At 49.0% G+C, this 60,948-nt stretch overlaps 2 protein-coding genes, 1 long non-coding RNA gene and 1 other non-coding gene across 10 annotated transcripts; 2 read left to right on the top strand and 2 right to left on the bottom strand.

Moving 5' to 3' along the window:
- The first annotated feature begins 1,606 nt into the window (after positions 1-1,606).
- On the top strand, positions 1,607-60,584 carry Pla2g5 (phospholipase A2 group V). Of its 7 annotated transcripts, XM_052718180.1 has the most exons (7): positions 1,607-1,737; positions 19,136-19,301; positions 30,918-31,002; positions 49,183-49,232; positions 50,984-51,128; positions 59,265-59,371; positions 60,060-60,584. In XM_052718180.1, the coding sequence occupies exons 4-7, from the start codon at positions 49,193-49,195 to the stop codon at positions 60,179-60,181; spliced, it is 414 nt and encodes a 137-aa protein (XP_052574140.1). In that variant the 5' UTR covers positions 1,607-1,737; positions 19,136-19,301; positions 30,918-31,002; positions 49,183-49,192; the 3' UTR covers positions 60,182-60,584. The 7 variants fall into 7 exon arrangements, with proteins under 7 accessions (XP_052574140.1, XP_052574135.1, XP_052574136.1 ...); XM_052718175.1 differs by lacking the exon at positions 30,918-31,002; XM_052718176.1 differs by lacking the exons at positions 1,607-1,737; positions 30,918-31,002 and adding an exon at positions 17,933-18,041.
- Positions 21,393-25,345, bottom strand: Pla2g2a (phospholipase A2 group IIA). Its single transcript, XM_052718182.1, has 5 exons — positions 25,300-25,345; positions 24,586-24,637; positions 24,229-24,373; positions 23,233-23,342; positions 21,393-21,827 (listed from the first exon to the last, which is right to left on the bottom strand). The coding sequence occupies exons 2-5, from the start codon at positions 24,626-24,628 to the stop codon at positions 21,685-21,687; spliced, it is 441 nt and encodes a 146-aa protein (XP_052574142.1). The 5' UTR covers positions 24,629-24,637; positions 25,300-25,345; the 3' UTR covers positions 21,393-21,684.
- Positions 28,102-28,269, top strand: LOC128098120 (U1 spliceosomal RNA). The gene has a single exon (XR_008214144.1). It is a non-coding gene; the product is annotated as a U1 spliceosomal RNA (small nuclear RNA).
- Positions 54,263-59,051, bottom strand: LOC128097582 (uncharacterized). Its single transcript, XR_008213907.1, has 3 exons — positions 58,569-59,051; positions 56,137-56,209; positions 54,263-55,289 (listed from the first exon to the last, which is right to left on the bottom strand). It is a non-coding gene; the product is annotated as an uncharacterized LOC128097582 (long non-coding RNA).
- Positions 60,585-60,948: the final 364 nt, after the last annotated feature.

Genomic DNA, 60,948 nt, shown 5'->3' on the forward strand with positions numbered 1-60,948 from the left:
TCTTCCTCTTTTTCTCCTTCCCACCTCCTCTTCTTCACTCAAATTAACTACCAAAATATTTAGATTGACAAGAACTGTGGGTCTCCTGAGCTCTTTTGAGGGAGGGGATTCAGGACATTCCTGGTACAGGGGACTCAGTTTGCCTCCCTGGCCATTGCCCCTGGCTCATCTCCTATGTTCTTTCAGTGGTAGACCAGAAAGCTGGCTTCTTTTACTTCAGAGATTTCCACCCAGGACCTGCTTTGGCATTAGCTGTCCATCAAGTATAGACACAATCCTTGTCTTCCTGGCCTTTCAGACCTCCCCAGGGACCACTGTGTCTGTCTGTTTTCATTTCCTGTGACACATTAACAATTATTACATATAACTACATATTACATATAACAGCAGTGGAGGTCAGAAGTCCACGATTGGCCTTGCTGTGTACAAACCAAGGTGTAGGCGAAACCTCACTCCTCAGGAAGTTCTGGGAGGAGAATCCATGTCCTTGCCTCTCCGGCATCTTCCATCTGCAGAGCCAGAAGTGTGGCATCTTGCTTCAGTGGCAATGCCACTTTCTTCCCCCGTGGCAAAACCTCCCTTGGATTCCATCCTATAATAATAGACACTTTGTGGTTCTATTTAGGACCCACCTTGCTAATCCTTGATAATCTCTTCATTGTGGCTTCCTTAATTTCCTCACTGCTGCCTACTTCCCTGTGAGGCCACATTACAGGTTCCAGGGATGAGGTCCTGGACATCGTGGGTACCACCTGGACATCTTCAGAGCACTACAGCCTCCTTCCTTGTAACCTCTCCCCCAGGGCCTTCGACACCCAACAAGGTAGGTTTCTCTACAGCCTTGCCCTTTCCCCAGTCTCTCGTGATCCTAGGGGTGCCTGGGAGACTGTGCTTGCCGACAGTCTTCCTCTGAGGGGCTGAGAGCCCAGGGCCCTGAGGGGTGGGAGCCTTGTCTCAGTTGTGATCCCCCCCACCAGCTCTATGTTCCGTTTATAAACCTTCCTCCTTGAAGCCTTTATCTTCATCAGTCCACACAACAGAGACTCGGCTCTTGCTGGCTAGAGCATTTGTCTGGAAATCTCCCCTCCCGAGCAGCTCCTCCCTCCCCTGTGCCTTCCCCACACATCTGGCCCCCACTGTTTCTGCCCCCACAGACGAGGCATGCCAACGGACTGAGGCGCCAGCCTTGGCCTGCTGCTTACAGCTTGGCCACTGTGCTCGAGAGCTCCTGGCCCATCTCGGGGAGTGCTTGTCCCTTGGAGCATGGTGGAGGGCCGCTCAGCCCTTCCCAAGTTCTCTTAAGCACCCCTCCTCTCAACCTTTCCACACACCCAATTCCCACCCTCCTCTGAGCCCTGTGGTGGAAGCCCCAACACCACGTGCACTCCTTGCTCCTCAGGAGCCCCACTCAGTCAGGCAGCCATCCTGGCCTGGTGGAGCCTGTTCACTGGCCTCAGAGTGGAGCACTTAGAGTGTGAATAAATCCCCTTCACGCCCCTGTTGACGTCCTCTCTTAGCACAAACGGCATCCCTTGCGCCTTCTTTCCCCACAAAGACCCAGAAGGATGAGGAAAATGAAGAAGGGCACAGAAGCCTGTCTTCTGCCAGCCAGCTTCCGGGCTCCGCCTCCAGATGGCGCCCCATCCCAGGGAGCAGCAAGATGGGAGTCGGTTCTCACAAAGTCAATGAGGCCTTGTTACATTTTCCTCGGGAGAAAAGAACGAAGGCTCCGAGAGAGTAAGTAACTTGCTCTGCATGTTTTTTTTTTTTTTTTTTTTTTTTTTTTAAGATTTATTTGATTTTATTTATTTGTGTATGTGTGCGTGTGCCTTTGTACGTGCACATGTGTGTGTAAGTGCCTGCAGAGGCCAGAAGAGAGCGTTGGATCCCAGGGTTGCTCTTTGACAGCAAGCCGCTGTGTTTGCTGTGTAGCTTCCTCAAGCTCTCAGCGGAGTGTTCACAGTAGCTAGGTTCTTAGTATTTTGCTCAAGGCAGCCAGGGCACCAGGGAAGGGCCTGACAGCTGTCAATCAAGGCATCAAATCACCCCAAACCTCCAGCAGCTTATTTAAAGAAATTTTTTTTTTTTTTTTTTTTTTTTGGTTTTTCGAGACAGGGTTTCTCTGTGTAGCTTTGCGCCTCTCCTGGAACTCACTTGGTAGCCCAGGCTGGCCTCGAACTCACAGAGATCCGCCTGGCTCTGCCTCCCGAGTGCTGGGATTAAAGGCGTGCGCCACCACCGCCCGGCTATTTAAAGAAATTTTAAAATGAGCACTTACATTAAAGAAATCATTAATACTAACAGTGGTTTGATAGCATTTTCCAGTGCTTAACTTTTGCCTGGAGCTCTCAGGGAGCAGTGGGCCCCTTAATCTATCTCACTTCCTCTGCAAACACCACTCTTGGGGAACTTTTTTCCAAGGCTAGCTCAGGATGGGGCCTCTCAGAGCCCCTGACACGAGGATAATTCTCCAGTTGCAGTCAGTGCTCATGACTTGTAGTAAGGACTGACCATGGCTTCTGTTCCCTTCCATATCTGGATTCCTGCTAGGAGGCTGTGGTAGGGAGGTAAGGTGGTGTCTGAGGATGTGGGTTCAGGGCTTCCTGAATCTTCTCTAGTTCTGTGGTCAGTGCCTGGGAACCTGTTAGATGTCTAAAATGTCATTGGAAAGGTGACCAGCAAGTTAGTCATTTGGCTATATGGTTTCTCTGACTACAGTTGTTGGTTAGGAGACCATGAAGAGACCCAGGTAATAGGTATGTTTTAAAATAAATAATAAAATGGCATTTTCTGGGCCAAACAGAAGTGAACATGGCCTTGGGGACATAGATTCAAGTGACCCAGAATGGCAAACACTTCTACCCACGAAGAGGCTACCTTACATCAGTTTGACCAGTCACCCAGCGGCAGGTGGGGTCATGAAGCAGGCTGACTGCAGAGGCACGGGCAGTCTTCCAGTTCAGATGCTGTCTTTCACGAGTTGAGAAAAATCTCTGTCAAGAGTCAGGCATTGTTACCTTCTTAGTTTGAAGTTTGCTACAAGCCTGCAAGCTTGGTGTACATTGTATCCAATGGCAGGTGTGTGTGTGTGTGTGTGTGTGTGTGTGTGTGTGTGTGTGTACAAGTTTACATGTATCCTGGGCTACATGTGGAAGTGGATGTCAGTCACATGTGTACAAGTGCGTGTGGAGGCCAGACATCTCAGGGGTCACTCCTCAGGCACTATCCACCTTCCTTTTGAAACAGAGTCTTTGACCTGCAGCCCCAGGGCTTTTGGCTGTCTGTACCTCTCCAGGACTGGGATTATAGGCATAAGCTACCATATCCGGTTCTCACCCCCCATACCAGCTATGTCTTTTTTTTATGGTTAATTTAGTTTTATGGGAAACTAAAAACTAAAAACAAAATAATCAGCCCAGATGATCATCGAGTACTGTGTGGGCAGACCTTCACAGGCAAACAAGCTTAAATTTATTTCTGACACAGAATCAGCACTTGGGAAGGTGGATGAAATGCAGCAGCCCAGCATCCATCCATGCCTTTGGGTTCTGGGAATTGAACTCAGGCCCTCACAATTGTAGAGCAAGTTACTTTACTGGCTGAGTCATCTCCCCAGCCCCCAATAACCCGAGAGGACTCTGGTTTGTTGAGCTATCCAGAGTCACAGCGCTCCAATGAGCATGCACCCTTCAAGCCCCCAAGCACAGCTCTAGCCTCTAAGGAATACTTCATTTCACTGACTTGACACTGTGAGATCATCTACAGGCCAGAATGAGCTCACACGGGGAACTGACTGCTGGACCTGAGTCCATAGAAGCCTCAGTGAAGGTGGTGTTCCTGGGTCAGGTTGCTGAGCTTGGAGAGAGCAGGTGAAGATTGGATGGTGAACGAAGATGCTTTTTTTTTGAAGTTCTATTGTAAATAGGAGAAGAGAGAGAATGGAAGGCTGCTGGGAGATTATTTTTAGTCTGAGTCAGATAATTGAAAGTGCCCGATGACAGAACTCATAGTTAAGATGGAAGGTTCTTTAAGGCTTTCTATCTCATACTGGGGCTCCTCCAATTCAAGAACAGTGTCCTCTCAATGTTGGATTTGGTCTTATACAACAGAGGAGAAGCTCCTTCCAGGAAAGGGATTGTCTTCCATTACAGTGGGAGCTCCCCCGAAGACCCATGGTGCCTCCATCATCAGATGTATCCATTTGTGGAGGTAAGACCGTCTCCTCCATCACACTAAAAGCCCCTCGATGACAGAGTCTAGGTCTCCCTCAGAATGAGTGCTCCCGGGCACCAGGGAGGACGTCTCCTTTACTTGACTGAGAGATCCAGAGAGAATGCATTGTCACCACTGGCCTGGAGGCCCTAGAGCAGTGGTTCTCAACCTGTGGGTCTCAACCCCTCTGAGGGCCCAATAAGGCTATCAGAAAACACAGATATTCACATTATGATTCAAAACAGTAGCACAATTACAATTATGAAGTAGCAACAAAAATCATTTTATGGCCGGGATTCACAACAGCATGAGGAACTGTATTAAGGGGTCACAGCCTTAGGAAGGTTGAGAACCACTGTTCTAGAAGCAAAGGCCGACGCCCCCCTGTTCTCCACATGTCCACAGTGTATCCGGTGTTGATACTGACCAGGCACCTCTCTCCCTCCCCTGTGTCTATTTCTGGGGTTTTAAAGGGTGGCTTCTGCCAGGAAGCTGCCTGGGATCCTGATGGGGATGTAACTTGCTGTTTCCTTGACAACTGCAACACCCCTACAATAAGACTGCTACAGTCGGACTGTCAGTCACCCATGGGCTCAGATTTTGAATGTTTTCCCCAGCTGATGGTGCTACTGTGGCATGGGATCTACAAGAGGCAGGGACGAGCTGACAGAAAGCAGCCACTTTGAAAGACTTTGAAGGGGAACCATCCCCTGCTCTGGTTACCCCCACCCCCATACTCCTCCCCACTCTGCCTCCTGCTCTGCTACAGTGTGAACAACCTTCACCTTACACTCCTGCCCCCATGAACTGAGATTCCCTCCATGATGGACCCAAGCCCTCCAAAGCCACAAGCCAAGAGGAATCTTCCCTCCTTTAGGTCATCCATCCATGTCAGGCATCCTGTTTCAGAGACAGAAATAATACAAGGCCATTGTGCAGTCGACCCCCCTCCTGGGTAAAAAGCTGGTTCCCCAATACTGAGGGACTTCTTCCCTCCAACAAAACATACATAATTCTATCTGTGGTGTTTGAATGCATAGGGTCCCCATAGGCTCATGTGTTTGAACACTCGGTCCCTAGTTGGTGGCGTTTGGGGGACATTATGGGGCCTGTACTAGCTGGTTTTGTGTGTCAAGTTGACACAAGCTAGAGTCATCAGAGAGGAGGGAGTCTCAGTTGAGGAAAGGCATTGTCTTAATTAGTGATTGATGAGTGAGGGCCCAGCATGGTGGGTGGTGCCATCCCTGGGCTGGTGGTCCTGGGTTCTATAAGAAAGCAGGCTGAGCAAGCCATGGGAAGCAAGCCAGTGAGCAGCTCCCCTCCATGCCCTCTGCACCAGCTCCTGCCTCTGGGATCCTGCCCTGTCTGAGTTTCTGTCCTGACTTCCTTCAGTGATGGACAGCAGTGGTGGAAATGCAAGCCAAATAAGCCTTTTCCTCCCCAACTTGCTTTTCGGTCATGGTGTTACGTCACAGCAATAGAGACCCTGACTAAGACAGAGCCTTTAGGAGGAGCAGCCTTGCTGGAGGAAGTGTGTCACTGGGGGTGGGCTTTGAGGACTGATAGCCTCACCCCACCTCCTGTCTTCTCTCCTCTCCTCCCCTCCCCTCCCCTCCCCTCCCCTCCCCTCCCCTCCCCTCCCCTCCCCTCTCCTCTCCTCTCCTCTCCTCTTCTCTTCTCTTCTCTTCTCTTCCTTTCTCCCTTCTCTCTCTTCTTCCTGTGTGTCTTTCCTGCCAGGATAGACTCTTTCCCTCGGGAACTGTAAAGCAAAATAAGGTCTTTCATTTTTAAATTTTTCTGACCATGACATTTTATCACAGTAACAGTAGAGTGACTAATATACTATTGTAGTGTTAGTACCATATACTTACATAATTACCCGCATAATTTATAGAATTAAAAACATATAGAAGGCTGGAGAGATGGCTCAGTGGTTAAGAACTGGCTGCTCTTCTAGAGAACCCGGGTTCAATTTCCAGATCATATGGTGGCTCACATTGTCAGTAACTCTAGTCCTGGGAGTCTGACGTCCTCTTTTGGCCTCCATGGCCACCAAGAGGTATGCATGTGGCACACATCCATGCATGCAGGCAAAGTGCCACACACACAAATGCATTTTTAAAACAACATAAAGAACACATTCCTGATTTGTGCAGAACATGAATTAATTTCTTTACACCAAATAGAAGAATTCAGACATGAAGCGTCTCCCAGTGTATTATTTTATATAGGCGATCCTAAAGCAAGCAAACTAAAATAGCGTGAATATTCTAGAAATAGTGTTTTTCTCTGTGTTAAGGGTTTAACTGTGCCCCTCCCCCAATTTCTCTGTTCAAGTCCTCCCCCCTCCGGTTTCAGAGTGTGACTATGGCCGTGTGATCCCAGCACTTGGGAGGTGGAGGCAGGAGGCTCAGGAGTTCCAAGTTCGTCCTTGGCTACATGGTGACTTTGAGGGCAGCCTGAGTGACTTGAGCTCTCATCTCACAAAACACATGACTGTGTTTGGAAGTAAGGAATTTAAATAACGATTGAGTTAAAATGAGGCCATTAGAGTGAGCCTCTACCAACATGGCTGCTGCCCTCATATGAAGAAAAGATCTGGACACAGGGCAGTGGTGAACCCAGGGAGGAGGTGGGCATCTCCGGGTTCCCTGGAGACCTCTGGGAGAAGCCCACCCTGTATTCAGCCTTCCTGTTTTCCAGATAGGATCTATTTCTGTTACTTAAGCTCTCACATTTGTGATACTTTGCTCTGGCAGCCTCTGGAAAAATCTTATACTTTGCGTTGCTCTGGCAACCGTTTAAAATTAAAGTTGGACTTGCACAGATTCAGTACACAGCCAGGTTCCAGTTAATACCGCCTCCAATTTCCCAAACGGTCAGTTCAGATATCCGCCTTCAGTCCCTTCCTCCTAGTGGCCATCTCCCCACCTTCCTGACTGACCCCTCTTATTCCCCGCAGCCTATGGGAGCCACACAGATAAACCTCCTGAGTGCTGGATGTCAAGGATGAGTGTCTTTGTTTGTTTCTCTGTTGCTGTGACTAACATCATGACCAAAAGCAATTCAGGCAAGGAAAGGGTTCATTTCAGCTCACAGGTTGCAGTCCACCATCCAGGGATGTCTGGGTAGGAGCTTGAAGCAGAAACCATGGAGGGATGTTGCTTTCTTGCTTGCTCAGCTGCTTCTTTTACAGGCCCACCTGCCCAGAGACGGCACGGCCCATAGTGGGCTGGACCTTCCCATATCAACCCGAAATCAAGAAAACACCCTACAGATATGTTTACGTGCTAACATGATGGGGGCAGTTTTCTGGCTGACATTCCCTCTTCTTAGGTGATTCTAGCTTTGTGTCAAACTGACAGCTGAAGCTGTGACAGATGAGTCACCACGCTTGGTTACTTAGTGAAGATTCTTAGCTTAAGTCCGTCTTAGAATGGGTGGTCATATCACCCATCATCCAGTTCTGCGCAATGAGGAACACTCTACAACCACATGAGAGTGAAGACAATGGAAGTCTGAGGTCTTACATTCTAAAAGGAACTGAGTGGCCTACTTTCTGGTATGCCTATCTTTTACTTACATTAAAAAAAAAAAAATTCCCAGGAAGCTGCAAATCCAGGGATCACCAGGAGTTAGGGGAGTTGGCCACTGAGAGGAAAGCCTATACTGAGGAATCACCTAGGTCACATTTAGTCTGTGGGAGATTGTCTTGATTATTAATTGGTGCAGGAGGGCCTAGTCCAGTGTGGGCGGCACCATCCCCTACGCAGATGATCCTGGGCTGTAAGAAGACTACCTAAGCACAAGCCTCCCAGTTGAGCCAGAAAGTGAGTCAGGAAGCAGTGTTCCTCCAGAGTCCTGCCCCAGACACTAGATTGGGGTCATGGAAGTGTAAACGAAGTAAATCCTTTCCTCCTCTAAGTTGCTTTTAGGTCAGAGTGTTGTATCACAGAACAGAAAGGAAACCAGAATACAGGGGAAGGGGCAAAGACTTGTCCTTTAGTTAATGTGCATCCATCACACTGTCCTTAATTAGTGTATGTCCCTTGTACATTCCACCGCGACCTCCTGATTGCTTAGGGGCTTGGATAGATGGGTTGGGAGGCCTTCTTTGGGGGACAGAGGGTTAGGAGTTCACAGGGAAGCTCTCAATAGGCTGCCCGCTGCTGTTTCCTTGTAGCAGTGGGGAGAGAAAAGAGGCCACTGTGGGTGAGTGTGGCCTGAGTAGCCACTAGTCCAGACCTAACATCTGACCCTAACGTTAGTGATAAAAGCACATAGCTGAAACCAAGTGAATTCGGTTAGGGAGTTGACTCAGGCATTCTCGTAGCTGCAACACAGAACATTGCAGAAGGACCAGACGACTCACCCAAGTGCTTCACTTTTGGAGGTGGAGGTGGGAATCCCACACCTTAGAAACAATGAGATGTGCTTTTCATTCGTATGCAGAAGCTTCTAAAAATATCTCAGAATTGAAAATCTTGCCTCTAAAAGACTCCTTACAAGAAGACGAATGAAAGCCAGGAAACTCATGGATGGAAAAATTCCAATCGTGTAAACAGAAAAATGATGAATAAGTGTCTATGTAAAAAGCAAAATCCGTACTATTTAAAACAGCCCGTGGGGCTGGCGAGATGGCTCAGAGGGTAAGGGCGCTTTAAATAAATTAGTTTTGTGTGTGCATGTGTGTATAGAGCTCAGAGGACATCGTGTGGGAGTCACTTCTGCCATCTTGTGGGTCCCTGGGATCCGACTCAGGTAGTCAGGCTTAGTGGCACTCACGGGGCCATCTCACCAGCCCCAGACTGCTCATTTGGGTAACAGATTTGTTAGAACTTATTAATACTACAGACTCCACGGCAGAAGTTTTAGAGTTTTGTCCTACAAAACAAAGTGGGGTTCCCTTCTTATGGGTGCAGAGAGCAGAGGAGGATCCCATGCATGTACTTAGCACTAAGTACCTGCTTGTAATCAGGCCCTCTCTGACTCTGGGTGACAGGAGAAGTTTAGCTGAGGTCACAGAGGGGGTGCCCATCAGCTCCTCCAGCCGGGGTGCAGCTTGATCAACTGTAGCTCCTGATTCAACACTTCTAAAGCTTTCCCCTCCCCACTATCCCTCCCTCCCTTCTTTTCTTCTGTTTCCCCTTTTGAAAGGAGAGCTCATTTTGTATTCCAGACTGGCCTCGGACCTCCAACCCCCAAGCCCCAGCATCATTAGCGGCCTTTGCTTCCAAGCAGGGTCTCTGTCTCTCTTATCTGTAGCCAAAGCAAGTTCATTATAAACAGCGTCTTTTGGTGTTTTTTTTTTTTTTTTTTTTGTTTTGTTTTGTTTTGTTGTTTTTTAGACAGGGTTTCTCTGTGTAGTCCTGGCTGTCCTGGAACTTACTCTGTAAACCAGGCTGGCTTTGAACTCACAGAAATCCACCTGCCTCTGCCTCCTGAGTGCTGGGATTAAAGGCATGCACCACCACTGCCTGGTCCTGAAAATGCATCTTAACTTCCAAATGTATCGAAGTTTCCTTGGCTCTGGGTCTAGCAGACACTTCTCTGCTGCTGATCTAAAGATGTCTGCTACAGTGGTTCTCAACCTTCCTAAGGCTGTGACCCCCAACTGTAAAATTATTTCATTGCTCCTTCATCACTGGAATTTTGCTACTGTTATGAATCATGATGTAAATATCTGATATTTCTGATAGTCTGACCCCTGTGAAAAGGCCATTCGACCCCCAAAGGATCATGACCCGCAGGTTGAGAACCTGAGAACCGAGGCCCTAGGACTTGCTCTTTTTTCTAGCTAGCATCTGAAACGGCCCTGTCAAGCCTTTAGTTTCAGACATCCCTCAGCCCATTGGTTTGGCTTTCACAATCCAGACTCCAGGCATTAGGAATTATTAGAAGGATACACGATGTGGTTTGAATCCTTAATTTACACCCCCCTGCCCCAGATGTGGGATGCCCAGAGCCCGGTAGATGGCAGCACAGGACAGGCCACCCTCATCTAATCGTGGGCCATGCACTAAGGGGTGAGGCTCCTGGGTTAGTTTTGACCATTATTTCCTCTTCTCTCACCTCCTCACCCCAGTTTTGTTTTGGTTTTATTTAAAGATACACAAGCCAGCAACGGAGGGACAGTTTAAAACTGTGGGCAACCAAACATCTCTTCTCAAGAACAAACCTGTAGGCTGCATTTGCCACCTTAAAACACACGGCACAAATAAAAAGAGGCTAATCATTTTATATAATAATGCCATTGCGCCGAGAAGAAGAGAAGAAATTTGTCTCAACCATGGAAGCTTAAACCATACTGCAATTCGCCAATCAGGTTTGCTTTGCAGTCCGAGGTTCTCTGCTCGGACAGTCATTGGCACCATGGCAGACCCAAAGTCCAAGAGTCAGGCGGGATCGACTGTGCCAGTACGCCTCTGCGCTGGTACGCCTCTGCGCTGGTACGCCTCTGGGAAGCAGACGTGTGTTCTCTGACCAGTGTGAATTTGGGTGGTGACTGCAGCCCACTGCACTTGCCTGCTGAGATCTGAGAATTGCAGCTGTCTCTGTCTCCCCAGTTTTTCTCTTTTGGAAAGTAGCAAACGATAAAGGGATCAGAAGAGCACATGTCCCTTTTCAGTTTAAAACAGCTCATTAAAAAATACATTTTCACTTGTAAAGGAGTCTTCTATTATGCTGTTTAACTCCGTTTGTTTGTTTGTTTTTTTTAAGACAGGTTCTCACTCACCTGCCTCTGCTTCCTGGGTGCTGAGATTGAAAGTATGCACCACCACACCCAGCCAAAAGCAAGCATCTGCCACACAAGTTGATCTAAATGTGCCGGCTAGAGAAAATATAATCCAGGTATCATGGTTCATGTCTGTAATTCCAGCACTCAGGAGGCAGAGGTAGAAGAATCATGATACCTGGTCTATCTAGTTAGTTCCAGGCCAACCTAGACTAGAGTGCAATTTTTTTTAGGGGGAAAAAAAGGAGAGAGGAACCATCCTTCAAGAGAGAGTTTTATTAGGAGTTATTAAAGCCATAGGCAGACAGGAGCATAGTGCAGCTAGAGTCTGGAGGGGTGGGGAGGAGGGAAGAGATAGAGACAAATAGAGAGGGAGAGAGGGAGGGAGGAAGAGGAGAGAGGGAAGGAGAGATAGAGTGAGGGAGAAAGAGAGAGAGCGCATGCCTTTAGTCCTGTCAGACACAGTGAAGCATCATTTTTTTTTTAATTAAGAAAAATTTTTTATTCATTTCTGCACCAGGAAGCAGCAGGTTTGGTTAATAAGCGTGCCACAGTCAGGTGCCAGGATTCAAAGATGGGGGAGGGGCCGGCACTGAAGTCACCTGGAGGGGATGGCGGATGGGATGGCGGATGGAGGTTTGTGTGGCCCACCTGTGAGACAGCAGCACCCGTGACCTGACACACTGAGTTTCCAGCCTTCCCAACAGCTTTACTGAAAAGACTCGATTGTCCAATGCAGGTTATTAGCCTTTTTGTAAAACAAAAACAACAAAAACAACACCCCCAAAAAGCAGGCTGTCTGTTCCCTTTCGCTGACGTGTATCTGGTCTCAGGCCAGCAGCCTGTCCTCACCTCAGCACCGGAATGCAGCTTTAATTAGGCAGAGTGATGCCTCCTCCTTGAGTCTTTCTGCTCGAGATAACTTGGGGTCTTTGTGTGTGTGTGTGCGTGTGTGCGCGCGCACGCATTTCTCTGTGAATGTGCATGTGTTTGTGTATGTATGTATGCTTGTGTGTGCATACACACATGTATGCTTGTGCATTCACATTTCTGTCTCTGTGTTGTGGGTGCTTGTGTGCATGCATGTGTTTGTGTATACCTGTGCTTTAATGTCCCGGCCAGCGGGATCTTCAACAGAGTCCCTAGAAGGGGGAATGGCGAATGAAGGGACAAGAGACACAAAGAATTGACAGCAAGACAGTATTCTGATCAAGCTGCAAAATTTTATTTTTCTCAGGTGGGTTATATAGAAGCAAACCAGGAAACTTTCTTTGGGAAAAGATCAGGGGACTGTTGAGTTGCAAAGCAACCCAACCACAAAACATTGTTACTAATGGTCACTGTAACAGAAAGATAAGGAAATGTTAAGTTATTTTCTAATAACTCAGGACTTGTCCAGGCATGTCAAAAGTTTCTGGTTAGTGGCTCAGTACTGGACAACAGAAACTTAACTCAGGCAGGCAATATGGCATGGCTCTTAAAATTGTCTTTGGCACTTTAACATGTAGTTGGTGAGTTTGTACACTTGTGCTTGTGTGTCTGTGTGTGTTTGTATTGCTTCTTTTGGGTGTGCATTTTCATCTGCATCCATTTTATGTGTGTATGTGTCTGTGTGTTTGTATGTTTTCTGTGTGTTTGTGCATCTGTGCCTGTGTGTTCATGTGTGTCTGTGTGTGCTGGTGTCTCTATGCATTTGTATGTGTACGTATACAAGCATGCACATTGTGTGTGTTGTATTTGCATGTGTGCACATTATGTTTGTGTGCTTGTGTGTGGTGTCTTTGTGTACACTAATGTATTTGCATGTGTTTGTGCACATGTGTAGGCCTGTGTGTTTATGTGTATGCATGCATATATATGTTTTATGTTTATGTGCATGTGTTTGTTTGCTTGTGTGTACTTGGTATGTATATGTACACATGTGCATGTATCACATGTGCATGTGTAGGTTTGTTTTGCATGCATCTGTGTTTGCAGTTTTTGTTACCATCTGCATGTTGGTTTCAATGTGTTTGTATGTGTGTGCTTTGTGTGTGTGTGCTTATGCATGTATATTTTGTGTGTTTGTATGATCTTGTATTTGTATTTGTGTGTCAATGTGAGTTTGTTGTGTGTGTGCTTGTGTATGTATACATGTCTATGTTCATGTTTTTATATGCCTGTGTGTTTATAGTGTAAGTATGTATGCATTTAGGTATGTTTGAGTGTACTTGGTGTTTGTGTGTGCATGTGTATTTGTGTGTTTATGCTGGTGGTTAGTTTGCATCTGTGTGTTTGTGTCTGATCATTTATGTGTTCTGTCTACTTGTGCATTGTGTTTTTGTTTGTAGGTGTGCATGTGTATTTGTATGTGTTTGTGTGTTTCTGTATGTTTGTACATATGTGTACACATGTGCATGTAGCGGCCAGAGGTTGACATCAAGTATCTTCCTTGATTATTCTCTGTCTTTTTACTTTTTAGTTAGGGTCTCTCACTGAACCTGGAACTCACCAACTCTGCTAGACTGGCCCAGGATGCTCTTGTCTCTGCCCCAACACCCTTAGATGTTGGGGCTACAGGTCTAGATCCTTATGTGGGTGCTGGGAATCCAGACCCGGGTCCTCACACCGGTACAGCAAGCACTTTGCCTGTGGGACCAGCTCTCAGCCCCGGCATTGGTATCTGCCAGTGAGCACACTAGACTAGTGGGCCCTTTGGGTTGCGAGGGTGCTTGGATGGGACTGCCTCCTCCTTCTCAGAGCGCAGGTGTCTCCTGTTCCCACGTCCTCTCCAAAGCTTCAGTGTTTCACAGTCTCCATTTGAGAGCTCGTGCAGAGTCATTCCTGGGGTTTTAGGTTCTGTCACTGCGAAGAATGTTTGCTTTCTTGATTTCCAGTTCAAGTAAGTCACTGCTGGTGCTTTTAAAGCTACCATTTTTTCTGTCTTCATTTTGTACTCTGAAGCTTTTTATTTATTTATTTATTTTTGATGGAGGGTTTGGGATTTTCCATCTGAAAGATCATGATGTGTTCAAACTGACAATTTGATAATCACACTTTCTCTCTCCTGGTTTGGATGCCCTTTGTAATTACCCAAGTGACTCAGTTTTGAATTTTTGCTTATTATTTTGCATTTTACCCATCAGATATTTTACCCAGCGATCACAAAAAAATCTCAAAAATCTGTTTTTGATGAGAACAAGCTGTTTTGGAACGATAGCAGCAGAGCATGTCTTTAATGATAGATGAAAACGAGAAAATTGTGTCAGCTTCCAATAGAACTAGTATACATTCTTCTCTTATTTCTTTTCGTGTCCTTATAAGCATGCCACATAGCTGTTGTTTCAAACAAGCATGTGATATTTACTAAATTTCTTGACTTAAGTCTGCCAAAATAATATTTTTTGAGACAGAGTCTGATGTAGCCCAGGCTGGCTTCAACTTACTGTACAGCCGAAGATAGCCTTGAACTTCTAATCCTGCTGCCTCGACGTCCCAAGTGCTGGGATTATAGACATACCCCACAATGCCTTGTTTTATGTAGTGCCAGATCTTGAACCCAGGGCTTCATGCATGGTAGGCAAGCACTCTACTAACTGAGTCACATTTAAATTAGGGCTGATGACATAGCTTAAGGCTTGGGTTTGATCAGTAGTACCGAAGGATTTTTGCTTGTTTGTTGTTTTGAAATTGTGATGCCATGGAGCTGAGATAATGCCAAGACTTTGAGATCCTTCATTGGCACATTCATATCTGAATGGAATGGCAGAAGTCATAAAGCCAGCACAGCTGCTTGACAAAGATCCAGCAGAGCTGAGCCACATGATGGCTGCCATGCCACCTTTGGTTCTCATCTCCACTGTTACATACTTGGGGCACCTTTAATATTTGTACTATTTGAGGATATTGGATTGATGGAAAATTCCTTATGAATCATTTATGCCTTTTCCCAGAAATGCTGCTTCTAAGCTTATCCAGGAAAGTCCTGAACATACTATTCCCCCCATCCCACTTTGAGGGAGATATCCTTATCTACTTGAAGGTCTTCCTTATGCCTTGGAGGTTGAAGAAGAAGCCAGAGGTCTTTTCATGAGGCTATGAGACATTCTTGAAACATCTGTCCCTATACTTACACAGGAACAAGATATTCAAAACAAAGTTTATTTAAAAAGGTCAACAAGATCCGGTGGGCTAGAGGAGTTGGCCACAGTTCAGATTACAAGCCTCTTCCCGCTGTACACTCAGACAATTACGTGGCATACAACTCTGCCCTACATAGAGACATATTGATGAGCAAAGTGTGCAGTGGAAAGATGATGAAAGTACGAGATGTTAGGACCTCCCTTGTAGCATGAATCTTAGAAAGTTCTTATTAATAAAATCAAACCTGAGGCCAGTTATTGGGGCAAATGCTGGTAGATCAGAGAGACAGAACAAGTCACAGCTATCTCGCCTTGCCAGTTCCTCAGCTGGTCCTGTTTCCTCAGACTGGAAGCGTCTGTGTCCTCATCCCAATGGCTCTCAGCTGGACTGCTGCTAGAAGCCTGAATGCTTAACCAGGCAAATGCTTCTAGTTTCTGGTCCTCACACCTTATAAACCTTTCTGCTTTCTACCACCACTCCCTGGGATTAAAGGCTGCTTTCTGGGATTAAAGGCGTAAGTCACCAGGCCTGGCTGTTTCCAATACAGCCTTGAACTCACAGAGATCCAGAGGGATTTCTGTCTCTGGAATGCTCCGATTAAAGGCATGTGCTAACATTTTCTAGCCTAAGTATCTTGTGGCTTTTCTGTTCTCTGACCCCAGATAAGTTTATTAAGGTACACAATATTTTGGGGAACACAATACCACCATACTCCCTCTCTTAGAAGTTAGCTCATGTAGAGCCACTGCAATGTCATATGACCAAGGAACAACAGAATGCCAGGATTAGACATATAGACAAATTCTATAAGGATATAAATGTGAACATTGATTGTAATAACTGCAGCTTTAGCCTGAGGATTTTTCCTGGGCACTCTGACCACTAAAAGTTAATAATACATTGCTTGAGAGACATGGCAAAATGCCCAGGGTGGTTGAAGATTTTTGTTTTGGTCTAATGTCCTTGAAGCAACCAAAACAACCAGCCTGAGCACAGGCTGTCATATGCCTCTAGATTCTCAAAAATTGGGTTATGGGGTTAATGAGTAATAATGATAACTCTGTTTATTACTGATGTCAAAACTTGAGGGGAAATGATTGGAAATGATAACTCTGTTCTGTCATAGTTTATTAATGATGACTAAAAGATGAGCAAAAGAAAGTGAAACATATGTCCAAAACCAAAAATGATATGATCTATGTTTTGGAACATCATGAATGTATCCCTGCTAACTAAATTCTGTATAAATAAAAAAACACTCTGATTGCTAGTCAGTCAGGCTGCAAGATTCTCCCAACCACCATGGTCTGGCTCACTTCCTTCTCCTGCTGACTCCTTACACCCTCTGTAGGATCCATCCACCACTGGGGAACGGCTCCCGGCACTCCATAAACAAACAGAAGCTCCAAATAAATAGTAAAGAGACCTGAAGCTCAGCCAGTCCCTCACTGTGGCTGTCCATTTTAACCAACGTATTTTCATTTCTCAAACATCATAAAAGATTTTTTTCCTATTGTCCCCCCAAGTGATGTTTTAAATCTCTCATAATCTTGAGCTGCCTGATCTGTGCATGAATCAAATTTGCTAGATTTTAATTGCCTAAGTTTATCTTTTTAACAATTCCTTTAGAAGATCTGGCCTGGGGCTTGGTGCTGCCCATTGATCATGCTCCTTCCTCTTGGCATCCTGAGAGATCACAAAAGCTGTAACGGGTACATCCAGCCTGTGGCCTGTGGGCCACATGTGTCCCAGGCCAGCTACAAACACAGTCCAACACATTTGTACACTACAATACCATGTCTCAGTGCCAGTCTGTGGGATAGCCTGGGTATAGCACATGTCCTGGATGCTGGGTGGCGTGGAGGGGTGGTAGTGACTCTGAGTGGCTGAAGATTGGTCTCTGTTGGGTACAGTGTCCATGTCTGTCTCATAGGTTCTCGCAGCCTCACGGGTCTCCTTAGACGTTATAGAGAAAATGCTCACATCTCTGTATCACCCAGAATGAACCTGACTCAATTCCACCTGTGACCAGGTTGCCTTTGTCCTAAAACTGGGGACAGGAGTGGAATGAAATGGATTCTCGTGTTAAACAATGAGCTCAAAGCTGAGATGGAGGTGAGAACTCAGTGTCTCCCTCTGGCTAGGTGGTATGAACTTGGCAGAGGCCCAGCTAGCTGCTTGTGGGGATGAGGGGGAGACCCTCAAAGACCAACCATTATTCCAGATGGCTCTGGTTTTCACTGTCCCTCCTCCTGACACTCCCAGGTGTCCTTGTGTGTTTGTGCGCCTGCGCGTGACCGCACATCTGGAGCCTTTTTCCACAAGGAAGGTTCGTGTTTGTCTTTTCTTTTAAAAACCGTTACTAAATGTATTTATTATTTATGTGAGTGTGCCCATCCCTGAGCCCTGGCATATGTGTGCAAGCTGGAGGCAGGTTTGCAGAACAGTTTCTCTCCTAATGTGTGAATCACAGGGGTCAAATTAAGGTCCGGGCTGGGCGGCAGGCACCTTGAGCCATCTAGCTGGCCCCTAAGCACATTTCTAACTGCTCAGTTCTTAAGCCCCTGCGAGTGGTCTCTCTTCACAGCATGCTCTCCCCCCTGGCTGGTGGAAGACACGGTTTTGTTGTATTATGTTCACTTTCCTCTCTGGTCCCCTCCATCCACCGTGGGCGCCACTCTTTGCTTATTTAGATGTGTGGTTCCTTGAAAAGGACTCAGTGTTTGGGTAACTCTGTGTGTGCTTTTAGATTATACACATGATCCTGCACGGTACACCCCACCCCATTTTTGTGTGCCAAGACTGTAAATTAGCCGAGGCTCCTGGCTCCTTTGCCAAAACCAGCCTGGCAGAATGACAGGCCTGAGAGAGGAGCCTGGATCTGAGGAAATAACAAGAGATCCTCTGCCAAGCCTTGTAGGAAGCTGGGGACAACGTGGACCGCAGGGTGCAGTTGTGGGGAGCTGAGCCGGTGGGTCCTGGAGCAGAGGATGAGCAGGGTCAGACCCTGGGTCGGGTGGAGGAGACTATTTCTTTTCTTTTCTCTCATTGTGTAGCCTAGGCTGGTCTCAGATTCAGGCTCCTCCTCAGCTTCCCGAGTGCTAGAATTACAGGTCCCAGCTACTACAGCTGGCTAAAGAACCTTCTAGACTGTGTTTTTCTTCTGTTTTGCTCTTTGATTCTGAGATGATTAAGCTCCAGAGGTATGACGATGTCGCCAGAGCCCTTAGAGTCAGAGGCTGGGCCCTGGCGGCCATAACAAGCCGGGCTCAGCCACCCAACCTCAACAGGCCAATAAAACGGAAGCATCAGTGAAAAGCAGAGATAGAGTCAATGCAGCCACGGTGGGAAGAGGAACGAAGAGGTTCAGTGAACCCCAAAGCCATCTTCGGGATCTTGACATGGAGAGGGCAAGAGCTGTGCCTAAGTGGCCCTGGTCAAGGTGTGGTCCTGCCCGTCACTGACCCAGTGGTGCCTCTGCTCTGGTCACCCCTGTAAGGTGGTCTGGCGAGTCATCAGAACTGTGTGGGCCAGATTCTTCCTCAGGTTGGCACTAGAGATTTCCAGGGAAATTCCAGCTTCTTGGGATCATCATCGAAGGGTGGGGCACAAGTGTCTGTCTAGGACATCTTCATTTCTGTCACAGTGACAGCTGTCCCACGTCACTGCCTGGGGAGAAACGTTGGAAAGCAATGCAGGCAGTCTCCTGCCCTCCGAGTCCATCCCTTCCTCTTCTCCTATCCTTATTCCCAGGGCGGCAGGTCATGCCTCAGGATGAGGATCTCAGTCAGTGCTGGTGATTCAGGTGCTTGGTGACAAGGTGCTGAGCAAAGTACCTGCCTTATGGTGGCAGCAAAGGGGATGATGAAAGGGATGGTTTCTCACCTCTCTGTCCCCCTACCCAGAGTGACAGTCACCAGGAGACAGGACATTGGGCAACACAGAGCATCTGACTCAGTCTTGTCAGAAAAGGGAAGGTGTCAGCTGTACAAGGCAAGGGCAAGAAACCGCCTGAAAGCCGGTGAGTATAAATGCTAATTATAAAGAATGTAATTCTTGACACAGGCCAGCTTGCGAGGCATGAGGGAGCACGCCTGAGTCCCAGTGTAACGGAGCACAGCGCACAGCGGCCAGCCTCTCCGTGGCTGTCTTAGCTTCTTTCCCTTTCGCCGTGATACCTCGACAGAAGCAACTCAGGAGAGGACGTGCGTGCTCGGGCTCACAGTTCAAGGTAAGCTCATCGCAGCGGGGACATCATGGACATGGGAGCGTGAGGTGGCTGGTCACGTTTGCATCCACAGGCAAAAGAAGAGAGCGAGGAATGCTCGCTGGTACTCAGTTCTCCGTTTTATACATACAGTTCAGGACCCCTAGTCCAGGGAATGGTGACAACCACATTGAAGATGGTCTACCCACGTCAGCTAACAGAATGAAGATAATATACACAGGTGTTATCTGCCGGGTTGAGTCTAGCTTCTGTCCAGTTGACACATGAGGATGACTTTTTTTTTTTATTCCCCGGAGACAGGGTTTCTCTGTGTAGCTCTGGCTCTCCTGGATTTCACTCAGTCTACATGTTAGCTAGCACTAGAGGATAACACACTGCCCAAACATCCTGAATTTAGTAAGAACAATAATGAAATTGCCTTTTAAAAATTGTTTGTGTATATATATGATGCATGGATAAGCACACAGGTGCCTCCCACCACACACATGTTTGGGTCAGAGGACAGAGCTCTTCTCTTCCACCATGTCAGTTCCAGGGATCAAACTTGGGTTGGCAGGCTTGTTCAATAAATATTTTTACCCACTGAGCCATCTTGCTGGCCCACCGACACCCCTCCCCCTCGATCCTTTTTTTCCTTTTGCCTGGATGGTTAGCTGGACTCATCGGTTTGGGCAGGAAGCATTTTGGGGAATGAGTTTTGAAAGGTCGTTGGCAGTTTTTGTGTGGGCGTGGCACTTGAAACTGATTTTCCATGCCAGAGATCTTATTATTGCACAAGGCTCAGACTCTGGCATCCGGGTGACTTGAAAGCACGGAACAACTTCATGAAGCTCATCATCTCAAGCCTCAAATCCCAAGTTTTCATTTCTGAGAAGGGTGCCTTAGGCGCCTGGGTTGCCAAGGAGTTGTTGTAAGTTACAAAATCACTATTTGGGGGTGGGAGGAATTAAAAAAACTTTTCTTCTATTGGCCAAAATGTCAAAAGAAAAACTCTCATCTGAGGGTTGGCATGGTTGGTTTTTTTTTTTTTTTTAATTTTTTTAAATGCAGTTTGTCTTTATTTTAATACAAATGAGAAAGTTAGCAGATTCAGACTAGGCAGAGGGATCAACAGAGACAGACAGCTGAGAGCGTGTACTTGTCGTCCTGCGCCCACGGACCGTACCCAGAATCGGGGATCTCGCTGGTTTCTGGTTGCTCTTTCACGGGCAAAGAGAATCCTCAGAGCTGTCAGGGCATTTTAAAGATCCGTGCAGAGCTTCTCAGTTTGACAAGTGTGGGCGGCACAGGATTCTATTTGTGCTCGGTGGCCAGCTTTGCATACACCGTGGCTCTCTCTGGCAGTCTTCCGGGAGGAGGTCTGTGTCGGGCGTGCGGGCACAAGATGCCATCCTCCATAATCTTTGTTTTCTTTAAGTTCAAAGTGGTGGAGGCTTCGCGGAAGCGACTCCACTTTATTCTGCCAGTTTCGGCTTCCACGTCCTCCTATAAGCCAGGAGAAACGGCTCTGGCCTGGGGGTGGGGAGAGGGAGGCCTGCCTTTGACAGGGATGGCAGCTGTAGTCAGATTGGACACTTCTTGCCTTCTGTTTCCTCTCTTAATTCTCAAACAAGCCCTAGCAGGCGGCTCCACTTGAATAAGAGAGTCAGGGCTTAAGGTGGCGGGGAACTTACAGTTGGACCCGTCTAGACTGACCCGCAAGCCTGCTCTTTGGCGTGTATGTGTGTTTGTGTCTCTGCGTGTGCCCACGCATACATGCATATGTGTGCCCGTTTATGGGTGGAAGCTGTAGCTCAAGCTCAGGTGTGGGTCCTCAGGACACCATCTACCTTGATTTTGGAGGCAGGGTCGCTCACTGGCCTGGAACGTGCTGATTGCCAGTGAGCCCCAAGGATCCATCCGCCTGTCTTCGTTTTCCTAATTCTAGGATTGTAAACAAAGTGTGTGCTTTATGTCTGTGGGTTCTGGGGGTTGAACATAGGTCCTCACGCTTGCGTGGTAAGCAGTTTATGGGCTGAGCTACCTCTCCAAGCCTGTACTTTTAGCATGCATACTTTATATCTATCTCATTTCACGTTAAGAGAACACACACAGTCGCTGATGAATTACTTTATTTGTAAGAACCTCCCAGGACTCTCTTTGGTACTGAGAGGCGGGAAGTTGGATGTGAAGGGGAAGGTGGACATGGGAAATCTGTCAGTCCGAGGTAATGGAGTGGTGGGGAAGGATTAGTCTAACTCATCAGGCTTTGGTGTCTCATTCTGGGTGGTGACAGAAGGGCCCCACCTTGCCTCTAGGGTAGGAGAGGGGTGTTTTCTTTATCACTAGGGAACTCGGTGGGGCTGGGGAGGGGTGTTGGAGGAGACGGGTCCAGATGTCACCTCTCTCAGCACCTGGGCGACTTCCCACTGCAAAACTTATTGGGAAAGAACTGATACTTTAAACTGTAGCTTTTCCGGTTCCGGGCAAAGCATTCAGTGGCGACTTTGTCACACTGGCACAGCTGTTTCCTACAGGAGTTCTGGTTTGCTGAAATTAGGGGAAAACAGACACTGAGCTGATGGTTGTTAATATCCCATGGCTGCTTGTGGGGACCTGCCTGTTCTGGGACAAGCACTGGGGCTGCTGGGAAGGCGGAACCCCGTCTGATGGGGAGACACAGCCCATCTGATGGGGACGCAGCAGCCAAGCATGGCACTACCAGAGGGTTGCTTTGCTTCCTGGACACCCTCTTCTAGTTTTTTTTTTTTCCCTCAAAGGCAGGGTCTCATGTAGTTCAGGCTGGCCTTGAACTCTCTATGTAGCTGAGGATGACCTTGAACTTCTGATCCTCCTGCCTCCACATCCTGAGCCCTGGGATTCCAGGCATGCTAAATCATGCCCAATATATACAGTGCTAGGGATGAAACCCAGGTGCTTGTGTATGCTAGGCTAGCACTCTGCCAACTGAGCTACGACCTCTCTGGCCTCACCTTCTTGCTAACAGACCTGCTTGTGCGAGGAAGCCCAGGCTCACTGGCCTGGGGATGGATGGTATTGGTGAGAACCTGTGTGGTCCACCCGTTCTCCTTGGCCGTGATTGGTCTTAAGGCAGTATGTATGCAGCTTTATTCTGAATGAAGCGCCAAAAGAGGAAGTCAACAGGGGCTTCAGGGAAGTGTTCATTTCCCCTCTCCAAAAGGGAAAGCCACCTGTCACTGGAGGCTAGGAGGGTTCTTGGAGCTATAGTGTGTCTTGGAGTATAAGTACAGATGTTGGCAACATGCCGGAGCTGAGGAGCAGGCCTGATCCTGGGCTATGGCAGCTACCCAGACTTGGCACCACACTGCCCTAGAATTCTCACAGGTTGCCATCTTTCCAATCTGACCTTGGCCGTTCTACACCATGTGTGACTCTCCTGCAGGCAGCATGGTTCACTGGCGTGCATGCACACACACACACACACACACACACACACACACACACACACCATCCACCCAGCTAGTGTGAGCCTTCTTTTCGCTAAAGTGTCTCTTGCTGCTTTGCTAAATAACAGGTCCCTGTTGCTGTAGTCCACAAACCTCAAGACAATGGCCAGGAGTTCTTGACCCTGTCCCTTCCCTGTCCCTCTGCTCAGACTCATCTTCACATGTCACTGGGCAGCACAGAGCAGCCTGTGGTCCTCTTTGACCCCTTGGCCATGCTGTGCCTTGCTTAGGGGATGGCCCAACCTTCCTCTCCCACTTGTGCCTCACTGACTCTTAGGACTCAGCTGAGATACCGCTGCTTGCAGGATCCACCTCAAGCCTCAGGCTGGGCAAAGGCCTTTTCTGCCTTCCCGTTGGAGTCTTCTGTGAGGTTCTTAAATTCCCCTCTGCTCCAGCAAACTGCCCAGCATTTGGGTGCTCAATAAACACACAAGGGAGGCCTGCCAGCATCCCGGGGGCTTTCTTACCAGCGCAGGTGATTTTGCCCCCTCGGTAACTGAACTTGTAGGACAGGAATTTTGTACCACACCCACGTTTTTCCAGACGGTAGTAGCAACAGTCATGAGCCACGCAGCACCTGGTTGGGGGACACGTCTTATTGAGCCTTCTCACAGCCCTGGAGTCCTGGTGCCTCTGCACTTCCCTTGACCTTTGACCCTTTGCAAAGACTCAAAAACTTTGGAATGGTCTAGAGTGGAGTTCCCAAAGAGCTGACTATTTTGCTGGCTGGGGTTCACCAGGGCCCTGAGGCAGCGGGCACCAGCCCTGCTCTAGTCCTGTCCCCACCAGGGCCCTGAGGCAGCGGGCACCAGCCCTGCTCTAGTCCTGTCCCCACCAGAGCCCTGAGGCAGCGGGCACCAGCCCTGCTCTAGTCCTGTCCCCACCAGAGCTCTGAGGCAGCGGGCACCAGCCCTGCTCTAGTCCTGTCCCCACCAGAGCCCTGAGGCAGCGGGCACCAGCCCTGCTCTAGTCCCGTCCCCACCAGGGCCCTGAGGCAGCGGGCACCAGCCCTGCTCTAGTCCCGTCCCCACCAGGGCCCTGAGGCAGCGGGCACCAGCCCTGCTCTAGTCCTGTCCCCACCAGGGCCCTGAGGCAGCGGGCACCAGCTCTGCCCTAGTCCTGTCCCCACCAGAGCCCTGAGGCAGTGGGCACCAGCCCTGTTCTAGTCCCATCCCCACCAGGGCCCTGAGGCAGCGGGCACCAGCCCTGCTCTAGTCCTGTCCCCACCAGAGCCCTGAGGCAGCGGGCACCAGCCCTGCTCTAGTCCCGTCCCCACCAGGGCCCTGAGGCAGCGGGCACCAGCCCTGTTCTAGTCCCATCCCCACCAGGGCCCTGAGGCAGCGGGCACCAGCCCTGTTCTAGTCCCATCCCCACCAGGGCCCTGAGGCAGCGGGCACCAGCCCTGCTCTAGTCCTGTCCCAGCCAGAGTGAACAGAAGATAGGGAAGATTGGGTTGTCCTCACCGATCTGTCGCATCCTTGGGGGATCCTCTGCCACCCACGCCACAGTGGCAACCATAGAAGGCATAGCTGGACTCAGCTCTCTTTCCTGTCTTAAGTAGGATCATTTGCCAAAAATTGGCAATGCTCCCTTGTATCTGTATTGGGCCTGAAAGGAAACGGAGAAATGGCTGGTGAAGGGCAGTGAACCCTGTGCCCCTCTTCCGCATTGGCATCTCTCTAGTACGTTCTCTCCCCTCAAATGGCTTTCTTCCTCTTCTCACTGAGAGAGGGCTGGGGCAATGAGAAGGAAAGCTGGAGGGTGGAGTGCCTCTCTCCCAGATGACCCCCCACCCTGAGGAGTTCGGGGTCAGGTCTTACCGAAGGCCATGATCACGGCTGCTAGTAGCAAGAGGACCTTCATGTTGTCAGTCTGTGAAGGACAAACATCGACGGACTGGCCTGGGCATTTCCTCCCAGGAGTCTCGGCCTTGCCCCAGCCCCGGCTCTGCTGTCTGACTTAGCAACCCTGGAGCACAGATATGCTCTTGCGTGGGGCCAAGTCATGAGAGCATAGAGAGTAGCTTTTAACAGTGCATCATGAGTGTCGCCTCTTGTCCCTTCCTGGCCCTGTGGGATGGTTTCTCATACAGGAATGATATGGTGCTGGGACCGCCCTTACACCTCCTTCCTCCCTCCTGGGAGACTGGACTCATTCCACAAAATTGGGAAGTTGAAGGCAATGCCTGTCCTTGTTAGACACTCATCCACCTGCGTCCTTACGTTAGGCTCAAGGCTTGGGAATTCCATCCATGGAGTCTGATCCCCAATCTTCTCATCCCCAACTAAAACTGCACATTCTCTTTGCAAGCCTTTCTAACCCTGTGTAGATTACACGTATACACACATGCTCTTGAATTCTCCTTCGGCACCTTCCCAAACCCATACAGAATACTTGCACACAAATACTGTCTTGTACATGTTTACATGACGGGGGCTCACATCCACAGGCATATCCATATGCACACACATGCATACACCCACCAACACAACCACTCAAATGCAGCCACAGGGCAGGAGTCTCCGGGCATTTACCTCTGGGATGATGCTGCAGTTTCCTGTTCAAGGGCCTGTCTTGTTTTCCCTGAACTCCAACTGCCCTTAAATAGCTATTCCTTCTGCAGGGCTGGGGGTTGGTGAGGCACAGGGATGGAGGGGGGCGTGGCCAAATAGTGGACTCTGAGATAAGCATACCCAATGCCCTGGGTAATCCCCCCTTTTCTCCCTTACCATCTGGCAGGACAGCCTTGAGGGCTGGAAAACCCTTCATGTCATGGATTGACATCATAATAAACTCCAGCCGATTTTGAAACCTCGCCGGCTGCCGAGAAAAGGACTCAGTTCTTGGCTGAGGAACTTTGCATAATCCAATCTGGGGGTGACCAACGGGTCGCCTCCGAGCAGCCACTTCCTTCCAGGAGTGGGCAAGGACTGTGTACAGCGGTGGGAATGGGAGTGTTTGTAAGCCAGGGATGTTCCTTTCTTCTGAGAGATTGTGACATTTGGGAAGAGGACAGAGGACATTGATTCGGTTTGTTCATTTCATCCACCCATCATTCATTCGATTACAGAGGGTACACGCCAAGCCTCTGTGAAGGTCCAAGGCTGCACAAACTTCTTGAGGGGTGATGAGGATGATGCAGGAGTCCAGTTCTTGGGGCCCACACAGTCCACTCCAGCACGAGAAGGATTGGATGAGGTTGATTCTCTGTCCCCCCAAAAGCCAGCCCAGCACCTTCGTATTTTCTTCTTCTTCCACTTCACGCCCCTCCCCCCTCTCATCCTGTATGATTTTCTTCTCCGTGTGTTTATGTGTCTGTGGTTGTGCCTGTGTGTGCAGGTGCATGTGTGTGCAGGGGTGTGTGCATATGTGTGTACATGCATCTGGAGTTTAGGGGACAGACAACCTTGGATAGTGTTCTTCAGGAACTGTCCCCCTTGTGTTTGGAGACAGGGCCTCTCATTGACTTGGACTTCATGCAGTAAGCTAAGCTGGCTGCCCAGTGAGTCCCAGGGACCTGGTCACCTTCGCCTCCCCAGCACTGGGATTACAAGGGCATGCTGTCACACCTGGGTTCTTTACATGGGTGCTGGGGATTTGAACTCAAGCCCTTTAGACTGCAAGACAAGCGCTTTACCGACCGAGTCACCCTACCAGTCCCATATGAATTTTTAAACCCACCAAACTACTGCCCCCCCCCCCCCCCCCCCCCGTCCCTCCGAGTCCTCACTTGTTAGGCAATGGGCTTCTTAATGCTTCCTGAGTCCAGGACATCTTTATTCACCAGGCTTCAGGGATACAGTGATTCGAGCTCTTTAGTTCCTAAAGTAAACATCTTTCCCACTGCCCTCCAACCTGTGCTAAGGATTTGGCTTCCATAGCCTTAAGTAAAACACCAGACACCAGTCCTTCAGACATTCCTACAGTGGAGGCCAATGGCCCCCATCTATTCCTCACTCTTTCCAGCCTATGGCAGAGGAATATCATAGACCTAACTAAGTTCAAAGGGTCATGTTCAGGCCAGGACAAACCCAAACAGACACAGCTCATGACCTTTCTGTGTTCTTGGGAGATTATGAAGATGGGAGGAGTCTTCTGGGACACTGAGTCATGGAATGGAGGACATCTATTCTGGAACATTCTGCTACTCTCAGAGAACCTAGTGTGAATAAGAAGTAAAGTATTTTCCCCATGAAGTTATTGATAAACAAGATTGATAATCATTGCATCATTATTTAGTTTATACTGTAAATCATTCAAGCAGGTGTCCTCCTGAAAATTCAAATTTATTTGTCAAAATGCAGATTTTCTTCTAATATGTTTTTGGTTGGATGGTGTCCCCCTCACTTCCTGTTCAAGTTTTGAAACCTTCGAATATGACCCTGTTCGGAAATAGGGTCATTGCAGATATGAATAATTAAGACGAGGTCATTAGAAGTCTGACCCTAGATACCTTGATGTCTTTACACAAAGGAGAAATGTGGGTTCAGGGAGGTGTTCGCAGGGTGACATTTCTACTCCCCAAGGAGCCCAAGATGCCAGCAAAGTACAGAAGGCAGGAGAGTCCTGGACAGACTCTCTCAGGCCTCCCAAGGACCCCAACCATCTGGGCTCCTCTGGTCTCTGCCTCAGAGTCCTGAGCCAATCAGTTTCTGCTACTGATGTCAGCAGTGAAGGAGGTGGAGTCAGCACTCCAGGAAGTGCAGCATGTGAGTTCCCTCCCCTCTTAGAGCCTTGCACTCAGGTGAAGCTGGGTTCCTGGCTTTGCCATGGAAAGCGTTGTCAGGCCGAGCCAGCAATGAAGCAGAGCTCATCGAAGGCCTCTTCAAGCCTAGACCTTAAGCACCGAACTTAACAGAGAGGTGCCCAGGGGGAAAGTGAGACATCCTCAAGTGTGGGTATGGGCTTCTCAGTGGAGAGTCACTCCTTGGTCCCGTGGCTGTCTAATTTCTATCACTCAGTGTAAATCACAGGAAGGTGAGAGGTCGGAGAGTTTTCTTTTATGAACAAAGTTGTAAAGTGGATTTACAAGGAGTGTTGTCGGGAATAGGAAGTGCTAAAAATCAAGGTTAGAAATCATTTGGGCATGGCTTAATTTGTCTTTAATATTTTCGGTTGAGATATCTTTAGGAAAACGCCCCTCATCTCTGTGGGCAGTTCTGGTGTTATCAGCGGTGTGTGGAGTTTCCTGGCTGTGCCAGCAGGAAGGATAAACCAGCCAGATCGCAGGGTGAAGGGTTTCCTTTTCATGTGACCCCACTTTTGGGTCTTTATATCTTGCCTCTTTTAGACTACTCATTTTGGGGTGCTTTGCTGTTATTAGAAAGCCACAGTGAATACTTACATGGCAGAGGAATTACCATGATCGTGAAGGTGGTTTTCTCAGCAAGGCTTATCCACTGCACTCCAGATGTGCTGACCCCTGCAGTTTCCCCAAATGTGAGGTGCAGGGGGGAACTTGACTATCATTTGTGGTAGAGGGGGAGCATTTGTGCTCTCCCCTTAAAAAAAGAAAGAAAGCCACAATGAAGTAATGTACCCTCCAAAGCTCTCTGCCAGCTCCTTCATGCCTCTTAGCCCAGGGTCCTCCCCCGAGTAGCTGATGCAAAGCCTACATCAAGGTTCAGGGAGATCTCATCCCCTCAGAGACCTCATCCCCTGGGGTGGACCATTCACCTTCCGTTCAACCTCTCAGGCTCTGGAGCACTTACAATAGGCAGAAGCTGCCTCCCACTCCATACATCCTGGGGCTCCACCAGGTCCAGGCTTTAGGACTGCATCAATACTAAGGACCCTGGTGACACCAGATGTGATTTTTTAAATTACTTATTTCTTCAGCACTTTTTCTCAGAATCCTGGCCACTGAGTTATGTTCCTTCCACCAATGTCTAACCTAAGCTCTTGGACATCACCGAACAAGACAAGATGTCTGCTCAAATGGGAATCACATGCTGATTGAGGGAGATGAAAACCAAAATGTGTTCTCGGATGAGCAGATTCAGAAATCCTCAGCAACATCCTCACACCCCAGATGCAGCAGTAGGTTAAGAAGGCCACACCCAGGATCAAGTGGGATCCATCCCCAGTATGCAAAGGTGGTTTGGCATCTGCATCGTGTGTTGAGGGAGAGGGAGAGGCAAAAGCCATCCGGCCACCTCAACAGATGTAGAACAGGCATTTCCTAAGGTATATGAAAAAAACAACTCTCAACAAATTAGATAAAAGCCTAAAGACTGTGTATGAAAACACCTTAGCCCAACGTTCTGACCATGGAAAGCTGAAGCTGTTTCTAAGTCAAGACAAGGACTTGCCACTCATAATGAGGCAGGATAGAAAGAACATTGAGGAGGTGGGAGAGGGCAAAGAAACCCTTCATCCTGAGATCTGGTTGGTTCGTCTTTCCTGCTGGCAGAGTCAGGAAGCTGCACACACTGCTGATAAAGCCAAAACTGCCTGCAGAGACGGTGGGCGTTTTCCTCAACACATCTCAAGCCCCAAACCGTTAAAGATAATAAGTAAACTAAGCAAATGGTGCCTTTTCTGGGCTCAAAGGACTTCTAACCCCGACTTTGGGCACTTCTTCCTGACAACGCCCTCTTGAATCCACTTTACAGCTTTGCCTATAAAAGGAAATGCTTTAACCTTTCCACTGGCTGTGAACCATTTTCTCCTAGTGATGGGAATTAGAAAGCTGAGGGATTATATGTGCAGCCATTGCCAAGACAAGCAGTGACTCTCTCTTGAGAGACCATCCCCATACTTGGGTATGTCTCACTGTTCCCCGGGTACCTGTGCTTAAAATCGATGTCAAAATACCTTTTAATAAACTCCAACTCTACATCACCCTGAAATTCTTTCCCATGGTGCAGCCAGGAATGTGGTTTCACTTGAGTGGAAGTCACTGAGCCGCAAAGGAATAGCTCGGGCTGTAGGCAGCGCGTGGACCACTTGGTTAATATGATGATGTATGTGTTAGTGTGACAAAAGGCAGCTGACCCAGCTGGCTGGGCTAGGCTGCCATCCCCAAGACATAAGGGCAAAAGATAAGGAAAGGTGGAGAGAGGGGTGGGGAGAGGGATATTAAGGGTTCAGATATCCCCTTCCCGGAATGGTCCCAACGATCTCCCTTTGGTTCACTCTCTTCCGAAGTTTCCATCGTTTCGCAATACGCCATAGGGTGGGGACCAGGTCCTCATCATTATGGCTTTTTAAGAGACGTTTGTAATCTAAATCATTACCCCAGCTCACCAGTCTTTCACTCTCTCCGGAGCTTCTTCTTTTCTGGAATGTTAAGAATTTCCATGATGTTGGAGCCCCGCAGTCTGTAGCCTAATATGGTGTGGGGGGGGGGGGGGGGGGGGGGGGGGGGCGGGGGCGCGGTCCTGCTGGCCTTGACAGTTTGGGGGCTTTGTTGTTTCCACATGAAGTTCTGGATTTTGTTTTCTATCTTGGTGGAGACTGCCACTGGCATTTTGATGGAGACTGCACCAATAGCTTATCGGGTTTAGTTTGGAGTTTCTTCAGCTGCTTTCTTTTTCCTGGAGGATGGATGCATCGATGGAGGCAGAGACTCAAAGCTTCCACTAGTACTGTATCTGGATCCATCCCTCTCTTTATATACAGTAGAGTTTAGTACATATGTATTACCAGTTTGCCTCTCTGTTGCTGTGATAAAACTCTGACCAAAAGCAGCTTTGAGGAGGAAAGGGTTCATTTGCCTTCAGGTTACAGTCCATCATCAGGGAAACCAGAGAGCAAAGCAGGAACCTGGAGGCAGGAGCTGATGCAGAGGCCATGGAAGAATGCTGCTTGCTGGTTTGCTCCTCATGGCTTGCTCAGCTTGCTTTCTTATACAACCCAAGGCCACCTGTCCAGAGATGGCATGGCCCGCAGACGGCTGTGGGTCATCTCCCATCAACCATCCATCATGGAAATGCCCCCACAGACCTGCACACAGGCCAGTCTGATAAAGGCAATTCCTCAACTGAGAGTCCCTCTTTCTGGTTATGTCGTGGAGCAGAGGAAGGCTTTGCCATTTCCCTCTGAGTCTCACCCCACCCCCACCCCCACCTCCGCAGGGCTGGGGAAGCTTTGCCATTTTCTCATGGGTCTGAGGACTTTACTCACTAAGGCCTTCCTCCACTCCTTACAGAGCTTGCAGCCAACCCTGATGACCCGAGTTCAAACCAGCTGAACTGTTGACATTCTCCCTCCTCTGTCTCTTGATCTTCTGAGATGTGAGTAGGCAGCATCAGATCCCCAAGGCATAGTGCTGTGCCAATATCCCCCTCTCCCTGCCACAATGGACTGTATCCCCTCATACCAGGAGACAACAGAAATCCTTTACCCCTTTACATTGCTCTTGTCGGTACTACAGTTGCTTCTGCTAGAAGTGTAAGCTTCTGGAGGGTGTGCTGGCTAGTTTTTGTCAACTGGATACAAACTGCATTCACCTGGGAAGAGAGAAAGTCAACCGAGGAATTGCCTCCTCCATCAGATTGGCCACGAGCATATCTGTGGGATACGTTCTTGATTAATGATTGATCTGGGAGCCCCAGCCCACTGTGGAGGGTGCCACCCTGGGCAGGTGGTCTCGGGTTATAGAAGGAAGTGAGCTGAGCATGTCACTGGAACAAGCCCATAAGTAGCGTTCCTCCACGGCCTCAGCTTCAGTTCCTGTCCCTGGGTTCCTGCCTTGAGTTCCTGTCTTCACTTTTCCTCCCTCCATAATGGACGGTGGGCTGTAAGATGAAACAAACCCTTTCTCCCCAAGATGCTTTTTAGTTATGGTGTTTATATCACAGCAACAGAAAACAGTCAGGTCCCTTGAGAAAAATAGTGGAAGACTGTTACAATTTAAATCTGAATTGTCCCCCACAGAGTCACGAATTTGAACACTTGATCTCCAGAGGGTTGGGGGAACTTGTGGAGTTTGGGGGATATAGCAGCCTAGTTAAAAGCAGTCACTGGGGGTGGCCTTGAAACTGCTGCCAATATCTGGTTCTTGTATGAGTTTTTGCTTCCTAATTCATCAAGACCTAGGAAGCTGCTGTGACGCACTCCAGCTGCCATGAAGCTGCTCCACCATGCCTCTCCCTCCACAGTGGGCTCAACTTCCCCTTATAAGTTGGTTCTGTCAGGTATTTGTACCACAGTGATGAGAAATAACTAAGACAGAGAATGACTTAGCAAGGTTGAAAACACACAGGTCCGCCGACTTTGGCCCACATGATAGTCTTACTAAAAAAAGGTTTAGCATTATTCTTGTGAGGAAACTGACAAGTCCAGGTGGAGGGGGTTCTGCAGAACAAATGTCCTGCCTTCAAACATCCAGTGTCAGGTACAGAACCAAGGAGGAGCTCCAGCTGGAAGGAGACAAACCAGTCACAATGAGTGAATGGCCAGTGTGTGCATTCTGTGGGGAAAAGCAGAGACAAAATAAAGAAGATGATATTTAAGGGTGCTTCTGCCCTTATAATAGGAAACCTTTGATTGTTAGATAGTTGATGGGCACCAGCTAACAGTATGTGTTAGTGTAAATTTCCCCATGGTCACAGTTTTTCTTGTTTGTGTAAAATACCATCTTCTCATTAGTGGAGAGATGGGGAATGATTTCAGGGTAAGTTTCTGCAATTTGCTCTCAAATAAGTGTGTGTGTGTGTGTGTGTGTGTGTGTGTGTGTGTGTGTGAGAGAGAGAGAGAGAGAGAGAGAGAGAGAGAGAGAGAGAGAACAGTAAAATATTAATAATTAAGGATTTATGGATAAATCTCATAACTTTCAGCAGATTTCAAATTTTTCAAAATGAAACTTGGGGAGAGAGGTGGCTCCTTGAAAACCCAGCATTCTGTTTGCTCATTTGTCTGTCTGTCCGTCCTTCCTTTTCCTTGCTGTTTTGGCTGGGCAAGGAGTGGCTGCCGGCTCTCTCTCTCGTTCTAAGTTTATCTGTCACTCACTTGACTGATGTTTTTGGTGACATGCCTGCTGTGTTCAGTGTCCAGGACTGAACTCCCGGGTTCCCCAGGGGCCATGGCTCTCCCTTGTGAATCTGAGCCCTAGCCAAAGACTCCCACAGGGGTTTTCCCTTGTTAAACAGAGAAGAATTTCGGAGCAATCGAAACTGAAACTGATGCTTCTCTGCCTTTGCTTTTTGGGCTCAGGCCCAGCATCCAGAGCCACTCTTGCCTCTCCAGTGCCTGCAGAAGCATCTATTTCTCCTCCATGGTCCTGGGAGCCATCCTCACACTCCTGGCCAGGACCATATCACGGTACCCGGGTCCTCAGACAGTCAAGGCACTTAGCAGTCTCTCAGGTAATTAAAAAAGTTCCAGTGCAAGCTCATGGGGGTTAGTCAGGACTGAAGGGATTAGCAAAGGCTTGTGACAAGGATAAGGCAGTGACCTGGATAACCTGGCCACTCCCCTCCCCGTTGGAATATGCTGGGTAACTATCCAGGGCCCTGTGGCAGAAGGGCCAGTGAGGTGCCAATCTCTGCTTTTGTTGGATTTTCTGCCATCACGAAGGCCTCTGGGGGCTGAGCAGGGTGCTTACAGGCCAGTGTTCACTGTGGGCTCCCACGAACAACATCCCAGAGTCTGTCCCTCTTATTTCACAGCTTGTCGGCCCTAATGCTTGGGCTGCAGGTCATAAACTTGGGGATCCAGACTCTGACTACTGTGACTGCTCATGGGGACAGGTCCTGGGAGCAGGAGCTGAGATCAGGCCAAAGAGGTCAGTTATGGGGAGAGAAGATCCCCAGACAGGGAGGGGCAATGGGCTGGGGAGAGAGAATCTGGGCAGGTGGGGTCTGAAGACCCCAAGAGGGGTCCGAGAAAGGGTAGGCACAGTTTCTGCCAGAGGAAGCTCCTAGGGCTTCAGGATCCCTTCTGTGAGCCTTTGTCAGACCAGGGCTGGGGCAGTTCCTGAGGCAGGTCATGTCTGAAGTAAGGGTACTCAGATGGTCATTCCTGAAATGAACAAAGCCAGGGCAGGCAGGGTTATGAGCAGGGTGGGTTACGGCTCGTGCTTGTATTTGCCTGAAGGCTTGTCCAACTTTCTCAGGTGTATATGTGTATGTACATGTTTGTGTGTATGTATATATGTATATATACATACATATGTACAGGCATATATGCACATATATGTGTATGCATGTGGAGGCCAGAGGTTTACCTTAGATGCCTTACTCTATCATGTTTTCAACTTATTTTGGGAGGCAGGGGCTCTCACTGAATCTGGAACTCACTGACTGAATACACTGGCCATTTTGAAAGCCCCCTGCCTCCCCAGTGCTGGGATGGCAGGCACACACCCGCTGCCGGTCTTTTGTTCGGTTTTCTTTACATGGGTTCTCGGGAGCAAGCTCAGGTCTATACACTTACGTGTTTGTATGGATGAACCATCTCCTCAGCCCCTAGGTTTCTTTTTAATCCAAACCACAGGAATCATTCCCCTTTGGGGAAAGGGTTCATCCACATCTAGTTAGCACCCTCTTAACTTCTGTGTGCCGGCTACCTAGGGCACAACCCAAGCAATCCAAAGAAAGGTACCACACGATTGCTGGCTCATACAAGGAGCCCTTTCTCCTCCCTCCCGCATCCTCCAGGCCTCTTCCTCCATTCCCTGAGCACTCCCCTCTGGAAGGTATTTGGCCTTGACATTGGAGTCATCCAGGGCGAGCCAGCTCCTGGTCCTCACGTCTCCCACTGTTCTGATCTGCAAGTGGGATGTTGCTATGGGGGAAAGAGACAAGCCTAGTTTAGCAGCTGGCCGCAGGCCTTCACTGTGGTGGTGATTGGAGCCAGGCGACACTCCAGACCAAAAGTGCTTCCGGATGCCCCACCCTCTCAAGGGCAGGTTGTATTTATAGCCAGAGGAAAGGAAGTGGTGTGGAAAGTGAGAGAGGCCTGGCTGGCTAGAACTCATCGTGTTGTGAGCACCTGGTTTGAACAGTAGGGAGCTTGTGATGGCCCAAGTACTGGATTATTCAAAACAAAACAAACAAAACAAAAAGCCAACCAAACAAAAACCTAACCCTTCAGCCCAAGTATTCACATAGGCAATGTTTTCTGGCTTCTTGCATCTTTTTTTTTTTTTTTTTTTTTTGGTTTTTCGAGACAGGGTTTCTCTGTGTAGCTTTACGCCTTTTCCTGGAACTCACTTGGTAGCCCAGGCTGGCCTCGAACTCACAGAGATCCGCCTGGCTCTGCCTCCCGAGTGCTGGGATTAAAGGCGTGCGCCACCACCACCCGGCCCGGCTTCTTGCATCTTTACTTTTTCACAATCGTATTCATTGTGCAAAGTGATGAATTTCATCAGGACATTTATTTATTTCCTTATTTATTTATTTTGTGGGAGTGTGGAGACTTGCACAAGCCACAGTGTGTGTGTGTGTGTGTGTGTGTGTGTGTGTGTGTGTGTGTGTTATGTGTGTACATGTGTGTGTATGTATGTGTGGTGTGTATGGTGTGTGTGTGGAGGTCAGAAGATAATGTGTGTGGGTGTCAGTTCTTTCCTTCCACCATGTGGGTCCTGGGGTTTGAACTCAGGTCGTCAGGTTTGGTGGCGAGCGCCAGGGTGGTTCACTCACTGAACCATCCTGCCGGCTCTCACTATGACATTTTTATAAGTGTGTATCACACTCTCTGCTCATATTCACCACCCATTACCCATTCTGTTTCTCTTCCCCGCTCTACTGGTCCTTTATCTTGTCTCAATAACCCCCTTCTCCTTTCGTGTAGTATGGATAATTATAGACGAGTACTGATAGACAGATGGGTAGATGGATAGATAGATTTCACATACAAGAGAAAACATGATATTTATCTTTGTGTCCCTGTCCTTTCACTTAACATGATAACCTCCAATTCTCTCAATTTTCCTGCAGATGAGTAACGTACTTTATTGCTGAATAATTCCCCATTGTGCATACCTGCCACTCCTCTATTGATGAGCATCTAGGTGGGCTCCGTAACTTGTTGGGCGGATGACTATTTTTTGTAGATATGTTTTATTCATGTGTCAAGTTAAGCTTTAGTTTACTATTTGCAGAGAAGTCTTTGAACAAAACTTTATGGAGGCAGCATTAGACAAAATATTTGCTTTAACAATACCATAGAATCTACCCTATAGAGAAAAGGATTTGCCCCACACTGGGCTTGAAGATGTCAGAACAAGGCACAATTCCTGTCTCTAGGGATTTTGGTGGAGTGGGCATCATGGTATGATGAGGTTCTGTTAATCCCACTGGACGAGAATAAGACCGCTACCATCGTTTTTTGAGTCAAATTTGAAGCAAGTTTTCTTAAATACTGGCCAGGATGATGGACACTAGCCAAGTCCTTATCTGAGATTCCCAGAGAATGACCACAAGTTACGTTGGTCAGGTATAATGGCAAAAGTCCACAAGACTACGTACTTCCTGCCTTCATCCAATCAAGGGCAAGAATACATCCTGATGTATTTCCTGCCCGTGTACTTCCTGCCTACATGTGATCATCTACATCCTGTGCAGTTTTGGGCAACCAACCTTGTTCATAGAAGTGAAAACGTGCGGCTTGTTATCTTACATGAACAACAGTGGCCAGCATTCCAGGAAGCTACCTGTCCTTGGACAAGTGGGGCATATAGGTGAGAGGCATTTTGTTGTATAGTTCTCTTAAGCACAGTAATTTAAACTTAAAATATAACTTTAGCCCTCAACAGTTCCAGGGTGCCCAGAGGGCTCAGAGTTGGGGACTTTGCAGCTCAGGGTAAGATGGATTCACAGGAAGGTTTCTCCAAAGGGAGATCTGGTTTGCCTGTTTCTCCAGCTCACAGGCCGACTCCTACCCCAGGCCTTTGCCCTTGCTCCCCCTGCATGGAGCATTCTTAAGATGGCTCCATGCAGGGGTTGGGGATTTAGCTCAGTGGCAGAGCACTTGCCTAGCAAGTGCAAGGCCCTGGTTCGGTCCTCAGCTCCGGAAAAAAAAAAAGGTGGCCCCATGCTTGCTTCCTTCATAGCTGTGTTCGAGTGCTTACGAAGTAGTTGTTGAGGAGTGAGTATGTTGTATCTAGGAAGACGAAAGGAACAGGAGGATAGAAGACAGCCAGGAGCCAAACAGGTGAAGGGGGGTTGAGGGCAGAGAGGCAAAAAAAGGATGAGAAGTGGAGAGAGAAAAAAAATGGAGGCAGGACATGCTGTGTGCTGTCATGGAGGTGGGAAAGGTTGAAGGATGATCTTGGGTGGCCAGTTGGGACTATCAGAAGAGCATGGGTTCTGGGAAGGAGCCCATGTCATTCCAGGGGCTGCAGGCATTCTGAAGGGCTCTTTTCACTTGCCCTTCTCAAGGGCAGACGTTGCTTATAAATGTGATGTGGGGTTGCTGGATCAGGATAGGGCTTGGCCACAGCTGCTCCCATGGGGACTGCTTGCTGCTTGGAATGGGTAGAGCTGAATGGAATGGACTGGAGCTGCTCAGGTACAGAGATCCAGAACCCTAGGTGCCATCTAGGACCCCAGCAGTCAAGAGTAGAAGCTCACTCTTAAGACTGTCCCTCCCCTGAAAAGGGACAAGGGAAAGGTAAGTGGGCTTTGTCAAAAAAATCTTTGCAGAAAAAGACAACGTAAGCTGGTCGTAGGGCACACTCCTTTAATCCCAGCACTTGAGAGGCTGGGGTGGAGGTAGGCAGATCTCTGTGAGTCTGATCTACATAGTGAGTTCCAGGCCAGCCTGGTCTACATGGTGAGTTCCAGGGCAGCTGGGGCCACATAGCAAATCTCGGGAGAGGGCACGGGGGTGGGGACACTGTAGGTAGAGCTCATTCCTGGTGTATTTCCTGTAGACGTTTTCACTGATAGGCTTCTCCGAGATAAAGCACGCGCTGATGTTGAAGTCGGCCACTCTGGCCAAGGTGTTGGGGAAGTTACTGTGTTTAGGGTCAGAGCCTAGACCCTGAAAGCCTCTGCCCGCAACAAGCCAGGCTCGCCATCCCTCCTCCATAGCCCAGTTATGGACATAATTGATAATGGAAATCAGAAAAAGATGTCCAGTGAGCGTCCTCTGTGTCCATGTTCAGAGTCCTCACATGAGGTTTAGCTTTCAATGGTAGACACACATATGCATAGCTAAGCAATCCTGGCCGAGGTGTGGCCCCGCCCCTCACCACTGTCTGGGCTTCAATCATAACTATGAAACCTCCAGCTGGAGCTAAGGCCCCCCAGACCTTGATTTCTGGGGACATTTCAATTTTGTGGGATCCATTGCTCCAGCAGTCTGATAACCAAAGGGAAGGCTGTGAATGGCTACACATTGCTCCCCAGGATGGTTGCTAAGCTGTACTTGAGCCAGTGACCGAGCGCAGTGGCTGTGACACCCATCCGAACTGTGACAACCATGAATGCCAGGGAGGGAGGACTAGCCATGTGTGTCTTTAAGACTGGGTGCCAGGCCCACACTGGGCTCCAGCCCCAGTGGAGCCACTGTTTCCTCCAGACTCCAACAAATTCTTAATACAGTAGAGGAGACAGATGTGCCTTTGTCCTGTGATACTCGAGTTCTGGAGGAAGGGGTTCTCGGGCAATGTCGTGACCAGAGCAGCACATAGTGTTTGAAGGTAAGAAAACAAGCACGGTGACCTTAGGTAGGTAATCTAAGAAGGCAACTGTGAATCCCACCCATCGAGAGTAAGACCACGACCACAATTCAAAGGCAAATTTGAAGCAAACTTGGTTAAATACTATCCAGGTGGATGGACTCTGGCCAGGTCCATCCCTGGTTCCCCAGAAAAATGGCCCTGAATCAAGTTTTGCAGCAGCTTAAATATTTCCCATGACGGAAGCAATCAGGGATACACATACATCCTTCAGCCTACATCCAATTAAGGGCAAGTGTACATCCTGATGTATTTCCTGCCTGTGAACCTCCTGCTCACATGTGATCAAGCACATCTGGTGCAGATGGGTCAAACAAACTTATTTAGGGGAGTGAAAAACATGTGGCTTGTTATCTCCCATAAACAATAGTCCCTAGCATTTCAGGAACTCAAACAGTAGGATTGCCAGTCTGGATCATACAAGCAAAATCACAAAACAACAATAGCAAAACAGCAACAAAAATGCTAAAATGTTTTGTTTTATTCTCCCCTCCTTCCTTTTTTTTCTTTGAGACATTGTATCCTAGAACCCAGGCTGGACTTAACTTGAGGTATATGGGCTAATCAACATAAACTTCACATCCTCCTGCCACCATGTCCCAAGTGCCGAGATCACAGGTGTGCACTACCACATCTCATTCATGCGGTGCTGGAGAGGGGACTTTGTGTGTGCTAGGTCAGTGCTCTACCAGCCGAGCCACAGCCCTGGGTCTTTGACAATTTTACAGAGTAGCATGGAGGCGTTGCAATGGTTGATTTGACAGAGCACCGTGTTTCTAACCCTTGGGAAAAAACTTGATTTGCTTGAAAGGTGAAGTGGGGCGTGTCCCACTCCCTCTATCCCTACATTCCAGTCTTTACTGCTTTTCCTGACAGATGGCCGGTAGAAAGTGCCATATAGTGTACAAACTTTCTTGTCAGACTATCTTTAGTGGGATTGCCAGATCCCCAATAACGACATGGAGACATTATTAATTATGACAGCTTGGCCTTTAGCTTGTCTCAACTAGTTCATATAATGTAAATTAACCCAGTTATATTAATCTACATTCTGCTACATGGCATTACCTCTCTTCCATCTTGCACTTCCTGTTTCTTCTCGCTGTCTGGCTCCTAACTCGCCTTTTCTTTTTCCCAGAGTTCTCTCTGTGCCTGGAAGTCCCGCCTATACCTCCTGCCTAGCTATTGGCCACTCAGCTTTTTATTACACCAATCACAACAATACGTCTTCACACAGTGTACAAATATCCCACAACAGTATAGGGACAAGAAAGTCTCCTATGATGGCTCATTCTTTTCCCAGGACACATGAGATGTCTTGGCCTAAGCCGAACTCCAACTCTGTAAATCGAGGAACCTGGTGCTGGTTCATCCATCGGAGCCCCATGGTGTATCTGTGATCTTCTTGATACCCTCAGCCCTTGAGAGACTTGAAGACAGTGGTTCCCTGAGCCCCCTTCACAAGGCCGGTCAGCCACTTCTCTAACCTGTGTTCTATGACCCAGATGACCCCTGCTCTTCCAGAAGCCTATTCAGTCCAAGGCTGGGCCCTGGGTTCCCTCCTGCCCGCCAGGGGTGGTCTGTGGTCTGCTGGAGTTCCTGCGAGTTTGTCCTTCTGCCAGTCATGTTCAAGGTGCCCTTTGCAGGTGATGTCATGGAAACTGATTTGGGGGTGGTGTCACACCTGTGATGGCTGAGCTGCCTCACCCCCCTCCCTCCCCTTGTGCATTTCAAGCCTAGAACAATCAGAGTCACTTCTTACAGACTGGATCAAGGTCTTCTAAAACAAAAAACAGCAGACTGAGTCCTAGGTTCCTTCTGATGCTGCAGCTGCATTCTGGGCCTGCCCTTCCCAAATCTCTTTAGGGATCCCTACTCACTATTTAAAGATACTTATAATTTTCTGTGATAAAGTGAACTGGGAGTGTGCCCCTCCCTCCTACTGAAAATAGTCAACTTCCCGTGTACCTAAACACCTGGTTTGTGTCATTTCAGAACAGGGAAAAATCACCGGCCCCCGTTACTCCTGATGGTAAACCCAGATATGGAGTGGTTAGGTAACTTGTCCAAGGTCACATGTCTTCTCAGCTCTACATTCAGGTACCTTGTGCTCGTGGCAGGGGATGGCCCACTGTGGGAACACATGTTTGGCTACAGAACCTGGAAGGTGTTAAAGGAGCATTTTCTTCCCTTACAGTTAGTAACACCTGGCCTACCACAGCTATTTTCGGTTCCCTGAAGATGCCTGTGGGTCTGGCTGTTCCTTCTATTCCTTCTACCTCGAATACCCTTCAATTTAACTGCCCTCCACCGAGTTCATGCCCTTAGAAACAGGGATTCTTGGCTAGCCTAGAACTTGACGTGGCTGAGAGTGACCTTGAACTTTGCATCTTCCTGGTTCCATATCAGGTGCTGGGAATGCCAGCATGTGCCGTGAGGCCTGGTTTATGAAGTGCTGGGGATTGAACTCAGGGCTTCAAGCATGGTAGGAAAGCTTGGCCAACTGACCAACTCGCCCTGTAGGTTTCCACACAGGTGTCTCCTCTTCCTCCCGCAGTGGGTACCCCCTTACGTATTGCACTATGCGTTGACTGAGCAACTCTGGTCTGTGGGGCTCAGAGCTCAGCACTTGAACTGTGAGATGATGGCTCAAGAGATGATCTTTGCTCTTTGAACTCTGAGACAGATCACTAGAGAACCCCCACGCCCCCAGCAGTGAGACCCCACGAGTCAAGTTGGGCTAAAGACAGTAAGGATTGGTGAGGATTGCCGTAAAGGAGACTGGGGACAACACAGGATGCCAGATGCCTTAAGAGAGATCGGAAATTTAGAGTTTTGTTTAAGATTTCAGCACTGGTATATTGGCAGCCTACTACATATTCTTTCGTTTGTGTGTGTGCATGCTTGTGTGTTCATGTGTGGATGGGTACATGAGGGCTGCATATGTGGAGACCAGAGGACAACCTTGGCTGTTGGTCCTAAGGCTCCGTCCACCCTTTCTCTTTTGAGACAGGCTCTTCCACTGATCTGGAACTACCAAGTGGGATAGACTGGGCAGTCAGCAAACCCCAGGAACCCCCTGTCTCTGCCTCCCTAATGCTGGGATTGCAAGGACGTGCCATCAGTCTATTTTTTTTTTAATGTGGGTTCTGGGGATCAAACTCATATCCTCATGACTGCATTGCAAGCAATTTACTGACTGAGCTGTCTCCCTGTCCTGGTTACGTGTTTTGAAAAAGCACCACGTGGACTAAGCCTGGCCCCTTTTAGGAGAACACACAATACGTTTGCTTTCTGGAGCTTGCTGGGTCTAAAAGGAGCAGGCTGGTACCTAGGCCAAAGCAAGGATGCCTGGCCACTCCTGCTCGGAGAATCCAAACTTCCACGATAACTCCAGGCTGAAAGTGAATAAGCAAAGGTCCTGGGCTAGTCACTCGGCATCCCCTGGAGTCTTGAGTTCTTGTGGGCTCAAGTAACGGGGGCTCAGCTTTCCATTCCCCATTTGTCCCAGAGGAAAGCACTGGGTATTTGGGTGGCAGGTCAGATTCATGGTTCTGAAGCCTTTTCCCTAGCTGTACGACCTCGGCAAGCTTTCTAACACCTGTCCCGCAGTTTCCATATTCTTACTTATGAGAGTGGAACCACGGGAGGCTTTCAAAAGACTGCAAATGTTGGTGTGCCCTTGGACCTAGTGGGCGCTCAGTGAACCCTAAATCCTCACCTTCCTTCCTGAACCACCATCTGCAGGAACCCCTCCAACAGGAAGCACCCAAGAGGACAGTTATACATGGTGAGATCCAGCACCTTCTAGGAGGAATCCTAGAAGACGTCCTGCAGGAGGAAGGCTCCAAGCAGATTTTTCTGCCAGGGATCCCTGGATGAACTGTCTTGGGGGCCACAAACCATATTCCAAGGCCAGGGTTGTTGTGGAAGCATGGGTTCTTGGAGCAGGAATGGCCAGGTGTCCCTGCTTTGGTCTGGTGCCCTTAGATCCAGAAAACTCCACCGAGTGAATATGTTGTGAGATGCTTCATTCATCCCATGGGGCTTTCCTGGGGCCCTTTTAGTGTGAGAAACTGTTCTTGGGACTGATCAGACATGATCACACAGGAATTCTGCCCTCATGAGCCCTACCCCTCTTCCCAGGCTTTCTCTGCCACTGCTGAAGAGAGTCGTAGCTTCACTAAAGTTTCTATGAGAACACTATGCTCTGGAGCAGTTAAACTCCCTGCTGGGGTGAGGACATGCAGATTGGAATTGGAGTGTGTGACCTGAAGCTTGGGTTCCCTGGCTGGCACTGTGTCTGTCTCTCATTCCCACATTCTGTCCTTTGGTCCTTAAGCCTGTCTTGCCAAGTCAAAATTCCTACCAAACTCTGCCCAGCCCCCACACCCACCTAAGACACCTGTCACCAACTAAGAGTGAGTCCCTGAATGCTGATGGGTCCACCCAGGGATGGGTGGAGAGACATTCCTGAGAGCAGGTCAGGGTGTGTATGTGTGGTGGGGAGTCCACCTGTGTCTGTGGGGGGGAAGGGGTGGGCAGCAGGGTTGGGGGGGATCTGGAAAGGGGGCTGACCCAGTGGGGCTTGTGCCAGCAGAGGGAGAGCCTGGGAGACTCAGGGGTGAACCTTAAGCACAGGCTGCCAGGGTTGGGGCACTGCAGAATCCAGGCCAGGAGGGGTGAAGATCAGGTGACACGGAAAGGGGACTTTTTTTTTTTTTTTTTTTGGTTTTTCGAGACAGGGTTTCTCTGTGTAGCTTTTGCGCCTTTCCTGGTACTCGCTTTGGAGACCAGGCTGGCCTCGAACTCGCAGAGATCCGCCTGCCTCTGCCTCCCGAGTGCTGGGATTAAAGGCGTGCGCCACTTTTAGAGGAAAAATGAAAGCTAGAGAAGGCCGTCAGAGCAAAGGGAGGTGGCACTTTCTTTTGTTCTTTTTTTTTTTTTTTTGAGACACAGTTTCAATATCTTGGACTGGCCTTAATCTTGATATGTAGCTGAGGATGACCCTCTTGGCCTCTACCTCCTGAATGCTGGAGTTACAGGTGTGCACCACCACACCCAGTTTATACTGGTGCTGGGGATTGAACATAGAGTTTCCTGAAGGTCAGGCAAGCACTCTCCTCCTCCTCCTCCACACACACACACATACACACACTTCATACAGGTACACAATGTCCTTTTTCTAGAACGTTCCATCAGTCATTTATTAACAGTGCTCTGCCTTTACCATTGTTGTAAGTGTTTTCTATAAGAGTGTGCATCCACATCTCCTTGTCTTCCTAGTCAGTTTTGTCCCATTTAGACTGGCAAGCCTGTGGGAGCCCGTTCTCAGGTTCCTCGTGGCTTTACCCAGCAGGTCCGCATAGAGGATGATTAGGACCACAGGCCTGAGTGCAGGTGTCTGGGATGGTCTGCACTTGGCTGTGCTGGGGGAGGAGGTCTTTTGCTCCACCCCTTGGCGTCTCTATAAAAACCCTGGGGCAGAGACAGTCAGGGCCCGTTGGAATAGGTTCCAGGCCCTCTCGAGGCTATCCTTTATTTTCTATCTGTTTATCTCCGCGATATTCTCCGCAATAAATCCTTCTATCTAATATTTCCTGCTGCTCGCACTCAAGAAAACTCTGGGGAACTGTGGGGGTGGTTGGGAAAACGCCCCACACAAGCCCAGCAGGGTTTTGTGACAGAGGAAGTAATTTGAGGGGCTGGCAAGTTGGCTTAGCAGGTAAAGATCTCTGAGCCCACCTAGTAGGAGAGAGCCAACTCCTGCAAGCTGTTCTCTGACCTCATCCGCATGTCCCGTGGCCACACACCCCACACCCAGCCTTCCCCAAGGAGAAGACTTGAGAAATGAGAAGGCAGAATAGAGGTCCTGGCCGCAGCACCTGTCACTGCCGAGCATGGGCCTTTACTGACGGTCTCTCCCCACCAGAAGGCAGGGGCTCTGTCTCCTTCACCACTGGATCCCCTTCGGTGTCTGGCACACAGTAGACAAGTATTTTTGTGTGGAGCTGAGTTCCGAGGGCCATGTGAAAGATCCTGTGGTTAGGTCCTAGGGAGAGAAGTAGTCATGAGTGTTCCTCGATGCTGCTGCGAGAGAGGGAGGGAGGAGGGGTAGAGGGCCAAGAGGGCTGGGGAGGTAGCTCAGGCAGCAGAGTGCCTGCCATACTTGTATGAGGCTCCAACTTGGATCCCTAGAGTTAAAATAAAGCTAGGAATGGTGGCGTGCACTGATAATCCCGGGTATCTCTGGGGCTTGATGGCTAGCCAGTTGAGCTGCACTGAGGAGCTCCAGAGCAAGTCAGAAACCCCCGCTCCAAAAAGTGAAGAGGGCAGTGTGTGTGTGTGTGTGTGTGTGTGTGTGTGAGAGAGAGAGACAGAGACAGAGACAGAGAGAGAGACACAGAGAGAGAGACAGAGACAGAGAGACACAGAGAGAGAGACAGAGAGAGACAGAGAGAGAGACAGAGACAGAGAGAGACAGAGAGAGAGAGACAGAGACAGAGAGAGAGAGAGAAAGTTTGTTGGATTCGCACACGTGCACAATGTCCTGTTTCTAGAACATTCCGTCATCCCTTCTCTGGCACTGCTCATCCTTTACCATTGTTACAAGTGTTAATACACGCTCTGATTCATTTAAGGCTCACGACAGCTCTCCCAAGCAGGACTACCCGAGATGATGTTTTCAGTTAGTGAGAATGTCTAGATTTGAACCCAGGATGTAGAATCTGGGACATTACCCATGGAGCCACATGCTTTTCTGTGTGACATTATTCAACAGTTTGTCCAGTAACCTCCTCACTGGGCTTGGGGGTGGGGGGGAGTGTCATTGTGTTCTTGTTTCACATGAAGAAACAGAGAGATATAGTTACTTTCCTAGGGTCACACAGCTACTAAGTGACTCCTGGGGACAAGCTGGGTATAGGGATTCAATAGTGAGTGAGCCAGATACCAACAGGTGGGCTAGGGAAGTGGCATCTTGCAGTGTCCCCAGAGGGGACTTTACAGGCTCCAGAGAAAGTTGGGGCTGAAGGAGAGAAGGAGGATAGGGTTGTGAGTGACCCTGCTCCCACGGCTGCTCCTGAGCTGAGACTGAAAAAGACAGAACAAAATAGAAACTGTTGCTGTGGGCTGGGAAACCACAAGGAACCAGAGACGGGATCACTCCACAAAGGCCTACTGTAGCAGAGGAAGTGTGCCTGGGGAGGGGATCCGGGGCTCCATCTCTGGTGGGGAATAGCCTTGGACCCAGGTCAACTCAAGCCAGACTCCTCTGGGTATCTCTCCTGAAAGCTACCCAGCCCTGAGGCCTGCATCAGGAAGCTAGAGGGGAAAGCGGCAGGGGGTCTTGAAGTGGAGCCTCCCTGAGTTCCCAGGAATCTTGGAGGTGGCCCAGGCAGCGTGTGGGAGGCGTCAGGTCAGGCTTCAAACCAAGCAGGCCCAGCTGCTGCCTCTTTTCTGGAACGGAGGACAGAGAGGGGCCCTCAGGTGAGATTCTCATTCTTGGGGCTGCCCAAAAGGGGTGAGTGGGGGCCTGCCCCTCTGTGGGGGAGCAGAGAGAGAGGCCGCCCGGGGTGCTGGCATCTCAGAGCTGACTGGACCATTGTATTCCTTTCCAGGAAGGATATGGGAATGGGGGTCCTGGGCATATGGGGCTCCCTCATGTGGCCTTGAAGGACCTGTTTCTCACATGACCTTGGCAGCACCCTGGCTGCCACATCCACATTCCTCCTCTCTGCGTCCGTCCGTCCGTCTAGTCTGCCTCGGCCTTCCCTACCTTTCATTATCACAGCGCTGCTCCACTCTGAAATTATCTCACAGTGTCCCTGTGCCCCGTGGTCATCGATAAAAACAGACAAGCCGTAGCCTTGTCTCAGGACCGCCTTGGGCTCCAGCGATGGACAGCTGTCTCCAGGTCCTACCGCCAGCTCCTCCTCCGAACTTGTGTTACCTTTACAACTCTTTTGTAGGGGACTCCCGCTGTACCCCCACAGCTATGGTGCGGTCCAGGGAGCTCTGCAGAGTCCTGGGTGAGGACAGCAGGTCAGAAAAAGGATGACAATGTAAGAGTCTTCTATTTACAGTCCACAGGAGAAGAGGGCTACAATGCCAAGCTGAGTCACACTGGGTGGGGTTGTCACTGGTTCAAGTGAGTCTGAAGAGAAGAAAGGGAGCAGAGTGTCTTGGCTGGTGAGATTCGCCTCAGCAGCCCCAGGCTTCCCTTGAGGGACGATTGGGCTGACACTGATTGGACTAGCCTGAGAGAGTTAAGTGTGTGGGTGCTGGGTTGAAGGTTTTGACTTGCTTGACTGGTATGTGAAAAGCATGCCCGCAGGAGAGCCAGGTCCTAGCTGTAGGAATTGGCTAGCCTCCAAGGGGGCACGTTCTGTTTATCAAGATCATTGAGATGTCAAAGCTTTGTGAAATAAAATATATGGGCTGGTAATGTCGCTCGGTCGGCAGAGCGCTTGCCTCGCGTGTATGAGGCCCTGGGTTCCACCCAGCACCGTATACACTGGCTGTGATGGTTGGCGCGCGTGTGTGCTTGCATGCTAAATGTGAGCATAGCAGTCGGAGAGGAGCATTGGGTGACCTGTTCTCTTGCCCTCCCCCCCACTCCCTTGAGACAGGGTCACTCACTCACTGAATCTGGAGACTCTGGAGTCAGGCTGACAGCCAGCCAATCCCAGTGCCCCTCCTGTCTGTGCCCCACAGCACTAGGGTTAGAGGCAGGTGAAGACACACCCAGCTCGCTTTGTGAGGGTGCTAGAACCCAAACTCACATCCCCATGCTTGCACAGCAAGGACTTTAACTCACGGAGCTATCTCCCCAGCCCCTTGCCTGAGCCTTGCAGTTCCTGAATCTGCAAAATCGACAGCTGTCGTCTGTTCATCCGACAAGTCCCTGTTGAAGGCGAGAGACAGCCGCTTGCCAGGGTGTACCTGTCAAGGCCGTGGGTGGTTTGGGGGTGACATGGATGGTGTCTGGAACATGGAAGATGCCCAGTGTGTAGTCTCTGGTGTCTCCGATTCAGAACAGCTTCAGAAAAGCAGCAGAGGAGACTGCTGTGGAAAGGATCTGGGTGCTTGGAGCCCTCAGAGCAGAGGCTGTGTTGGGGCAGAACTCTCAGGAATGTTCTTGGAACTCAGAGGTGCTCCTGAACAAAGGCCATCTCAGTAGCCGGGAGGGTTATGCTGTGTTTGGAGGCCATGCCTTTGGGGGTGCCAGGGACCTGGGCAGAGAGCACCGGCACAGAGACCCAGCCACTTGGGGGCTTGGAGACAGTGTGGCACCCAAGAGGAGTCCTAGCTGATCACAGGCCAGCTGAATAGTTGTGAACACTCAGGGATTCAGGGATCCTGGGAGGGGAGAAGAGCAGGCAGCTACCAGCAGAGGAACCTTCTAGAGGCCACTTGGAAACCTTGCGTTTCCTCTGCCTATGGACTCGATGGCTTGCAAATTTTCAGCCAGGAGTCGTGTTTTTGCTAAAGACAGACACCAAGGTGGGAGCCCTAGAGGATGAGCTTCACGGAAGACAGAACCCCAGGGTGAGAGAATTTGCCCTCTGTGGGGGAGGCACGGTGTAGTGAGGGTCAAAGACCTGGGTTCACATTCTGACTCCACGCAGATCCTGAGCCTCATCTTCCCATTGGCACATGGGGACAGGGACACCTGTAGGACTGTCAGAAGACCTGCAGTGTGCCTTGGGGCCACAAAGCCATCGTGAAGTCCCCAGTGGCCAGGATGGGTGCTGGACTCCATTCCAGAGCCACCATTCTCAGTGCAGAAAAAGTGGGGGAAGCAGCTACAGCCCTCAAAGAACTCAGAGAACTCAGAGATGTCACCCCCATGAACTACAGGAACAAGATACAAGCGACAGCTCCCTCTGCCCTCAGTGCTCCAGCTCCTTCTGCTCAAGAGTGCTCCAGCTCCCTCCTCCCTCAGGATTCTAACTCCCTCCACCCTCAGTGCTCCAGCTCCTTCCTCCCTTAGGACTCTAACTCCCTCCTCCCTCAGTGCTCCAGCTCCTTCCAACTTCAGCTCCAGCTCCCTCCACCCTCAGTGCTCCAGCTCTCTCCACCCTCAGTGCTCCAGCTCCTTCCTCCCTCAGGGCTCCAGTTCCCTCTGCTCATCAGTGCTCCAGCTCTCTCCACCCTCAGTACTCTGGCTCCCTCCTCCCTCAATGCTCCAGCTCCTTCTGCTCATCAGTGCTCCAGCTCCCTCCACCCTCGGTGATCCAGCTCCTTCTGCTTATCAGTGCTCCAGGTCCCTCCACTCTTTATTTACATTTTATTTAGTGTATGGTGCATATATGTAAAGGTGTGCACCTGGAGATCAGAAGACAATTCGCGGGAACCAGCTCTCTCCTTCTACCATGTAGGTCCCCGGGATCAAACTCAGGTCATCGGCTTGTCAGCAGGCGCCTCTCCCCACTGAGCCACCTCACCAGCAGCCCTCCACACTGATTTTTAGCTGTGTCTAGGGCCCGTCAATTCCTGCCCTTAACCTTGTGCCCCTAGTATCCATTTACACATCTGCTGGGGACAACTGTAGAGGGCACTTGTCACTGCCACTCTCTAGTGGAGTCAGTAATGACCCTCTGTCTCCAGCGAATTCGGTAGATCAAGGCCTGGAGGCTTTGCCTCGTCTTTTCCGGCTGGAGCAGTCCGTGGATTACCCAATGAGGGAGGGAACACTCAGACCTAGTTTGGAGCTGGGTGGGGTCTAAACAGGCCTTGGCAGTGATGACTTCAAAGACACCATGGGATGTGTTTTGTTTTCCAGAACCCAAGAGATGAAGGGCCTCCTCACACTGGCTTGGTTCCTGGCTTGCAGTAAGTGTTGGCTCCGTGACCTCTGAATGCCCCCCTACCCCAATCTTTGGAGTGACTTGGTAGTGGAAAGGAAGGTGAATCAGCCTTTGAGGTTCAGAGACCTGTGTCTGAGTCTCAGCTCCGCCCTTCTGGGGCGGACGAAGATAGCAGCTTTTGTGCTGGGTGACATGGGGCTGTGGTGGGATTCGGATACTGTAGGTCAGGGTGTGAAGGCTGGGAAGGTGAAGATGTGGAGCTTGTGAATGTGGGAGGCAGATATTTCCCATGGAGCTTGTGAATGTGGGAGGCAGATATTTCCCCGAAGTGTAAAAACAGAGTAAGGACAAATGGCAAGAACAGAGTAGAGTACAAAATCCTTAGGAAATATCCCAGCTCTGGGCTGGGGGCCAGCTCAGGAGCAGCACTTGTGGCATAGTAGTACATTAGGTTCAATGAACAACAGATAGATAGATAGATAGATAGATAGATAGATAGATAGATAGATAGATAGATAGATAGATACATAGATACATAGATACATAGATACATAGATAGATAGATACAGACAGACAGACAGACAGACAGACCCCAGCTGATGATTCCAGAGTCATTCTCTGCTCAGTATTTTTGCATCCCACCCCATCTGGGAGATTCTGAAAAGTTGTGGGGCAGCCACTAGAGAAGACTGCTTGGACATGGGTTTAATCCAATAGAAAGTTTATTAGCTGGCTGGCAGCTACACTGGGTGAACCTTTGTTAGGATGAGCTTTTAAGTACAAAAACTGTATTCTGGGTTGACATACTTCACTTAACAAGAACAGTTAGCCAGAAGCGGAACTACAGAAGCCAAGGAGCAGGGTTAGTACAATTAGACACTTTCCCAGAACTATGATGGACTTTGATGGATTAGGCCTTTGTTTTTGTTTTGGCTGATGGTGCTGTATGCGTGCTGAGTTTTATGGCCTGAATGGTACTTCCATCATGGAGTCAGTCATGCTAAGGTCTCGGAGCCTGGTATAATACATCTGGCTTTAGGCTTCACTGCAGTCCCCTAGACCCTCATACAAGTCCCTGGTGGGCAACTCTGCTCTTTGATGTCATGCCAGCTATTTGGAGATCCTAGGAGGAACTTGAGACCCAAGGCAGGAAAAGTGCCCCTGGCTCCTTGAACTGAAAACCCTAGGCAAGATGCTTCCTTCTAGACTTACTGAGTGCTCCTGCTCAGTTTCCCAATTTATAACACAAAGGAGTTGACACCAAGCTATGACCTACTCTGCTTCTAAATTCAATTTTTAAAAAATTGTTTTTTAGAAAGCATCTCTTGTAGCCCAGGCTGGCCTTGAACTTCTGAACCTCCTGCTTCTGCCTCGTGGGTGCTAGGATTACAATCATGCTCCACACCCACTTTGCAAAGTACTGGTGATCAAAACTAGGTCTTCATGCATGCTAGGTGAGCCCTTTGTCAACTGAGCCACATCCCCCGCCCCCCAAGTGCAAACTGTTTTTTTGGGGGTGGGTTTCAAGATACGGTTTCTTTGTGTAGCCCTGACTACCCTGGAACTAGCTCTGTAGACCAGGCTGGCCTCAAACTCACAGAGATCCATCCGCCTGTACCAGCGCTGCCCGGCTGACAGACTTTTAACCTCTAGTCCAGGTTATGTCGTCTGCCTGGCCCTCTTCCCGTTAACTGGGAGGATAAGAGAGGGTGAGGGGAGGCGGGTGGGCTGCTGCAGAGTGCCCGGTGTCATTGGGGGGCTTGGGCTGTTTTCCAGGTGTGCCTGCAGTGCCCGGGGGCTTGCTAGAACTGAAGTCCATGATTGCGAAGGTGACTGGGAAGGATCCAATAATGAACTATGGCTTCTATGGCTGCTACTGTGGCTGGGGCGGCAAAGGGACCCCCAAGGATGGTACTGATTGGTGAGCTGACGTCATCACATGTAATGCTCTGACTCTGCCCTCATCACCTCCCCTGATTCCACGTGTCTACTCTAAATGAGAATTACAACTGAGGCTCAGGACTAGAGAGATGGCCCAGTGGTTAGGAGTGCACACTTCTCTTGCAGGCGACCTGAGTTCGGTTCTCAGCACCCACGTTAGTCAGCTCACAACCACCTGTAACTCCAGCTGCAGGGAACCTGATGCCTCAGGCCTCTTCAGGCACCAGTGTTCACATGTGCATGCACACACACACACACACACACACACAATTGAAACTAAAATAGATTTTTATCGAGACAGGGTCTCACTATGTAGCCCAGGGTGTCCTGGAAATCACTCTTTAGACCAGGTTGGCCTTAAACTCACAGAGATCCACCTACCTCTGCCTCCCAAGTGCTGGAATTAAGTGTATGCTCCACTATACCTGGCTTCTAAAATAAATCTTTTAAATAAGTGAAACTAAGGCTCAGAGGAATTAAGCAGCTTTTAAAGATATGCCACGTAACTCCCAAGAGTTCCAAGATCTCGGTGGCCTAATGTGTCACTTGGTTTATTGAACGGTAACAGATGATCCTTTCATGTTGGCTTAATGCAACCGTGATTGTTTACTTTGCTCATCCACCTGCCGTCTGGGGATGGCTGGCAGGATGACTCCTATCTGCTCAGTTTTCTTTTGCAAAGCTTGTCTGGGGCTGGATGATCCACACCACAGGCCGCTCCTGGCTGTGCCTAGGGTTGTCACTGTCTGTGGGTGGAGCCTCAGGCCCGTTCTATGGGTCCTTTGCAGGGCTGTCTCGACTTTCTAACAGCATGATGACACTTGGGGGTATGAACAAACCTTGCCAAACTACAAGGCAAAAGAGGATGGCTAGTTGGATGTGGGAGTGTGGGCCTGCGATGCCAGTACTGAGGAAGTAGAGTCAGGAAGAGCAAGAGTTTGAGGTTGATGTGGGCTGCACAGCAAGTTCTAGGTCAGCCTTAGTTGCACGGCAAGACCCTGTCTCAAAAACAATAAAAGATAGCATTTTTATCATAGACCTCCAAAACTCCACAGTGTTGCCTGCGCAGCTCTCTTAATTGGTCCAGCACAAAAGCTCCAGAGAGCAGAGACCTTAGCCAATGAGTACACAGATGCAGCGGGGGATGTTCTACGACTGCAGTCAATGTGAAGAGCAGCTCAGGAGATGAGCAGCTCAAGAGAGATCTCAGATGGTCTCACCACAAAGAAATGCAGATTTGAGGTGATGGATAAGTGATTTGCATCCTTACAATGGTTGTGCAATGTCATGGTTAACTTAGTTATTCCCCTTTCTCACTGTGACAAAATAACTGTCAGAACAGCTTAAGAGTGTAATCAGCTATTTTGGCTCACAGTTTCAAAGGGTTCAGCCCATGGCCACTTGGGTCGATGTTTCTGGGCCTGTTTTAAGGCAGGATATGATGGTGGGAATGTGTGGCACTAGAGCTCCTTCACGGTGAACAGGAAGCAGAGAGAAGGGTACAGAAAGATGACAGGGCAAGGTTATCATCTCCAGGGACACACTTCCAGTGGCCCACTTCCTCCAACTAGGTCCTACTTCCACCTTTCACCACATCCTAAAAATGCCATTGTAGCAGTAATGCCCGCGCCGCCACCACCCGTTCACCATGTCCGAGCGAGGGGCTGAGGATTAAAAACAGAGACAAGACAGCGGGTTATTCGTCTTAGTAGAATGCCGAATGCCGTTTATTGAAGGAGGGAGGCCTTAAATACAGGCTTACAGCACAGTGGGAGAACCCGGAGGGCAGAAGTTCGCTACAGATGTTTTACATACTTGCATCCTAGCTGTTTATGCCAAATGCAGGATACACAAACAAAGAACCTCCAGTGAGCATTCAGGAGGAAGGAACCCGGCAGGGAATTAGCATATGGAGGACATCTGGTCAAAGTCAGCAAGCATGGCAACAGGGGGGCCACGGCCCAACATGCTATTGTATTATGAATCTATAAGTAGATGAAGCCATTCATTAGCCCACACGATTTAATCTAGAGAATCCCTCATAGACACGTCCAAGGGTGGGATTCTATAATCTCCTAGGCAGCTATTAAACCAATCAAGTTGGCAGTCAAGATGAATAGCTTCTTTCTTTTTTTCTGAGACAAGGTTTCTCTATCTAACAATCCTGGCTGTCCTGGAACTCGCTTTGTAGACCAGGCTGGCCTCGAACTCACAGAGATCCACCTGGCTCTGCCTCCCGAGTGCTGGTATTAAAGGCATGCGCCACCACCACCCGGCAAGATGAAAAGTTTCAATGGGATGATGTACAGTACCATGTCATATGTATACCACGTGTGTCAACTTGAAAAGAGAAAGGGAGGATCTGGATTCTACCTTTTGATAAGGGAGTGTTGCCATTCTAGAAGACTGTGTGAGACAGGAAGATGCTGTTCTTTGGAAAAATCAGTGTACAGCATTAGCAGTTCTGACGCCAGTGGGTGCCATGATGGATGGCATCAAATGGACATCAGGGAGTTGGGGCCAAGTTGAACTGGGACTCTACGGAGAATGCTAGAATGACCTATGTGGTAATGGATTATAGTTGAACACATCATTATAAACTCCTGTTTAGCTTAATATGTAATATTACATAGACATGTATAGATACAGGGCTGGAGTGATGACTCGGTCAGTAAAAATCCTTGCTGTACAAGCATGAGGACCTGAGTTTGGTTCCCCAGAATCTACATTAAAAGACTGGATGCTCCTCCAAGAGGAGGTGGAGACAGGCAGATTCCTGGGGCTTGCTGGCCAGCCAGTCTAACTGAATCAGTGAGCCTCAGGTTCCAGGGAGAGACCCTGCCTCAAAAAAAAAGTGGAGAGTGGTTGATGGAAACACATGACACAACTATCTAGCCTTCATGTACACACACACACACACACACACACACACACACACACACACACACACCTATGCATGAACTTGCAAACATGCACACATATACACACACCCATGTATACACTTACAAACATGTACACGTGCGAACTTGCAAACACACACACACACACACACACACACACACACACACACACACACACAAATATTGTAGTTTGAATGGAAAATGGCCTCCATAAGCTCATGTGTTTGAATACTTTGGGGTGGACCCTAAAGTGGGGCCTAGCTGGAAGAAGAGGTGAGTCTTAGCTGGGAGAAGAGGGTCACTTCGGTGGGCCTTGAAGTGTCTTAGCCAAATCCACTCTGTCTCCACTCTGCTTCCTGACTATAGATGCAATGTGAGCAGCTGCCCCATGCTCCAGCCATTCTGCCTTTCTCGCCATGATGGGCTGTCTCAAACTACTAGCCAAAGCAAACCCTGCCTCCCTCAGGGAGAAGTAATTAATACACTAAGGAAATTAAAATAAACTATAGATTTTTTTTTTTTTTTTTTGGTTTTTCGAGACAGGGTTTCTCTGTGTAGCTTTGTGCCTTTCCTGGGACTCACTTGGTAGCCCAGGCTGGCCTCGAACTCACAGAGATCTGCCTGGCTCTGCCTCCCGCGTGCTGGGATTAAAGGCGTGCGCCACCACCACCCGGCAGATTTTTTTTACAATTAATGAAACTGATAATATATTATCAATTCCCGAATTGGTTTCTTAGTTTAGAATAATCCATATCAGTTCATTAATTATAGCAAATGCAGCATATAAATCAGGTGTTAGTAGTGGAAGGAACCAGGAGTTTCCCTGTTTGGCCTCAAGTTTTTTGTTAATCAAATCAATCAATCAATCAATCCAGGGCGGTGAGGTGGCCCAGCAGTTAGGAGCACTGGTTGCTTTTTCAAGGGACCTGGGTTCAATGCCCAGCACCTACATGACCTCGCACAACTGTCTGCACCTCCGGTTCCAGGGCATATGACACCCTCTTCTGGCCTCCCTGAGCCTCAGACACATGTGTGGTGTACAAACATACATGTAGGCAAAGCACCGTCACATGTCACATATAAAATAATAAAATTAAAAATACGCAAATAAAGCCACCACATACAACACACTAGAAGTAAAGTTTTTGTTCACTCGTATCATGTAACTCGTATTGATTAACAAACCTGAAGCACATCCCCTCTTATGGTTCAGCTGTCCTCTGCTGGGTCATCTCTACCATCTAAAGAGGGAGAAACAGAAGGGGAAGATACATAGGAGGTTTTCGTGGCAGGTGTGGAAGCCATGTACAACTCTTTTTGGCTAGAACTTGGCCATGCAGTCATCATACCCACCTGCAAGGGAAACTGGGAAATGTAGTCTAACCATTGCCTTACTGTCATAGTTAGGGTTTTATTGATGTGAAGAGACACCGTGACCACAGCAATTCCAATAAAGGAAAACATTTCACTGGGGCTGACTTACAGTTCAGAGGTTTAGTCCATTATCATCATGAGGAGAGCATGGAAGCAGGCAGGCAGATGTAGCCAGATGTTTCTCTGGTTCTGCCTGGCCCCAAGGTTCAGACAAATCTCTCCCACCCACGGTCCCACAGCTGCTTATAAAATAATTACTCAGAGGCTTATATTAATTATAAACTGTATGGCCTGTGGCTCAAGCTTCTTGCTAGCTAGCTCTTAGAACATAACTCAACCCATTTCTATTAATCTGTGTCTTGCCATGTGACTTTGTGGCTTACAAGTACTTTCACATCTTGCTTCTCCTGGCAGCAGCTCACAGCATCTCCCCCATTCTCCTTTCTTCTTTTCTCTTCAGTTCAAATGTAACACCTAACCTTATTCTGCCTCACCATTGGCCAAACAGCTTTACTTATTAACCAATCAGAGCAACACATATTCACAGTGTATAGAAAGACATCCCACAGCACTTCCGGTAGAGGATGAGACTCTTAATCTCAGGGTTGTGGGTTCGTGCCCCATGTTGGGTACCAGATAATGGGCCAAATATTGCTAGCAGTCCATGGAGTCTTCTTAAAGGGCAAAGGAATTTATTAGAGAAGGAAAACTCACCATACAGAACAGAGGAATTATTGCAGGGTCCTGGAAGGCTGAGGCACAGTCCCACGCTGTTCTTTTGCCTGGTCTGTCTCCAGCATCCAAAACCATGGGGGAGCCAAGAAAGAGACGCATACATGCATCTCAGGTCTTAAGGGTCCTGAGCGGCCATGCCCCAAGGGCATGTACTTCAAGGTCGTAGGCAGGTGTAATAGTTACCTGCTACCTCACTAGGGGTGGTGCTTCAAGGTCATAGCTAGGACAGCTGCCCACGACAGGCAGACATAGTGCTGGAGAGATGGCTGAGAGTTCCGCATCTGGATCAGCAGACAGAGAGCGACACTGGGCCTGGCTTGAGCATTTGAAACCTCAAAGCCCCACCCCTATGACACACTTTGTCCAATAAGGCCACGCCTACTCCAACAAGAACACACCTTCTAATAGTGCCACTACCTATGAGCCCCCATAGGGGGCCATTTTCATTCAAACTACCACATTCTACTCCCTGGCCCTCATAGACTTGTAGCCATATAATAATGCAGAAATGCATTCTTACTTAGTAAGTCCTATTTAATAAGTCCCCATAGTCTATCACGGTCTCAACATTGTTTAAAAGCCCAAAGTTCAAAGTCTCTTCTGAGATTCATGCAGTCTCTTAACTGTAATCCCCTGTAAAATCAACATGAGGAAGCAGATCACATACTTCCAACATATAATGGCACAGGATATACAAAACCATTCCAAAAGAGAGGAAGGGAACATAGTGAGGAAATACTGGACCAAAGCAACACCGAAAACCAGCTGGGCAAACTCCAAACTCTGCATCTCCATGTCTAATGTTGAAATGTTCTTCAGATATCTAACTCATTTCAGCTTTGTTGACTGCAACACACTTCTTTCTTTTGGGCTGGCTCCACTCCCTGTTAGCAGCTCTCCTTGACAGGTGTCCCCAAACTCCGGCATCTCCAACATCTTGGGTTCTCCAAGGCAATCCTGGCTTTGCCTTCACATCTTCGTACAATGGCCCCTCTCGGCCTCCATGCAGGGACACCCCTGACGCATGCCTGGCCTCAGCAGCTTTCCTTGGTCGTGGAGAGAGATTGCATAGCCTGTTTCTTGTATCCTTAACTCTAAAGACAGAACCACAAGGCTGAAGCTGCCAAGTTCTGCTGCTTGCTGGGCCCGGAACATGCCCCCTTGTTCAAATACACTTTCACCAGTTTTCTGTTTTTGATGGTCTCCTTCACTACTTAAGCTTGGCTGTCCTGTAACTGGATCTGTAGACCAGGCTGGCCTTGAACTCTGAAATCCACCTACCTCTTCCTCCCCAGTGCTGGAATTAAAGGTATGTGCCACCACACCCAGCCCTAAACTTTTTTTTTTTAAACCTTCTCATAAATTGGAAGCTTAGCAGGGTGGGGTCTCGCCCTGAGGTCACCACTCCCTTTGTTCCATTTGGCATCAGGCTTTTCTTCAATCTTTTTATCTATCTCCTTGAACACAGGACTTAGCTCCATTATACTTCCGTGCTCCTTTTCTCCTCAAACTGTACATTTTTTTTCCTTACTCAGCTTGCTCCTTTTCATTCTAGATCTGCATAAGACTGGCACTAATAACCAAGCCACACAGTCAATACTAGGTTGTTTTGGAAAGGTCTCTGCCAAAGCTGTTAATCCATAGCTGGTCAATTTAGCTTCAGGGAGATTTTTTTTTTTTTTTTGGACAAGGGCAGAAATCAGGCACATTCTTTGCCAAAGTATCACAAGAACAGTCTTTGGCCACATACTAATATTCCTCTCCTCTGAAGCCTCATAAGCCAGGCTCCCACAGCTCAAATCACCCTCACCACCACTGTCTTCCATTCTCCTACTGGGATGGCCCATTAAGCCCCGCTTAAAGTGTTCAGTCGCTTTTCTAGTCCAAAGTCCCAAAGTGTTCCACATTCTTCCAGACAAAAGCATGGTTCAGCCTATCACAGCAAACCACAGTCCCTGGTACCAACTTCTGTCATAGTTAGGGTTTTATTGCTGCGAAGAGACACTATAACCACGGCAACTCTTCTAAAGGAAAATATTTTATTTGGGCTTACAGTTCAGAGGTTTAGTCCATTATCGTCATGACAGGAAGCATGGCAACATGCAGGCAGAGTCAGTGCTGGAGAGGTAGCTGGGAGTTCTACACCTGGATCCGTAGGGAGCAACACTGGGCTGACTTGAGCATCTGAAACCTCAAAGCCCACCCCCAGTGACACACTTCCTCCCACAAGGCCATGCCTACTCCAACAAGAACACACTTCCTAATAGTGATAGTCCCAGTGAGCCTATGGAGGGGGGGGCATTTTCATTCAAATTATCACACTTACGCTCCATCTAGCTATTAGGAGGCAAAAACAGGTCGCTGAACTTCTGACCAGTGACAGTTCTAGTGGGTGACTGGGGCTAACTTACCAGACAGTCTCCCTGCCAGCTCACACCCACTGCCACAGCTTCTGCCAGAGGGACGTGATTACAGTTTCCCACCTGCTAGGGATGTTAGCCTAAATAACATGCAGAGAGAATCTTCAAAGAATGGCCATTGATTTGGAACAGTGGTGCACCGCAGTGAGAATGTGCATGCAGTGAGAATATGCATGCTACCGTAGAAACCATGGGCCTATTCAAGGAGGGTGAGGTAAGGGGAAGTTTTAATTAGCCCAAGAGCCAGCACTTTTACATAAGCTGCTCAGATACCAAGCTCATTGGTTGTGGAGACCAGAGGCAAGAGCTGGTGTCGGCTCATTGGTGGAGGTGCTGTTACTGGGCAAGCCTTCTATGTAGAGCATCTTGGCTAAATTGCCACAGTCTTAGAAAGTCAAACTTCGTCCCAGGCATCTGTCCTCTCAGGCAAGCTGCATAAAGCTTGGGGTGCATGCAGGACAAAGAGAGAACCTCTCATAGGTGTGTGTTGGGGGGGGGGGGGGGCTTTAGAAAGTCCTTCAGAGAGAACTTAGCTTAAACAACCAAGCACAGTGTCATCATGCTCCACCGCCCCCCCCCCCCCCCACCTCTGGCTCTAATTCTGTTTACATTTGACTTGAAGTCTCCCAGGTACAGAGGTCAGGAGGGTGCCTCTCCCCCCAGCACCCCTATCTCTCCTTTTGACAGGTGCTGTCAGATGCATGACCGCTGTTATGGGGAACTGGAGGAGAACGGCTGTAGCATCTGGACCCAATCCTATAACTACAGATTCATACAGGGGTTGGTCGTCTGCGGTAAGGGTGACTTCCCATTCAGGCTGGGAGTTCTGCTGCCTAAGAGATGGGCCAGCCTGTGTCTCGTGAGGCAGTGTGAGGGTGAGGGGCATGGGACTGTTGGCAGCCTTTTTAGGTTTCCAGGGAAGGGTGGGCCCAGTTTAGACCCACTATTCACTAGGTACTGTGGGCTAGCAGATGTCCTCTCCCTGGATAGTGTAGGTTTCATCTCCTTATTTCAGATGTGTAACGGAAGCTCAAAGCTTTGCCAGTGTGCAGCAGGACTCATGTCCAGGCCCCTGAGTTCAAAGCCCGGCCCCAGGTGCATCTCTATTGAATGCCTCCCATAGAAACCGTCTCCACCCTTAAGCTAGGCTCTCCACCCAAAGGGGATGTGTCTGTTCCACCAGATGGGGCACTCCCTGAATGGAAGCCTCATCCTGATCGAGATCTTGGCCTCTAGCTCAGCAGCCGAGCCTCCTCCATCAGATTACACATCTCCCTAGCTCAGGAACTGAAGCTCTCCCATCAGATTAAGTGTCACCCTGGTGCAGATTCCTCCTCCACACACTGTGAGATCCCTCAGAGCAGGGCACAGATGGGGGGCTGTGCAGACTAGAAGCCACCTTCCGATGTGACTTTGAACAAGTCAGTGCTGGTGGAGCACAATTTTCCCATGCTCATTCTGCCCTTGGCTTTCCTTTTGTAGAATATATGTCCTACTGTCCGGGGAAGCTTTGTGACTGTGACCGGAAGCTGGTCTACTGCCTGCGGAGAAACCTCTGGAGCTACAATCCTCTTTACCAGTATTACCCCAACTTCCTCTGCTAATGCCCTGCGTGGGCTCTGCTCCGGGGGTGCCCCTCACAGTCGAGGTCCCCCTCTGCTGTATCCCTGATGCACACCCCCAAGGTCTTAGATCTGTCTTCCTCTGTGCTCCACTGGGCTGGACAGAACCCCAGGACTACACTTCATTTTCCAGAGTCCCAGAGAGGGAATTCTGATCCAGGCTTGGCAAACTCCCAGGATGGCTGAGCCTGCACTTGTGAAGTTGGATCTGGGCCCAGAAGTTCCCCCCAGCTCCAGGCCAGCGCCATGTTGACTTTTCTTTCAATTTCTGGAACTGAACTGTCATTACCACCCTCCAGAGACCTTTCACTCGAGTAGAAGCCAAATTAACTCTATAAATCTGTTATGTAGATATTAAATAAAACCCATTCTCAAGGCTAGTAAACACCACCCAGCATTTCCTCTGATGGGGCTGGGGTAGGATTGCCTAAACCTTTCTAACCCCTGAGGCACCTGCATCTCCTCAGGGATGGAGGTGGAAACAGATCTTCTTAGATGCCTTTTGAGTTTTGTCTGAGTTCATTTTCTTAAACCTTGGCATCCTTCAAGCCAGACCTGGGGCTCATGCGTCTTCTCGAGGAAGATGAGACACAGTCCTGCGCCACCTTGGGCACCTGGCTAGAGAGGGCAGCATCTGGCTCCAGCCCTGGCTTCTGCAGCTGTGTGGTCTTGAACCTCTGGGTTGTCTGAATCTCTCTGATTTTCCTCAAAATATAAAATGAGACTCCTTCTGGGAGCATACTGGTGCA

Source organism: Peromyscus californicus, unplaced genomic scaffold (genome assembly GCF_007827085.1).
Source record: "Peromyscus californicus insignis strain IS unplaced genomic scaffold, ASM782708v3 Scaffold_5__1_contigs__length_169319896, whole genome shotgun sequence".
Taxonomy (NCBI): Eukaryota; Metazoa; Chordata; class Mammalia; order Rodentia; family Cricetidae; genus Peromyscus; species Peromyscus californicus.

What these genes read in the sequence shown, in the direction of transcription:
- Pla2g5 (XM_052718174.1), top strand. Translation starts at nt 20,123, where the DNA reads ATGAAGCTCATCATCTCAAGCCTCAAATCCCAAGTTTTCATTTCTGAG. An exon ending in TGGGTTGCCAAGGAGTTGTT is followed by an intron (nt 20,209 to 49,182) that starts GTAAGTTACAAA and finishes TTTGTTTTCCAG; the next exon opens with AACCCAAGAGATGAAGGGCC. An exon ending in GGCTTGGTTCCTGGCTTGCA is followed by an intron (nt 49,233 to 50,983) that starts GTAAGTGTTGGC and finishes GCTGTTTTCCAG; the next exon opens with GTGTGCCTGCAGTGCCCGGG.
- Pla2g2a (XM_052718182.1), bottom strand. Translation starts at nt 24,628, where the DNA reads ATGAAGGTCCTCTTGCTACTAGCAGCCGTGATCATGGCCTTCG. An exon ending in AGCCGTGATCATGGCCTTCG is followed by an intron (nt 24,374 to 24,585) that starts GTAAGACCTGAC and finishes GTTTCCTTTCAG; the next exon opens with GCCCAATACAGATACAAGGG. An exon ending in GGGCAAAATCACCTGCGCTG is followed by an intron (nt 21,828 to 23,232) that starts GTAAGAAAGCCC and finishes CCCTAATTTCAG; the next exon opens with CAAACCAGAACTCCTGTAGG.